The sequence below is a fragment of the Euleptes europaea genome, chromosome 5 (assembly GCF_029931775.1).
Source record: "Euleptes europaea isolate rEulEur1 chromosome 5, rEulEur1.hap1, whole genome shotgun sequence".
NCBI classification, from domain to species: Eukaryota; Metazoa; Chordata; class Lepidosauria; order Squamata; family Sphaerodactylidae; genus Euleptes; species Euleptes europaea.
Window position 1 is genome coordinate 573,014 of NC_079316.1, and position 60,948 is coordinate 633,961.

General features: G+C 51.3%; 1 protein-coding gene across 1 annotated transcript; it reads right to left on the reverse strand.

Annotated features, from left to right (window-relative positions):
• Positions 1-17,158: 17,158 nt before the first annotated feature.
• Positions 17,159-60,694, reverse strand: OPA1 (OPA1 mitochondrial dynamin like GTPase). Its single transcript, XM_056850250.1, has 29 exons — positions 60,609-60,694; positions 58,716-58,823; positions 57,855-57,908; positions 56,568-56,635; positions 52,558-52,662; positions 47,144-47,197; positions 45,467-45,571; positions 43,210-43,296; positions 42,708-42,821; positions 42,511-42,591; positions 41,444-41,518; positions 41,191-41,262; positions 40,533-40,632; positions 40,162-40,292; positions 39,627-39,699; positions 39,458-39,530; positions 38,514-38,629; positions 36,494-36,558; positions 35,687-35,763; positions 34,120-34,285; positions 33,586-33,738; positions 32,544-32,652; positions 31,126-31,205; positions 30,190-30,330; positions 28,266-28,382; positions 26,060-26,153; positions 25,491-25,601; positions 18,068-18,148; positions 17,159-17,201 (listed from the first exon to the last, which is right to left on the reverse strand). The coding sequence occupies exons 1-28, from the start codon at positions 60,682-60,684 to the stop codon at positions 18,081-18,083; spliced, it is 2,673 nt and encodes an 890-aa protein (XP_056706228.1). The 5' UTR covers positions 60,685-60,694; the 3' UTR covers positions 17,159-17,201; positions 18,068-18,080.
• Between the last annotated feature and the right edge of the window lie 254 nt (positions 60,695-60,948).

Below are 60,948 nucleotides of genomic sequence, written 5' to 3' on the forward strand. Positions count from 1 at the left end.
AACAGGCAGGGCTGTTTGAACTTGCCAGTGTCCAAGAATTGGGCTAAAAACAATAAAATGCATTTCAAGAGAGATAAATGTAAAGTTCTGCATTTAGGTAGGAAAAGTCAAATGCATAATTATAGGGTGGGGGAGACTTGTCTCAATAGTAGTGTGTGCGAAAAGGATCTTGGGGGGTCTTAGTAGACCAAACACTGAACATGAGTCAGCAGCGTTATGCGGTAGCTAAAAAGGCAAATGCGATCTTGGCCTGCATCAACAGAAGCATCGTGTCCAGATCACACAAAGTGATGGTATCGCTCCGCTCTGGTTAGACTTCAACTAGAGTACTGTGATCAGTTTTGGACACCACAATTTAACAAAGATGTAGACAAGTTGGAACGTGTCCAGAGGAGGGCAACGAGGATGGTGAGGGGTCTGGAGACCAAGTCCTATGAGGAAAGGTTGAAGGAGCTGGGTATGTTTAGCCTGAAGAGGAGACGACTGAGAGGGGATAGGATAACCTCAAGTACTTGAAGGGCCGTCATATGGAGGAGGGTGCCGAGTTGTTTTCTGTTGCCACAGAAGGTCGGACCAGAACCAACGGCTTGAAATTAAATCAAGAGTTTCCGTCTAGACATTAGGAAGAATTTTCTAACATTTAGAGCGGTTCCTCGATGGAACAGGCTTCCTCGGGAGGTGGTGAGCGCTCCTTCCCTGGAGGTTTTAAAGCAGAGGCTAGATGGCCATCTGTCAGCAGTGCTGATTCTATGACCTTAAGCAGGGGATCTTGGCCATCTCCTGGGCATGGAGTAGGGGGTCACTGGGGGTGTGGAGGGGGAGGTAGTTTGGAATTTCCTGCATTGTGCAGGGGGTTGGACTAGATGACCCTGATGGTCCCTTCCAACTCTATGATTCTAAAATGCAGGAAGTGGGGGCCACACCCCACCTGGGGGCTGTGAGCAGCTGGGGCCCCCTTCAACAGCATCGTCAGAGGCCAACAGAGGAAGGACGTGGAAGGTGGTCCCATCAGGAAGTCAACTTGGACTCCTGCTCCAGTGGGAAACCCTGGCCTGGCAGGGACAGGGGCAAGGGAAAGCCAGCCCGGCTGGGGGAGCCACTGCCCTCCTTTAGCCTCCGCCCTGGCGGGAAATGAGATCATAAAAATACAGGAAGACCCTTCCGTGAACTGGCTCTTCCGGCATCAGTTCAGGGAGCGACGACCCGGTTATCCTGGGCTTTCAGCAAAGAGATGGATGTGTGGCTTCTCTCTTCTTCACCCTCCTTACTTTTTATTGTGTCCTTTGTCTTCTGTGGTGGACTGGAGTAGAAGCATTTTATTACGTGCTGCCTGGGTTGGAAACAGGAGGCTAGGGCGGGGGTGAGTGGGTGGCGAAGGGGTCCAGCTTTCATTAAAAATTGGATTTTGCTTCCCTCACCTGTGCCTGTTCCATATTGTCAGACTTAGATCCCTCCCTTGACACCTGAACGCTGGGCTGGGCTGCCCCCGAAGACCCATCTGACCCCCTCCCCCAAGTATGACTTCAGACACAGGAGGACGTCAACAGCCCGAGGCAGCTGGACCCCCTTCGTTCTCTCCCAAGCCCAGGGGGGGGGTCTCTCTGGGGGGTCTCAGGGCAGGGCGTTTCTCAAGAGGACCCTCTGGCACCTGTGAAATATCCCCCCTCGCGGCCAGCTTGAACAGGCCTCTTTTTCCCTGCAGCTCTCAACGGGAAAGAAATGTGTTTCTTTGGCAACAAGCCTTTCAGTACATGGGATTCCCCCCTCCCCAATTCTGGTATCACCCGGACTTCTAGAGCTTTTTATGCCCTACAGGCTTGTCACACTGATAGGTCAGTGGGTGCGTTTTTAATCCAAAAAAGTGGCCTTAAAATTCTAGAGGGGAAATAACTTCTTGTTCAACTGCAAGGAGGGGTGAGCGGCGGGGGGGGGGGCTCCCCAGGACGCAATCCCCCTCCCAGCCTTGCTGAGGGCTTGCGGGAGCCTCTCTCTGCATTGCCTGGCAGGGCCCCCTGGGCACGGGAGGCCAAGATCTCAGTGCGCCTCCGTCAGGGGGAAAGGCGTCGCTTCCTCATCCAGTAAATCTTCCCTCCGGCCGGGCCCTTTGCTGCTTGAAAGCCCCTTGTAGTGGTGCTTGAAGGTAACCATGGCAGGCGGAGGGCTGGTGTTTGGCTTCAGGGAGGAGGTGGCCACTTTCTAGAGGAGAGTAAACAGTCGGGGGTCCCGGACACACTCGTCCAGCTATTTGCTCAGAGGGTATTATTCCAGGATCCATTGCCAATTGCCCTTGAGGGGGACAAAAGAAGACAATGCCATTAGCCAGCTCCGGGGACAACTCAAGATGGGGATTCAATATTTGCACCCAGAGAGATCGGCAAGATTCGACAACTCCAGATGAATCCATAGCTGGAAAATCTCATCCAGCGGCAGCAGAGGCCAGCAGCAGACAGACGAGGGCAGGCTGGGTGGCCGGGAAAGAGCAGGCGCTTCCTGCAGAAAATGATGACATTCAAAGTCTTTGTCTTAAAAAAACAACAACCTGCTAGTTTTTTTTTGGGGGGGGGGAATTGCTATGCAGATAGTCAGTCAATCACTGGCAGGGGAAGAGGTCAACCTTTGGCAACAGAATGTGGCTGCTGGCCCTTCCAGAGCAGCCCCCCCCCCCACACACACACGTGTGCCCTGCAGGTGGAGAAAGCTCGGATGCAGCTTTTATTCTACCTCAGGTGGCTGCAGGCTGCTAGAGGCAGGCCCAGGGCTCTGCCGGCCCGAAACAAAAAGCACCGAGGGCATGATGAAACTCTTGCTGGCTACAGTTGCACAAGACAGGTTAAGCAGAGCAAAACTATGAACCTCAAGTGACACAGCTCTTGGGAGTAGCGCAAGCACTACGCCCGTTTCAGGAGATGCCCAGGGATGGTCTTGGTCAATGAGCAACCTGGGCAGCTGCCCTGGGTCCCATGCTGGATGGAGGACCCCCGCCAGCCCCAACCCCAGTGAACAGCAGCCTCCCACAAGTGCCGGCACACCCGCCTGCCTGCTTCACCTGAGCAGGGGTCAGGCGGCTAGCTGGCTTCTAGCAATGGCGCCCACCAGCCTTGCTCGGGGCGAGGGCTTGGACCCCTTTGCTTGGCTCCGGGTGGTGGTAGGGGGCAGGGGGCAGGCACTCTAGGGGCCCTGCTTGGCCTTCTGCCCAGGGCCCCAGAACCTTTAGGACAGCTCCCGGAGAACCCACACGCAGACTGCCTGCAATGGGGCAGACTCATTCCGCCCAACACTTCACTCCGGAAGAAGGGACTCTCCACTGTTAGTGGAACAAAGGCCCATCACATTTCTCTTGCTGTGTGCCCCGATTGTTTGACCACTTGGACACAAGACAGCTGTCCAGGGCGAAGAAAATGGGAACGTGGCGACAGCGGCATGGATTCTCTGCACAGTGAAGAACCAGACTGAGTCCTCAGGAGGGGAGAAGGCGTGGCGTGAAGACGCAGGACTGATCACAGCCAGAGTTACGGGAGATGTCCGTGGCCATCCCGCTGACCGTAGCGCCAAATAAAATTGCGAAGGAGTCTGGAAAATCTACGCAAGCTCACCTGCCACTGCGCAGACGAGTTTAAGCCAATACTGTCCCCAAACACCAAAGAACATTGTTTTCCAGTCCATATCGACAGGATCACTTCTGATACGCCCCCCCCCCCATTGCGACTGCTGCATTCATCGGGACAGTCTCGTGAAGGTGCCACTCAGCAAATGGGCAAGATCAGCAGCTGACCACACCCTGGCCTTGTGTGGGGGCCCCCCCACCTTGTGGAACAACCTGCGGAGGAGGTCAGGAATGCCCCCACCCCTTTGCCATTCTGCAGAAGGTGCAAAACTGAAGGGACCAGGGGTATCTTTGCATCAAGGGACCAGGGCATACGGTTATTGGTTCAGGAGGGCGCATGCATGAGGGAATGGGATCAGAGTTTCTTGCACACACGTGATCTTGTTCTGCCTGGACTGTATTCCAGTTTCTGTAACTTGCTGGGTACACGTCCTCGCTTATGGTTTCTATTGCACTGACCTCCAGTGTGGCCACCCGGTCTCATGGCTGGCTTGGTGGCCCTGCCTGTTCATTTTGCCATCCACCCGGAGGCTCAGGGAGAAAGGCAAACTCTAAAGTCAACACGCAGTTCTGCTGCCCTTCAAGGCACATTTCCCGATTCTTTGCTAGCCCTTTTGTGACGGAGTGAGCAGAACGGGACGGGGCGTTGCAAAGGCGGATGCACCAGAGGGCACGAGGGTCCCGGTGGCTTTCCTCATAATCCCCAACCCAGGAGTTTGCCCTTTTCACTGGGGCTGAACTCGTTCGAGTAACATCACCAGACTCCGGATCTGAGCCGGCAGGGCTCTTTGTGAATGAGGAGAGGCAGGCACTGAAGCCCCTCAGGGTGAGGAATGAGACCCTCGCTGTCCCTGACAAAGGAGAACACGCCAGCCCCCCCCCCCCCCGTTCTGCACTGAGGCTGGGGGAAGGGGACATGTCTTCCCGAATGATCCTCAAGCCTCAAGTCATGAATATTCCCTTAATCCTCTTCCATTCTGTGGCTCCGGCCCGGCCTTATTGTGGGAGAAAACTGGGCTCTGCCATTCGGGGGCAAACCTCAGAGAAACGCTGGGTGGGGGAAGAGGGGATCCTCTCCTTCTCTCCCCCCCCCCCCCAGCTCTTGTTCGATCAAGAACCACAAGCACTGAGGATGATCAGAGATAGAAGAATCCACTACACAGTGAGAATGGGGCCCGGACGATGTACGTCACCAACGGGGGAACGGAAGGGGGCTGCTTGCTACGTTAGGAGCCAGTGACTTGGCAAAAGCCAAGCGTGTCTCATCTGGGCAGGTGGTGAGAATCTTCATCCCCCCAGTTGCCGCCTCGTACTTCGAGACAGATGCTGGTGGGGTCAGACACAGAGCACGAGAGGGGACCGGTTGACATCCCCTTGCCTAGTTTTTAGATCAGCTGGGAACCGGTGGAGCCCAACCAACGGGGCAAAGCAAACCTTGGAGAGCTTCATACTGCAAAAAGGGTGACCTAAACTGATGTGCCAGCGTGGTGGGGTGGTTGCGAGCAGCAGACTCTAATTGGGAGAACCAGGTTCAATTCCCCCCTCCTCCACAGGAAGCCTGCTGGGTGACCTTGGGCTAGTCACAGTTCTCTCTGAACCCTCTAAGCCCTCGCAGAGTCAGGCAATGGCAAACCACCTTCCCAACGCCTCTTGCCTTGAAAACCCTACAGGGTTGCCATAAGTCAGCTATGACTTGACGGCACACACACACAAACTGATGTGACCACCAATTTGAATGTCCCCTCCCCTGGCCCGAGAAAGGACAGAATGTACCACTGGTTTGTGCTGCCTGAATCCACACCCTCCAAAATCCACCATGCTTGTTTGTGCTTCCCGCTCCTGCATGGGGCCACAGGCAGAGACAGCTTCCAGGGTGCCCACAGCTGCAGGGCTTTCCAGGGGCAGCAGACCAAAGAGGCAGAAGCCACAGTCCAATTTCAGGGGAGGGGCTGTGGCTCAGTGGTAGAGCACCTGCTTGACACGCAGGTGATCCCAGGCATCTCCGGTTAAAGGGACTAGGCAAGTAAGTGATGTGAAAAACCCCTGCCTGAGACCCTGGAGAGCCTCTGCCGGTCTGAGTAGACAGAACTGACTTTGGTGAACCAAGGAGGGGGGGGGGTCTGACTCAGTACAACTGAGCTTCATGTGTTCAGAAGCTTTACAACTTCCCCAAGAGACACTTTTCCCCCCCTTCCTTCCACAGGGTTGGAGGGTTTGGGAGACGCCCAGGACAGCCGCTTGCCACCCCTGGAGAAGCTCCCTTTGCCTGAAAGAGGGCAGCCCCTCCTTGCAAAAGAAGAGGCGAGGCCCCGGCCAGGTGTGCGAGCCCCCCCCCAGCTGGCCAAAACGCAGAGGAGGAGCCGGCCCGCCTCTTCCAATCCGGCACTTCCGTGGGGAAGGGGCCAAGTGTGTCGTGGCTCGCACCCAGGATTCTTTCTGCTCGGGTGGGTGCAGACAAGGTTCGCATTAACTCCCTAATCTGCAAGGAAATTATTTGAAACAAAAGGCCAGGGGGTGTTGCTCACCCTCTGACAAGCCCAGAAACAAATGGGACAGAATTGGGGTCACAAAGGCATCCCCCCGCCCCCTGCATTAATTTACCTACCTCAATGCCCTTTCAGGGGGGAGCAGGGAGGGAGGGGGGCAGCCCCACAGCCCTGGAATGCTGCTGCTGCTGGGGGGGGGGGGGGCTGGCCGCAACATGATGGGCCCTGACAGGCCTTTGCCTGCCGGCTGCCTCTTTGTGTCTCCCACATAATGGAGGGGGCTGAGCGGCGCTCGCTTCCCCCCACCCCCTCCCCCACCAGCAGCCCTTTTGCAAATGCTAATGGCAGGGCAGCCTTCTGTCTGGGTGCTGCTTCTTACACGGGAGAAGAGCCCCGTGGTGCGGGGAGGCTGGCCAGCGCCAGGGCAGAGATTGGCATCGGAGACTCTAGGCAAGCGGAGGAGGGCCAAGGAGGCCCGGCCACTCCGGCCCCGGACCAGGAGGGAGAGAGGCTGAGCAGGGCCTGAAGTGGCATCTGAGCAGACACTGGCCGGCCCCCCCTCCAAGCCTCTCCTCCTCCGCTGCAGCCCCCACCCTCTCTCTGGGCCATCTCTTGCCTGGGACAGAAGAGAGACCTGCTGGGGCTGGTCTAGAGGCTGAGGGGCCGTCTGGGAATAGCCGAGTGTTCCCATGCTCTGGGGAGCTGCCGCTGTTGGCAGAGTATGCTCAGTACGCAGAAAATCATGGAATAATAGAATCAGAGTTGGAACGGGCCATAGAGGCCATCTAGTCCAACCCCCTGCTTAATGCCTACAGCATCCGGGACAAGTGTTTGTCCAGCCTTTGCTTGAAGACTGCCAGTGAGGGGGAGCTCAACACCCCCCACCCCCCAGGTAGCTTATTCCACTGTCAAACAATTCTTACTGTAAAAATTTTTTTCTTAATATCTCCGCCTGCAATTTAAACCCATTATTGCGAGTCTTATCCTCTGCTGCCAGCGGAGAAGCGGCAGACTCAGTGATGAAAGATAAAAGTTAATTGTTTATTAGGGAACTACATTTAGGTTAGGAAAACTGAGAGACAGAGCGCCTCTAAGCTGTCTAACTAGCTAAGGAGGGAGGGAGAACTTCCGAGAAGGAGGAAATTAGACCTGAGAATATCAGTCTAAGGACAGACTACAGATGTGGCAAAAGGGAAGGAAGGGTCTCTACCCTTACAGCCCTCTCTAGCTGACCACTTGCCCCCCCCCGCCGGTCTTCTTCTCAGTTCCTTTGCACGCTAAACATTCACTACCAACAGCCACTTCCCTGTCAGCCGTAGGCCCTTCGCGACCATGCCTCGCTCGTAGGACTGCACTACGTCATGCTGCAGGTGGAAGAACGGAGCCTTGGCTTACCTGTGAGACCTCCTTCTTCTCTGAGGGAAGAGGACATCTTATGAGCGGGTGCTTCCGTTCCTATGCTCAGGGATAGGCAGGTTCTTATGTTTTTTCAACTTCCTGTCCCGCACCGGAAACGCCCTCCCAGTTCGAGGACTTCCAGAGTAAAGATGAAAGGACAGAAAGCACATATAACAAATAACATGTAGCATGCAATACAATTGACAACCATGAAACAAGGCATTAAACATGAAGCTAATAATGAACTGCATAATTTTTGCATAACCAGTAATAACATAAAAACATGGCATGTTAAGATTTGGGATAAGAACAACAGGAAGGAGTAAATGGCTGCAGAGGCGAGGTTTTTGGCAATTGACTTCTCTTGGTGCTTGACTGGCACTCTATCTTCGCCCTGGGTGGGCAAGATGTCCTCTTCCCTCAGAGAAAAAGGAGCCCTCACAGGTAAGCCAAGGCTCCGTTCTCTCTCTGAGGATCAGAGGACATCTTATGAGCGGGGTGTTCAAGAGCTGTCACTTCTGGGAGGGGTCAAGCATTGTTCGCCACCTGCTGTAGAACTCTTCTTCCAAATGACGCGTCTGCAGACGCATAAGTGTCGATCCTGTAGTGTCTCACGAAGGTTGACGGACTCGCCCACGTGGCCGCCTTGCATATCTCCTCCACTGAAGCTTGTGTGTCAAATTCTGCGGAGGTAGCCGCACTACGTGTCGAGTGTGCAGTTATTCCCTGTGGGCAGGGAACATGGGCGTGCTGATAGCACAGTTGTATGCACTGTTTGATAAACTTGCTTATTGACGGTGTCGACATTTTGAGACCTTTATTTGGAGGACATATGGAAATGAAGAGGGCCTCCGATCATCTAAATGCTTTTGTGCATTTCAAATAAACTCGAAGTGCTCTTCTCACATCCAAGGTGTGCCAATTTTTCTCTTTGGGCTGACTTGGCTTCGGGCAGAAGGAGGGTAACACCAATTCTTGCTGCTTGTGGTAGCCAGTATTCACCTTTGGAATGAAAGTTGGGTCTGGACGAAGGACAACTTTGTCTGCATGGAAAATACAGAGGCTGTCTCTAGATGATAGCGCCCTTAACTCCGAGACTCTTCTGGCTGAAGTTATTGCAACCAGAAACTGGTTGCAAAATGGGTAGAAAGGATAATGGCACCTCCTTTAACGGCTCAAATGGAGGCTTTGTCAGGGCCCTCAATACTACATTTAGACACCACGTCGGGAATCTATGCAAAGTCGGAGGGGATAGGTAAGTAACTCCTTTTAGGAATGTAGTGATGTGCGGATGTCGAGTAGTGACGTATCCATCGAGATGGGTAATTACAGTGGCTATAGCTGCCACCTGTCTACGCAGGGTGGAGGCCTTTAAAGTCCAGTAGAAAGTCCAGTAGGTTAGATGTAGAAATACTCAGAGGATCCAGATGTTTTCTGCAACACCAACGGACAAAAGCTTTCCACGTAAAATTATATATGCGTTTAGTCGATAACTTTCTGGCCTCCAACATGGTGGATACCACTTCAGTGGAATATCCCAGGCTCAGCATCCGCTGCCTCTCAAGTCCCAGGCGGTCAGTTTTAACCACGCCGGGTCCGGATGCAGAATGGGTCCTTGGTGTAGAAGATCCTCTGTCACTGGTAGCTCCCATGGTTGCTGGGTGGATAGCTCTCTTAATGCAGGGAACCAGGGGCGTCTGGGCCAGTAAGGTGCGATCAACATGACATGAGCCCTTTCCCTTCCAGATCTTCCTGAGGACTTTGGGCAATATTGGGAGAGGTGGGAAGGCGTAAAGCTTCTCCTTTGGCCAAGGGGTTGCTAGGGCATCCACCCCTTCTGCATCGTGATCCTTGAACCTCGAGAAGAACCTTCTCAGCGGTCTATTTTGAGATGTGGCGAAGAGGTCCACCTTTGGACTCCCGAACCTCATGTGGATGAGAAGAAACACATCCTTGATTAGCGCCCTCTCTCCTTCGACCACCTGTTGCCTGCTCAGCCAATCTGCTTGTTTAGAACACCCTGGATGTGTTCTGCTTTTATAGAGGCGAGGTGATTTTCCGCCCAGTTGAGAATGCGTAAGGACTCCGCGTGGAGGGAGGAGGAACGAGACCCTCCTTGTCTGTTTAGGTGAGCCTTGGCGGAGACATTGTCTGTTCTCACCAAAATATGCTGACCCTCGACTAGTGGTTGGAATTTCAGAAGGGCCTTGTGGATCGCTCTCAGTTCCAACCTGTTGATGTGCATGCGGGTCTCTGCTTGAGTCCACTGACCCTGGGCAATATGGTGTTGGGTCGCCCCCCATCCCAGCAAACTCGCATCCGTGAATAACTGAACCACCGATTCCATGATGTAGGGGAGACCTTGGGACAGATTGTCCTTCCTGGTCCACCACAAAAGGCTGTCCTTTACTTGAGTCGTGAGCACGAGATGTGGGTTCTTTTTCTGTATTATTTGCATTTGAAAGGGTTTTAAGAACCATTGCAGAGCTCTCATGTGTAGTTGAGTCCATGGAACCAGATCTATGCAAGCAACCATGAGACCTTGGAGTCTGACCAGGGTCGAGAGCCCGGTCGATTTTGAAGACCTGGTGGTTTTGGCCAAGGTCCGTAAGGTGTTGATCTTGTCCTTTGGGAGGAATATCTTGTTCTGCATCGTGTCTATGATGGCACCCAGATGATGTATTGACTGGGTAGGCGAAATGAGGCTCTTGTCCATGTTCACAACAAAGCCGTGTTGAGTCAAGGTTTGAATGACCTTCTGTGTATGTCGTCTCGCTATCAGCTCTGATGGGGCACTCACCAAGATGTCGTCCAGGTAGGGGAAAATGTGGATCCCCTGCTCTCGGAGAATCACTACAAGGTTGACCAGGACTTTGGAGAAGACTCTCGGAGCTGATGTCAGACTGAAAGGTAACGCCCTGAACTGCAGGTGAGACTGTCCATGAGTGAATCGAAGGTACTTGCGATGTGCTGGATGTATCATAATGTGCAGGTACGCTTCTTTTAAATCTATGGACGTTAGGAAGGCTTGCGGACACAGAGCTTCCACTATGGATCTGAGAGTTTCCATTCTGAAGTGTTTCTTGACAACAAATGAGGAATTTCAGATCCAAAATGGCTCTCCAGTCTCCGTTTCTTTTTGGCACCGTAAAAAAGAAGGAGTATTAAACAGGAAATATCCCTAAAATATTGGAGAGGATGTTGTTTAGTATGATTAAATTTATGTTATAATGGCTGCAAGATTATCTTATGCAGCCAAATGGAAAGGGACAAAGGTTTCAGAATAAAGGGATTAAATCATTTAAATGTTAGAACTGGTGGAGTTGGAGAAACTAGGGAAAAGGGGAGAATTGAAGGAATCATTGTGATAATGTATAAGATCTGGGGAAAATGGAAGGCTACTTTTTACTCTGATCCAGAATGTAAAATTTTATATAACATGAAATTTTAGAATGAGATTAATACTAGGATCAGAATATGTTAACGAAGGATAATAACACTTTATTAAGAGGTAGAAGGTGATGGGGAAGTCGATTTATTTTTTATGTTTAATGGTAATCAAGACAACAATTAATGTAATTGTGATTGTGATATTATTTTTACATTGTTGTTAAAATTATGAAGAATTTATAGTTTTAAAAAACCAATAAAAAAAATTATTAAAAAAACAAAAAAAAAACAAAACGAAGGAGTAGACCCCGGTGCGCCGCTCCGAGTCCGGAACGTGTTCTATGGCTTGGATGTCCAGTAGGTGTTGAACTGCCATTTGTGTCCCTAGGGCTTTTTCTTGATTGCGAGAGACTGGAGAGACTAGGTAACGATTTGGAGGAAAATTTTGAAATTCTATTTTGTGTCCTTGACAGAACAGCTGACGTGACCAGTTGTCTGTTGTGGAGGAGGTCCATGCTGCTGCGAAGAGATGCAGCCGCCCCCCACTGGGGCCAAGCTGGAGTCATTATTTTCCCTGTTTGTCTCCGAACCTTGATGATTTGTCTGATCCCTGCCCACTGAATGAGGCACCTTTTCCAAATCTAGAGCCCCTTCTAAAGGATCCCCGTCTGGAATTCCAGGAGGTCCTTCTTCCATCTGGTCTAGTGGGATGTTCTGAAGGGGCGAAAGGAATGAGAGAAAGATGGTTTCCCATCCTTTTTGAAATACTTGGGCAGGGCTTTCTTCTTGTCCTTGGGCTCCACAAGGATGTCGTCAAGTTTTGGACCAAACAAGCGGCCGCCTTCAAAGGGGTACCCCAGAAGTGTGGCCTTTGAGCCACAGTCGGCCGACCAGGATCTGATCCAGGCTGCCCTCCTAACGGCAGTGGAAGCTGCCAGGGACCTAGCTGTGAAGGATAAGGCGTCCAGGGTAGCATCTGCTATGAAGTTAGAGGCCTTCAGTAGACGTTTTAGACCGTCCAAGATCCTTTTGTTGCTGGTGGAAGTAAGTCAATAATTTTTCTGATCCACATAATACTGGCTCTTGCTACCAAGGCAGAAGTGGCTGATGACTGAATAGATAAGGCGGCGGCTTCGTACGCCTTTTTGGCAGCATAATCAATTTTTCTATCCAGCGGATCTTTAATACTGCCCGCTCCATCCTCTGAGATTAAGCCTGAGGACTGGAGGTCTGTCACAGGGGCTTCCACTAAGGGAACCTGCAGGAGTGTCATAGCTCTGGGCTCCAGGGTATATAACTTTTTAATGGAGGCTGGCACCTGTTTGCTAGACATTGGCTTCTGCCACTCTGATTTTACCAAATCTTCAAAATATTCAGGAAAAGGGACCGAGTAAGACTTGGTTTGTAACCGAGTAAAAAACTCCTTTGAGCCTCTAAACTTAGCCTTGCTCTTAATAGCCTCAGTGTCTTCATCTTCATGAAAATCAAGAGCAGACATAACTTTACACAGAAACTGTTGATAATCCTCCCCCGCAAATAAGCGTGGATGAGGATCCTGGCTAGAATCCCCCCCTCTTTTTCTTCTTCGGAAGAGAATTCCCCTTCTTCTCTTTCCTCGTCTTCCCCAGAAGAAATGTGCTGAGTAATAGCCTTTTCCAGGTGAGGGGGTTGGGACCTCCTAGCTGCCTTAGAATGCCAGGCAGGGCTGGGACCCTGGGCTGCAGGCTCTAAGCGTACTAAGCTTCTGGAGGGGGAGGAAGCCCTAGAACTGGAGGGACCCCTGGAAGACATTTCACCCAGAAGAGCAAATTCCTCCCGCAGAGCCCTGCACATTAATTCCAGCATTCCTTGTTCGCTTGCCCCCCCGCCGATAAAATGGAAAGAGAGGGATGCACAGTACCGGTTCCGACGTCCAAAAGCAGAGCTTCCAGTGGAGCCGGCATTACGGACTGGTTGCTCCCGCTCACCCTCGTCACCTTCCAGGGACAAATGGGGAGGTTCGGCGGCCATCTTGTCTGCGCGCAGCTGTTTTGCACCATTTTTCTCCTCAGCCTCCAAGTGCCTTCTCTTTGTCCGTGTGTCGCCGCCGCCGCGGTCCCCGGCCATGCTTTTCCGTTGCTCGCCCCGGCCGTTTTATGTCGGCGGGAAGGCAAGAGCTCCGTGGACACAGCCTCATCTCCCGACAGGAGCTCCTCTCCGGAAAACTCCTCGCTTGCCGCCATTTTCCCTCGGTAAGGGGAACAAATGGATAGACACGGTAGGAAAAATCGAGACGAGGCGAAGACAGTGGGGGGCACAACAACTGAGAGGGGGGACAGCGACGACACGAAGGGATTAGTAGAAGAAAGGATTTAGATAGGAATTGTATTCAAAGTAGCTGCGGAGCGCGCTCAGAAGCTGCTCTTCCCTTTGAGGCAGGAATAGAACTGGGAGGGCGTTTCCGGCGCGGGACAGGAAGCTGAAAAAACATAAGAACCTGCCTATCCCTGAGCATAGGAACGGAAACCCCCGCTCGTAAGATGTCCTCTGATCCTCAGAGAGAGAAGCCAGGGGTTCTCCACTATGTAAAAACAAACAAAGGGGATTACCGCACTTTGTATTCCCAGCAATGTATTAAGAGTTTGAAAATGTTGTAAAAAACATCGCTTTAAAAGGGTTCTTGGATACCATGGCTTATAAATGGTTGGAAGAAGTCTTCAGAAACGCTTGGCTGAGATGTGAAAAGGGAAGCCTGCGTGGGCCCCGGGGCGGGGGGGGGGGTCGCAATCCTCCCTCCTCCCCGGGAGAAAGTCCCAGCAAACAGAGGCGTTCTTCAGCAGCTTTGAAAGAATCTTCTGAGGATTTTCATTAACTGTATCTTCTTCTCTTCTGCTCCGGTTTTTATCTGTCTTAAATGGGGCTTTGAGCGCTGCTCCCCATTGAGTGCACAAAGAACCCTGAGAACACAACTGCTACTAAGAGGAAGAGCTGGTTTTTATACGCTGACCTTACCTATCACTTAAGGAAGAATCAGACCGGCTTACAATCACCTTCCCTCCCCCTCCCCACAACAGACACCCTGTGAGGGAGGTGGGGCTGAGAGAGCTGTGACTAGCCCAAGGTCACCCAGCAGGCTTCATGTGGAGGAGTGGGGAAACCAACCCAGTTCACCAGATTAGCTTCAGCCGCTCATGTGAAGGAGCGGGAAATCAAACCAGGTTCTCCAGATCAGAGTCCACCGCTCCAAACCTCCGCTCTTAACCACCACACCAAGCAGTCCAAAGGCCCCATGCTGGCTACAGGGAGCATCTAAACACTCTTTCTGCTACTGCAGAAATGTAGCAAAATGTTCACACCAGGCACTTAATATAAGCACATCGTTAAGTTTTCCAATTTTGACCGAACCACCCCGTTCCCCACCCCTCCTTTCCACCCAGCTGCTTTTAGAAATCAAATGGCAAATTCATGGGATAATTTGATGGATGAAACATGGGGTAGTGCACGATAATTTCTGTTTGAACAAATCATGAGATAATTAAGTAATTTTGTTTTAATATAGTTTGAAGTAAAACGTAGCCAGACAGACTCCCTCCGCATACTGGCTTCTGATAATTAAAAGCAAAAATCCATTTCCTTGGCGCTCGGAGACAGCTCCGAGATGAAACACTCCCCCCCTCGGTGTTTTACCAAATGCAATTCCTTTCCTCTGGTCTCACTGAACGGCTGAAGGCACCTTAGGAAGGCCCCCACTGCAGCCGGCCTGCTGAATTCCTTCTCCTTTCCCCACAAGCAAAAATGGGGGGGGGAGTAAGGAATGCAGAGGGGCCAATGGTCCCAAGGACCACTGCCGTGTGGGTTCTAGTTGGAGAGAGAGAAAAAGGTGCCACTACCAGACACTGTCCTTCAGTGTTACTCCTCTGAAGATGCCTGCCACAGCTGCTGGCGAAACGTCAGGAAAGAAAATACCAAGACCACGGTTACACAGCCCGGATAACCTACAAGAACCAATGAACTCTGACCGTGAAAGCCTTCGACAATATTTTGGTGCCACTACCATTCAGCGCAAGCCGCCTCCCTGCACTGACACCCATTCCAAGCCACAAACAGATGCCAGGACCAAAGCAGGGCCGGCCTTTGCACCGCCGGGGAAATGCTTTTGGGTGGGACCCAAGTGCTCCAGCCAGCCAGCCAGCCAAGCAACGCTTCAGCCCAACCCTTCATGACTCTGCCTGGGAGCCCGGGGCAGGGATCGTGGGGGGCTTCCCGGCAGCCCAAGCAGCCAGCCCACGGAGGGTTTTTCCCTGCACTTGACAAAAGCTGCCTTTTGAAAGGAAAAAGGGCACCCCCAACTTTGCAGACAATAAGAACAGGGGGCCGTCTGGTGGTTCCAAACCTGTATTTATTTTATGTTCCTTCAATGACATCAGCATTCAATAAATAACTTTCATGGGACACGTCATGCTAAGTTTCAGATCAGCAGTCGAGAAGTGATACCCAAAAGGTGCAGCAGGGAGCAAAATGAAGAATGAAGACAAAGACCGGCCTGCCGGGGGATGGGGGTGCTTATACAGGGCCAGCGGCTCACAGCAAAGCTTCACAACAACACAACACTGCCTGTCTGTGCTAAAGAGCTCCTGGCCGGCAGCCCCCCCCCCCCCCGAGGCCAGAGGATCCCCGGCAAGGGCCACTCTCTCTGGTTCCTCACACCATCCGCAGTACGGCCAGCTTAACCAAGAGGGCCCCAAATATTCCCTTCCTCGACTTTCTAGGGTTCAAAAGACCGCCGGACTCCACAACTCCACTGTGTGAGCGAAGACGTGAGCGCTGTCTCCCAGGCCACGGCAGCTCAGCTCAGTGCTGGACACGAGAACATGAGGGCCGTTCCCCCCCGTTTTATCTTTCTTTTCTTTTTTTTATCATGGGAGCAGCTGCTTTGTGCCACCCCCCACCCCCCAGTAAGTTTAAGAGGGCAGAATGTGTGTGTGGGGTACCAGTTTCTTATTCCACACACTCCGTAGGAAGTGAAAGGAATGAACCCGATCCTGCCACCCCCTGCAGCAGTGGGGCCCAATCCACCATGGAACGGCTACGGCACAGGCTCCACCGGAATTAATGGGCACTTAAAGCGCAAAGGCCTGCCTCTGGAGATGACTGTACCACAGCACAAGAAGAGACGGTAGCCATGGGGGATGGGGTGGGGTGGGGGGTGAAGGACCTGAAAAGAGTTGCAGAGGAGTAGTCCACTGGCGGAAGCACCTCACTTGGAACGACTGCAGAATGTTGGGGGTGGCACAACGTTAAGCAGCTCCTCCCAGGGGAACTGTTTGTACGCAGGACTTCACCATGTGGATCAGGCCTTGCCAAATGGATCAACGCCCTCCCCCCACAGTTAATGGAGAGATGGAGACGGGACCCAATTCACAGGAGGAGGCCCAACGCACAAGGAGTTAATGACGCAGCCACGGGGGTCTGGGAAGAGAACAGGACGAGTCCTAAAACAAGACAAACTCATCTTCAAGTCTCACCCCAAGTCTGACCCACGGGGTCCAAAGGCTGCTGCTGGACGGTCCTTACCCAAGAGCCTGCTGCTGCCGCCGCTGCCTCCCCAAGGATCTCCTTCTGGCAGGGAAGCTGCAAGGACCCCCTCCGCCCCCCACACTCAGCAACCCCGCAGATAGATCCGTGAAATGCCGACTGGCCAACATCCTGAAGGAAACGGAATGGCCGATTCCCTCTGCAGGAAGCCCACCAATTGCCGGCCAGGGCTTCCCCCCTGGAGGTTTGCTGGGAGGGCCCGACAGACGATCAGCCGTCACTGCCATGCTTCCTGCTCAAGTGCTTTAATCACAGCCACAGTTACGCTCCAAGAATCACCATCTCTTAAAAGCAAACTGACCCCCTTAGAGGATGTCTCAACATACAGCATCAGACAAAGAAATGTTACTTAGGTCTCTTCAACTTATGTACAAATGCTAAAATTTCATTTTAAGCTCCCCAGAGTTTTCAGATGAAGACCAAGATGGGCTAAAAAAAACCCTAAGAGATGGAGGGCAGCCACCTCCCCCTTCCCTCACCCCTCCCCAAAAGAACAACTGCAAACGTTTGGACTCTGTCCCCCTGCCCATCGCAATGAAGGCCCAAGTGTCAGCTGTGAAGGTGCGATTCTCCGTCCCAAAGCAAAGAAGAGCAGGTTGGCCCCCTCCCACTCCTGGGGAGACGGCCACGCTTCCTTCGTGACTCTTCCACAAACCACCGCAGTGAGACGAGGACCAGAGGGATGCCACTCAGCCGTTTTCAGGGAAGGGCGCTCCAGGCGAGGGCTTGGTCTTCCTGCAGACGGTCTCCTGAAAAAGACATCAATGAAATGCATTTCTCAAGGCAACGACAGAGGAGGCACCCAGCACTGGGCCCGCTTGTGCCGGCTTTCAGACGGCCTAAAGAGGAGGAGGGGGCTCCACACGTCAGAGGCCAAGACGGGGCAGCGCGGACACAGCGACCACTGCCCCTCCAGGCAGGGCTGCCAACCTCAAGGGGGGCCCTGGAGATATCCCGGAATCACAACTGCTCTCCAGACTCCAGGGATCCGTTCCCCCGGAGGACATGGGGGCTTCAGAGGGTGGTCTCTGGGCTGCTGCACCCCTGCCGAGCTCCCTGCCTTCCCCAGGCTTTGCCTCCCTTCAAAGCTTCAGGAATTTCCCACCCTGGAACTGGCAGCCCTGCCTGCGGGTCACCTGTTGTCCTCCCCGCAGGCCTGAGGCCCCCACAGGGAAGGCAGCAGCATAAACAGCTAGAATTCTGCAAGCAGAAGTGGGGGGGGGGCAAAGGGGAAGGCACAGGGAGGGAGGGAGGGATGCCCCACAGAAAGCAATGGCCAGGAACACTGCGCCGGTTTCGGGAGAGCCGGGTTTGAGCCTCACCGCAGCCAGGAAGCCGTTCCCTCAGCTCAGCCCCCTCATATGGGTGTTGAGGTGTTGAGAGAGTAAGCAAGCCAAGGCTTGTCGGATGGAGTAGGCTGGTTCATGCAGCCACCCCCAGGCCCCTGCCCGGCCCCTGAAGAGGAGTATGCCCGGGGGGAAGGGGGCTCTGGCCAGGGCAGGTGGTCGTCCCACTTCTGGCAAAGGATTGCACAGCCAGCCTCCAAGAATCATGACCAAAACAGAAAAAAAGGGGGGGGGCTGTCCAGCTCAGGATGCCGGCACAAGTCGCTCACCTCTTTGAACCGCCTACTTCTCTTCTTGGTGGAGGGCTTCAATGAAGGCTTCAAGTTTCTCTTGGATCTCCCGAACTTTTTCTGGAAAGAGGAGCGGCCGGCTGTTAGAACCACAAAACGGCCTCTGCTGGGGCCGGCGACAGGCTGGCCTGGGCGGAGGGCAGCCAAAGGCCTCTCCGGGGCAGCTCCCCTCTCCCCACCCCCACTGGAGGGATAAAAGCACGGCCCCCTCACCACACACAAGGCAGGGAAGGACGGAAGAAGGGCATCCCTGCTGGGCCAGACCAGGGAGGGTCCCTCTGATCCAGCATCCTGTCCCACACCGTGAGCAACCAGTTCTTCGGGGGGCGGGGGGGGGGGAATAAGCCGGGCAGAGAGGCCGAGGCCTCCCCCTGAAGTTGCCTGCTAGCCCTGGGATTGAGAGGTTGACTACCTCTGAAGGTGGAGGTTCCCTTTAGTCACCATGGCTAGCAGCCACTGATAGGCCTCTCCTTTGTGACAGAAATGACACACAAGGGAAAGCCAATACAATCTGGAGTTACTTCAACGAACAGTTCCCAATTCCTGAGCCATTTCAAGCAGGCCAGCAGCCAGAGATGCTTTGGCGAGGGGCCCCCGAGTGCATGGTGGGGGAAGTCTAGGGTTTGCCAAGTCCCCATCGTCCTAAACCCTCACACCGTGGGTCCCCAAATACTAGGCAGGCAGAGGCACCATTCCTATGTAGTGAGGGAAAAATTTTCTGCACATGTACAGAGTGCTTTATAGTCTCAGAATTTAGAGAACTGATTATTCTTGGTATAGATTTATTTAGATCCTCCCAAAAGCTTGGCTTTTGTGTAGCCAGAGGTGAAGGTGCTCAAGACTGCCTGGGTAGGAGTCCCCCCCCCCCCCCCCGCCCGCTGGTGTTCAGTGGCAAAGTGTTTCCTGCTCTGTTTATTAAAGCCTGCTTGAGCAGTGTGTCTCTTCTGTTCTTTAGCTCCATTCCTGGGGGGGTCTTGCATTGGGGGGGAGGGTGGCTGGGGGACAGGAACATGACTGTGGTTGTTCAGTGGTGAGGAAAAGGCATTCTCTGCCCACGTTCTGCACAGGAGAGAAAGCGCTCCTTCCCTGGAGGTTTTTAAGCAGAGGCTGGATGGCCATCTGTCAGCAATGCTGATTCTGTGACCTTAGGCAGTTCATGAGAGGGAGGGCATCTTGGCCACCTTCTGGGCATGGAGTAGGGGGTCACTGTGTGTGTGTGTGTGTGTGTGAGGTAGTTGTGAATTTTCTGCCTTGTGCAGGGGGTTGGACTAGATGACCTTGGTGGTCCCTTCCAAATCTATGATTCTATGACAGAGCGTGGGAGGCGAGGGGAAGCCCGTGCAGTTGGCTGAATGCAGGGTCCCTGGAGCCGAATCCCCAGGCCGGGCCACCAGGCAGCCAGTGAGGGCATCCATGGAAGCAGAATCCCTGCCTGCTTTCTGAACCTTCCTGCTGCTGTTCCCCAGCAGATGAACTTTCTCACCCAAAGCCCCCCCACCCCCCTGCCAATGTCTCCCCTTCTGAGTGTCACTCACACTCCTCAAAGCCCCGGCCGCCCCCTTTCTCTTCCCCTGACCTCTCTGCCCAAAGAGTTCCTCCGGATGGGTTCTGCACAAACAACGTTCTCTTTGATAGCCTTTCAGGGTAGAGTGAAAGATACGAATACCTAATTCTTGTAACACCTGTTAAACAGCAATCCCAGCAGCCGAGAACCAAAGGCACAAAGCCCCCGGCTTCCAGCACGGCCACAATGAAAGGCGGGCGGCCAGTGGCTCTGAATGCCCATTCTACTCCCCATTTACTCAGTGTTGACTCAAAAGATGAACGCCCCCCGCCCACCGCCTGCACATCGGGCCATGAATATTCTCATAATCCCCTCTCCCAACACCCCGTAAACCTGACTGACACAGAATGAAGAAATCCCCTATTCAGAAGCCTCAAGAGACCCATTCATGCTGGTGGGCTCTTTATCCCCACATGAAACAACCACCCCCAGCCCACTCGTTTTCTTTGCGCTAAGCCTCTGATGCCGGCTCTGAGGGGCTCGAAAACAGACTAATTGACCTGTAATTAGGATCTAAATACTCATCACCGACACAGAAACCAAGCTCCGAGGTGAAGCTGGCTTTGGGTCGACAAAGGACTGAGAGAAAACAGTTTCTAAAAGATGTCCTCCCAGCTCCCACTGGCAGAGCTGCTTTGCTGCAGCGCAGGAGTGGCGCAACGCAGAACGCCGACCCACCCAAGGCCTTTCCGCAGAGTTGGTAGGCAGGAGCTCACAACTGCAGGGCCCCGTTTGCAGGCCCTGCCCTATCTGTCTTGTGGGCACAGCTGCATGAGACGGAAGAGGGTGATTCTGCTCCTCTTCCCTCCTCAACCCGGCCCCCAGACCCAGGAGGGCCCCCCTGCAAACCCAGGAATCAACTTTCCCAGAGTTGATGGTACCAGCACATTTCACGGGCGGCTGCATTTGACCTGTTTGATCACGTACGGTGAGAAGTCCCCAGGTCCACCAGCCCTGCAGAGACCAGAGAAGGGGAGGTAGGAGGAAAAGCTGCTGGAACTGAAGAGATCCGAACAGGGCTGGTGCCCCACTGAATTCTTTTGTTAAAATCTCTTCCGGTTAACTTCAAAAGGTAGCCGGAATGGTCCGCACTAGATTGGCTAGGCTCAAGTCCAGGAGCAGCCGGGAGGCCAACAAGGATTTTTGGGGAGCCTGAGCTTTCGAGAGTCAGGGGCTCCCTTTGTCAAAGGCTCATTTGGCGAAGGGAGCTCTGGCTCTGAAAAGCTCAGACCCCCCCAAAACCTTGATGGTCTCCCAGGCGCCCCTGGACTCGAATCCAGCTGTTCCAGTTAATGCTTCACATTTCTGAACCAGTTTCCTCTTGTTCACACACTATTCTTGACCCAACAGGAAAAAGCCAAACTTTAAAGAGAAAACCACCCAAGCTGTCCTTAAAGGGACAGATCATCATCGATCACTTGCCACGACAGATTTATAATAAGAGCCCCACCCCGTTTCTTTAAGGCTGCAAAACCAGATGGGGAGTGAATGGACAGCCAATGGGTCACGAAAACACAGGGGAGGATCCGCTTGTCTGCTACATTTATGTTCCCAGCAGGAAAAAAGGGGGGGCAAGACGGAAACGGCATGGCCGGCTGCTGGAAGAGGCCTTTCTTCGGGCAGCTACAAAGACCATGGCTGTTCCTCGCCCGACTGTCAAAGGCTGGCTTGTCAAAAGGCCTCCTTCCACAGCCCCGGCTGGCAAAAGAGGCAGAGGCAGCCCCGTGAATGGGGGGAGATTCCACAACAATTAGCTCATTAGCGCAATGAAACCTTGAGACAAAGGGCGGCCAAATGGAAAGCGCCCCCATGGCATTCCTAACAGCGCAGGGAGAGCCGTCCTCCTCATGCATCACTGCAACAGCGATGGTTATGACCGGCCTGAAGGGAAAAGGAAGAGAAGGGCTGGAAACCCACTAAAAAAAAAGATTATGCCGTGGCGGCACACGCCCTGGTAACATCTAGATTAAGCTACTGCAAAGCACTTGGGGGGGGGGACTGTCCTTGAAGAGGGTCCGGAAGCTGCAACTGCTGCAGAAAGCTGCGGCCTGGACACTACATGGGTCGTCGGGACCCCACATCATCCCAGTCTTGTTCCCTTCTGTGCTGGCTCCTCGTTGGCTTCTGGGCCCAATTCAAGGGGCTGGTATTGACCTTTAATGCCCCACCCGGCTCGGGACTGGCATATCTGGAGGACTGCCTTCTCTCATACGAACCTCCCAATGCCAGTGCAGGACGAGAAACCATCCTTTAAATATCCTGGCTAAAACTCATTCATCATCTTGCAATTTCCAAGCATTCAACTCTTCCAGTGGTCTCCTCCACCACACCTGGCCGTTTCCAAAATTAATCCCAACCCGTGCAAAGAAGTCCTTCCTTCTCAGAGCCTGGATCTTCCTTCCAGCCCCTGCATTTCGCTTGCTACCTGCCCACTCCCAACTCTAAAACTCCACCATGTCCCCACCCCCAGCTCGGTCACCTCAGCTAAAAAGGCCCTCGTGGGCTTGCTTTTCCTAGCAGCACCTGCCAAGCCCTGGGCCGCACGGGCAGCTTGGCTGAGCTTTCCAGCATCCTGGCTCCTTCAGGGTGGGGGGGGATCAGAACCAGACACGGTCTTTCCGGACAATCTGCGGCACACCACTTGCTGGCCTGAGCAGCTGGGAGAGGCAAAATACCCAGCCGGGAGCAAAGACGGCGCTTGTTTCTAGCATGCAATGTGAAATGAAGGTTTAGGGGCTTTCCCAGTTCTTAGACACGCTGGTCGGGAGCAACGTCCTGGGTCCTCATGATGAGGGGCACTTGGTTGGCTTTACAGGCAAGAGCCTCTCCCAGCAGCCCGGCCAAACAACAAGAGGAGGCCCCTACCCCCCAAGGCCAGCAGCTCACAAGCCCTTTGCTGGCTTCCACGTTTCGCCTGCTGGTCCCAGCTTCGGCATCCTCCGCCCTGGTGCTCAACTCGGAAGAAGGGCTTCTCCCTGGAGAAACCCCCCTGCTTAGCCAGGCCTTACTTTTCTATTGAGAGGACTGACAGGCTGCCCCCCCCCAGACCTGCTTCAGGCAACTCACAACCAAACAAACCAACAAAAACAAATCCATAAAACAAAAGGAAGAAGAACAAGCCAGGGCATGAAACAAACAGAGCTGTCTTCAACGATATGGAGGACACCGCCTTCTTCAGGCTGGGGGCAGATCATAGAATCATAGAGTTGGAAGGGACCACCAGGGTCATCTAGTCCAACCCCCTGCACAATGCAGGAATTTCACAACTACCTCCCCCCCCCAACACACACCCCAGTGACCAGAAGATGGCCAAGGTGACCTCCCTCTCATCATCTGCCTAAGGTCACAGAATCAGCATTGCTGACAGATGGCCATCTAGCCTCTGCTTAAAAACCTCCAGGGAAGGAGAGCTCACCACCTCCCGAGGAAGCCCATTCCACTGAGGAACCACTCTAAATGTTAGAAAATTCTTCCTAATGTCTAGACGGAAACTCTTTTGATTTAATTTCAACCCGTTGGTCCTGGTCCGACCTTCTGGGGCAACAGAAAACAGAAAGAAGCTACAAGACAAAAAACCCAGTAAAAAGCCTGGCAGGTTACAAAACGTTTAGGCCTGGTGCCTACAGGAAAAAGTAAGGTAGGAGAGACTCAAGGGGAAGGATGTTACAAAGGGAAGGTGCCACCACCAAAAAGCCCTTCTTTTCTGGCAGTTACCCGCCTCACTTCTTGCAGATGGGGGTGGGGGTGAAAGACCTCTACCTGAGACCCTGAAGAGCTGCTGCCGGTCTCAGTAGATAATACTGACTTTGATGGACCAAAGGTCTGATTCAGTACAAGGCAGCTTCATGTGTTCAGGTGTTCGGGGCTATCTGTGTGTGAAGCAACAGCCATACAACAAGCCAGAAGGAAGTATCTGTGCTAATCCAAGAAGCAGAAGAGGAAAAACCCCTCAAAAGGGAAACGGATGAGGAGGATTCTCCCGCCAGGGCTGTTAGGCACCAGTGGACAAATAAACAGCCTAGTCATGCAGCAGGGATGGCCAGCTGGCATCATGGGAGCCTTTTGCAAGAAAACAACCATGACTCCGACCAAATTAATGTACAACTATCGTAAAAGCCCCACTTGACAAATGTCTCTCAGTGCCGGCACTGCATGAAACGCATCTTGAAGAACGGTTAAGCGAAGGGGAGGGCTCAGTTTGCAATGCGGTGGCAAGGAAGAATTTGATCAGGCGACAAAGACAGATTGGAAACTGCTACAGGAGAGAGGAAACAAGGCAGCAAGCCCAGGCAAGCCGTGGAGAAGCAAACGGAACTGTTCAAACCACCACTGGCTGCTGCCTGGGCGACGCTGAAGTATCCCCTGGCAAAGAATGGTAAACAGAGGCGGGAGGTCAGGCATGTAGCAGCAAACATCCCCCCCACCCTATCCTCGGGGCACCGGCCCGCTCAGAAAGGGACCCTCCCCAAGGCAGCCACCTGCTGGCCCCTAGAGGTGAGAAGAGAAAGTGGCATCTTATCACCGACGGCTAGATTTTCAGCAAAGCCATTCAGAAATTACGGAGGGAAAATGCCTCCACAGCCATCAGAGATTGCGTCAGTCATCCCGGCACCTTTTGTTTAAGCAAACCAAAGCTTTATTTGTGGATAGAGAACCCTTATGAAAGCCAAACGAGGCTCCATGGATGCAGGCATCCGAGCTGCTGCTGTGGCTCTCAGCTGCGGCCTGGCGCAAGCCACGGAAAAAGCCCTCTAAACAATGGGAAACCGAGCGCTGGCGTAACCCTGGTAACGGTGCTAAGCCTTCTGTTTCAGGAGGCAAGCCCTAACAGGACAGAGGCTCTGTTGACTGGGAAATTGTTTCAATCAGGGATTCAACTGCAGATTAAAAACAAATGTTGAATGGGGTAAATCCAAGGAGGCATCCTCAACCGCCGCTACACGCCATGCACAGAACATCATGAGAGCACTGCTGGATAAGACCAGTGAGGGTCCCTCTAGTTCAGCATCCCGTCTCACACAGGGGCCAGCCAGTGACTCTGGAGGGCCAAGAAACAGGGCATAGAGGCGGAAGCCTTTATAAGAACACAGGAAGAGCCCCGCTGGATCAGACCCAGGAGGGTCCATCTAGTCCAGCATCCTGCCTCACACAGAGGCCGGCCAGTGACTCTGGAGGGCCAAGAAACAGGGCAGAGAGCCCAAGGCCTTCCCCTGATGCTGCCTCCTGGCACTGGGGTTCAGAGGTTTACTGCCCCTGAACGTGGAGGTTCCTTTTACTCACATACATACATAAACCTTTATTGGCATAATAACAGCATTATAGCAGGCCAGCTTAGCCTAGCGGCTCCTTGGTCAAACCGTGTCAGATAATTGTCTCCTTTTAGTCACCATGGCCACTGATAGACTCAAAAGCTTGCTACCGCAATGCCATCCAAACATCTGGGTCCCCTTAAAAGGTGTCCTGCCATTAAATCGGGCACGCTTGGGACCCTCCAAACGGGTCCTACAGCTTCTTTAGCAGCTTGATGTCTGGCAAAGGGCGCTTTGGGCTCTTGAATGTCCATACTCTGAAAACCTTGTTGGTCTCAAAGGTGCTTCTGGGCTCGAACGGAGCAGTTCCACTGCCGGCCCCCATGAAGCCATCCAGCCCAGAGTAGAGGGGGCTTAAATTAGTACACCCCAGAGGGCATCAGCACATCCCTCGCTATGAGCGGAGCCCACCGGAGGAAGGAAGGAAGAGTTCAGTTTCTGCCGGCAGCTTCCTGCGCGTGTGTGTCCGTCCCCCGCCCCCCGCCCCCCCGACGGGGCTGATTTGTCTCTGAGCCGAAGAGATACTCACTGAGGTCCTCGGCCAGCTGGACTCTTTTCCCAGTTATGAGCTTCATCTTCTTTTCATAATCGTCCGCAAAATCCTCCAGCACCTCCTTTACGTTCTTCTCTAGGCGCCTCACTAGAAAGAAGAAAATGCAACATTTCAGAACATTTTTTAAAGTGCATGCACGCACACTCGGTGGGGGAAGCGGGACCCAACTTCTCACTCGTGGCAACTGTTCCTCCATCTGTCCGTCCCGAGGTCAGTACGGAAGAGCCCCAGAAAGGAGCGGCTCGGCTGCCCCTGGCAACGCCCTTCTCGCCATCCCAGGGCCCAGGCCCACGGCAGGAAGCCTCCGTGGATCCTGGGGCAGCCCAAGCCCATAAGCAGAGCAAAGAGGGGTGCGACTCGGAGTTTTTCCAAGCACCAGTGCCCCCCCCACCCCCCGGTGCGCACTGTGCAGCCAGCTGGGCCAGGAAGCCCACAGCAGCTAGAGTGCCCGGCAGCCCCCCAACCTCAAACGAAACTGAACGGGGGGAGCGACTCTAGTCCCCAACTCCCGCCCACCCACACGCAGCCCTGTAGGCAGCCCTCACCTTCCGTGTTGGCCAGCTGCTGCCGCAGGGTGTTGGATGTGATGGCCAGCATCCGCTGGATGCGCCAGAAGAGGACCACGTCGTTGCATTCGAGCTGAAAGAACCAGAGGCGGAAGGAGGGTGAGGCAGTGAGGACAGGCGATCCCAAGGCTGCCTCGGCAAACAGCAGGAGCTCCTCCGGACAATGAGCGCGCTTGCGCACACGGGACAGTTTCCCCACCTTTGGCTTCTGGTGGACTGACTTAAATCCGTTATCACCATTTAGATGCTTTCTAAATAGAAATTCCTACTATAACCACAAAAACACAATGAGATCTAAAATTGGTCGGGGTCTTCACACAGCTTCCGAGGGTAGAGAACAATTATTTTCTATGATTTTAGAAAATGATGTATAATACGTCGCATATTTCTAAGTACAATAATGCCCATTATACCAAATAGGACATCAGAAGAGCCCCGCTGGATCAGACCAGGGAGGGTCCACCTGGCCCAGCATCCCGTCTCGCACAGGTGTCTCTCGTGAACTGCAGACAGATCTGCCCCCCTGGAATCAGCAATAGCTCTTCCTTCTCACCTGCCTTCCTTCTCACCAGGCCTTTCCGCCTGCCACATAACTGCCCCACCCTTCAAAGAAGCAAACAATCTCAGTCCTAAGCAAGGGCCTGCAGCAGTAGCTAGTGGGTAGATCCAAGGTAAAAAGTCTCCCCCGCCTGGGCTGTCCTGAATCCTGATTTCCAGCCATAATATATGCTGACAACACAGAGGATCCTCCCCCCAATGTCTTTTCTCAACAAGCCAGAGGAGCTTTTTGGAAGGTCATACAACAGAACTGATGACCCAATTAAGAGATTACAGCTGCATCCTCCCACCCCTTCAGGGAAGGAAGGGGATCTCCAGAACCTGGAGCACACAAGGAGGTGCTGGATCATTTGCTGCTGCGGCTGCTGTCTGGTTGAGTTGCCCGCCGCTGCCCCAGGCTGTACACTAGGGAAGAGCTTCCAATCCCTGCTGGAATGCCCAGGAAGCATCCCAAATCAAAATGCAAAACCCATGAATCCCACAGGGCTTCCTCAGTGGAAGAGTTCTTGTAAGGGGCTCTGGTCCTGGCCCGCAAAGGGGCCTTGGAGGGCAGAGGCAGCAAAATCGAAATCGTGGAAAAAAGGAAGATGAAGAACCTCCTGGAGCCTTTCTTTGAATATCAGAAGAAGAAGAGTTGGTTTTTATATGCCGACTTTCTCTACCACTTAAGGGAGACTCAAACCGGCTTACAATCACCTTCCCTTCCCCTCCCCACAACAGATACCCTGTGAGGTAGGTGGAGCTGAGAGAGCTCTAACAGCTGTGACTAGCCCAAGGTCACCCAGCTGGCTTCCGCTGCTCATGTGGAGGAGTGGGGAATCGAACCTGGTTCTCCAGATCAGAGTCCATCGCTCCAAACTACTCCTCTTAAGCACTACACCATGCTGGCTCTCATAAGGTTTGTGCCCCGAAGCTGCCCATCTAAGCTCTGCAACTCCCCCCAACATAAAGTTTACAAGGATAAATTGTGCCGGGGGGTGGGGTCGGGGTCATAGAACCTTAGAGTTGCGAGGGACAGTCAGGGTTACTAAGTCCAGGATCCTTCGTTCACAGGAGGCGGGGGGGGGGGGGGAAGGAGCAGGGCTTGGGGGTTCTGAGCACCGTCCTTGGCACCTGGCAGAAGGCAGAGGAACTGCCCTGGGGCCCAGCAGGCTAGAGCAGTGCCCCCCCCCCCCCCAGGACCCTCCCGCGTCCTCCCAGCTGTCTGGCTGCAGAGGTCATCTTCATTTCCATTGCCCAGTCAACCTCTTTCCGGCCTCTGCTAACTACCACATCCTCCAAAACAGGCTGGCACAACTCCCTCCTCCGCCTTTGAATCATCAACTGGAGCCAGTAGGAAGGCCGGGGGGGAGGGGGGGCTGGGTTGCATCGGATGCCCCGGCAGCTGCAGACAGACAGATATTCGGTGTGTGTGTGTGTGTGTGGAGCAGCACCCTGGGAGGGGACCCCGTGCAAGGGCAGCAGGAGGACAAGGCCGCCCCCTAGTGCTTGCTCTGGGCAGCCCAAACCCACCAGCAGCCTTTGGACAGGCTGAGCAAGAAGGGGGCCCCTTTGGGTGCCTGGCGGCAAGAGGGGGCCCCGTTGTTCCCCAAGCGCACATGTGTCGCCCGCCCGTCCCTCTGCTCACCTCCGAGTCCACAAAGTGCCTCTGGTAGTAGTAGAAGCCCCTGCGGCACAGGTTGCAGTGGCCCAGGGCCCCTCTCAGGAAATGCCGCCTGTACACCTGGTGCCAGGTGTCCTTGATCTGGGACCAGAAAGAAACACCCAGTTAGTTCGCAGCTGGGCAGAGAAGCACACCCTAATCAGCCCCCGCTGTGGGCCACTGTGCAGAAAGTCCTCCGTTTGCAAGCCACGGGGAAGACCGGCCCACCGCTGAGCCAGTCATGCTCGCTTGCACCGTGGCCCCCTCCCACCGCCTGCGCCGGCAAAGAACGTGAACCAGTGCCTTGTGATCCTCCCAGCAGGAGAGGCCTCAATGTCGCCAGGTGGCGTCTTGCACACGGCTGGGCTGCGACTGCTGCCCGGAAGCACTTTTGAAGGATTCCGAAAACAGGACCCTGCTCAGCCTCTCAAGGGGAGCAGGTGGGGAAAGTGATTCCCGGGAGGGAGCACCTCTCCCATCTGCTACTGCACTTTGGCAGGCTGAGACACACCAGCTCCTTGGGAAAAGCTCAATCGGGCGGAACAGCCAACCCTCTCTCGTGCTCCTGAGGGCCAGGCCTGCAGGGTCTTCTTATCCCACTTTCCAGTCCAGAGTGGCTCCTCCAACTGACGCTTCAGGCACATGTCATCTGGGCAGGGGTTCCCTGCAGAGCTGGAAGGTGCTTGACCCTGCCCTGCCCTCCTGGGGCCACCCCAAAGATGCCAAAAGATAACATCCTTCCCTACACAGCTGAAGCCCCCACAGCCATCTCTCTTCCCATGGGAATCGGTGTCACGCGCAAGGCCGGCTGATGGGGGCTGTGGCGGCTGCTCCGGGTCTCACTGGGCTGAGAAAAGAGTTCTGGAGCTCAACTGTCTCTGCTGTGACCCTCCAACAGCTCCTCCCTTTCCCTCCAGGGAGCCCCCCTTTTTTCCCAAGAGCACCACAGTAAAAACACCCTCAGAAGGGCAGATCCAGCAAATCAAGGAAGCCAGCCAAGACCCCTGCCCCTCATTCACCCGTTACTGATCTAAGCCGGAAGAACACAGTTCCTGACCCCGACCATGAGACAGGAAGGCCTTAGGCAGGAGGAGAAGCCCTCCAATGTCACTGTCACTCCTCACCTACCTGGCACCCAACAACTCCCTCCCCTTCTCTCGCATCTGTCTGTCGAAAGCTCAGACCCCGAAAACCTTCTTGGTCTCTATGGTGCTCCTGGACTCGAATCGACCTGTTCTACTGCAGACCAACACGACAACCTTACCTGAAACTACCTGGCAAGCTCTCTGAGACCAGCTGGGGGCCTCAAGAACTAGAGGCCGAATGAGCAAAGATCTGCCAACGCTCACAGGAACAAGCCCTGATGGGTGGTTCATGGCTGGTCCTCAAACCCGTGCGTGTTCCCATGCACGCACAAAGTGCTGTCAAGCTGCAGCTGGCTTAGGGCGACCTCTCAAGGGGTTTGCAATACGAGAGACGTTCAGAAGTAGTTTGCCACTGCCTACACATAGCAACCCCGGGCTTCCCTGGTGGTTTCCCATCCAAATACTAACCAGGGCTGCCCCAGCTTAGCTTGCAAGATCTGAAAAGATCAGGGTAGCCTGGACCATCCAGATCATAGCAATAAGTGCCATCAAGTCACAGCGGACTTGTGGTGCTCCCATAAGGGGTTTTCAAGGCAAGAGATGTGCAGAGGGGGTTTGGCCACTGCCTGCCTCTGCATAGCGACCCTGGAATTCCTTGATGGTCTCCCAACCAAATACTAAGCAGGGCCGGCCCTGCTTAGCTTCCGCAATCTGATGAGATTGGGCTAAGCTGAGCCATCCAGGTCAGGGCATGCGTCTGTATCTGAAGCCCATCTTTCCCCTCTTAGTTCGAGTCACAATCCTTCTGCTGGCAGGGGCCTTACCAAGCATGGGTCTACTGCCACCCCTCGGGCCTCAAGATTCTTCCGGACGGTCGTGACCTCATCATTTGCAAGATACGCTGGATGTTCTTCGTTGCACCTGATCATCTTCTCGAGTTCGTTTTTTGTTTCATTACGAATGCCCTGCCGTATAAAGAAATGGCTTTAGATTCTTATCCCACCCTCATTTTCAGTGGGGGTGGGGGGGTGCAAGGAGGATAACAAGGCATTTTTAAATGTTATTTGTATGTAAGTCCCCCAGCAGAACTCAAAACAAGGTCAAATCCTAACAAGCCCGAAAGAGTTTCAAGCTCCTTGGACTCCCACCTTCTCACTTCCCTCCCAGGGCCCCAGACCTACAAGCCAGCCCAGGACAGAATGGCGAACCCTCCTGATTTCATGAGTCTCTGGGGAGGTTTCTCAGCAGGGCTCTCTCTGCCCCTGGCTGACCACACAGACAGGATAGCCAAGGGGATTCTGCAGGATCACTTCCCCCTCCCACCACCAACACTGTTTGCATCTTGTAATGTTTAACTGGCATCAGGCGGGTACGTATTGGGAAGACTGCTCTCTGCGTTGGAACTGAAGTGGATGCCAGCTGGCTCTGGAGATCACATCAGGATACAGAGGGCAGGCACAGCCTTTGATGTGTGGTGGTGGTGGTAAGGGTGTCATCTGGGGCTCCAAAGCTCAGCAGAAGCACCTGGACAGGTGCAGCACAAGCCAGCAGCCTCAGCAGACCCCGGCGCTCCTGAGTCATGTGCAGCCATCCCTAAATCCGATTACACCACTCTGCCCCCCCCCCCCATGGGAGCTCTCCCTGACAGGCCAGGAGCGCATCAAGGGATCAGCGAGCCGGCTGGAAGCCGGGCAGCATCTCGGCACAAGCGAGGCCTGAGCTTTACAAGCTTCCCGCACAAACTTCTCGCTTCCTCCCACCTGTTCTTTAGAGCGGCTTATCCAGTAGAGCCACCTTTTCTTCCAGTCGGGGCCCACCATGTCTTCAATGACGGATTCAGCTGGACAAAAACACACAAACAAGCTTGGATACTGTCACACAGGACAGCATGGGGCCCATTCCAGAGACAGAACAGCCCCCCCCCTCCACCCTGAGCCCCATGGAGGGAACCGGATGCTCAGCCCTAAAGGAGCCAGCTTGGGGGGGGGGGTTTCGGATGAAGTCAGCGACAGGTCCGTTGGCTCCTGCTGGTGTGAGCAATTCAGCAGCCCCCTCCCCGGCTATTTTCTCAAGCAAAAATGGTCCCAGATCGCCCCATTTTGGAGTTGTCCATTTTAGAAAAAGAAGCTTTTGTTAGTCACTTTGAGAAGGTTATTTTCACTGTGAAAAGCAGAATATATATTATCTAAGGAAATAAATGCACACGATCGAAGTGTGAATATATACAAATAGATGCCTGGCTAAGCTGAGTCTGGCCTACAGGAACATCAGGCAGCTGCTGCGGGATCAGACCAGTGAGGGTCCCTCTAGTCCAGCATCCTGCCTCCCACGGGGGCCCAACCAGGAACCAACTTAGTCCTTTACAGCCAGGAGCTCATTTCACAGAGCACCCACCCAACAACCTGCTCTGTGGGGAGATCAGCACACATGGGCTGTGGCTCTGTGGTAGAGCATCTGCTTGGCATGCAGAAGGTCCCAGGTTCAATCCCCGGGATCTCCAGTTAAAGGGACTAGGCAAGCAGGTGATGTGAAAGACCTCAGCCTGAGACCCTGGAGAGCTACTGCCGGTCTGAGTAGACAATACTGACTTTGATGGGCCGAGGGTCTGATTCAGCATAGGACAGCTTCATGTGTTCATGCGAATACAAATACATGCGAAGCTGCCATACACTGAATCAGACCCATGGCCCATCAAAGTCAGCATTGTCTACTCAGACAGGCAGTGGCTCTCCAGGGTCTCAGGCAAGGAAGTGTCTTTCATATGGACCACTGCCTGGTCCTTTCAAATGGAGATGCCAGGGTTAGAACCTGGGAGCTTCTGCATGCAAAACACAGCCTCTTTCACTGAGCCATAGAATCTATTCCTTTCTTTCTGAAGGCAACTCCCTACTCTTCATCTCTGTAAATCTAGATTTAATGTTTAAGCAATACCAGGTAAATCTCACATGTGACACTGTGCAAAAACTCTGCATATCCTCCCCCCGCCCCAACACACACATTTCTACCTGAAATGGATACCAGAGCAGAGACTGAAGAAGAGAGCCTTCAAGGCAATGACAGCAAAGGGAGAGGCCCCGTTCCTCCCTGAAGCAAAAGACCTCCGTGAGGGACACGGAGGAGAACGTGGCTCTGGTATCCTCCCCCACCCCCCGGTTGCCCCCCAATAGGCAGCACTTACTGTCTTTCAGGCGACTCTGAAGCGTTTCCTCCATGAACTGAATGGCCGCATCCCACTGCTGCTTGTCTGAAATGGAGCGGTCTTCCAAGGCGTTGTGCTGGATCACCCTCTGTCAATGCACAGAGCGAGCGTTAGGGCCGGCTCCTGTTCAGCCCCTGACCTGCTGAGGCATTCTGAAGCCACCTGTGAGGGCGAGGGAGCTCCAGTCGTGCAGAAACATAGCCATTGCTCCTTAAGCATGTCTGGGGGTAACGCAAGTGTTTGACAGGAAACCACTGCAAGATGGTTCACTAAAACGGCTGCTCCGCTAGTAACTTCAGAGAGGAAGAAAGAGAAACCTGGGCCCGTAACCCACTTTTCAGGAGGCTGCGGACTGAGAGACTACGGAGTCGCATCCACTGCATAGGAGGCAACTGGCTAACACAGAGACTCTTTACATGGTAATATTAGTCGAACGGCTTTATAGTTTTAAAAGTGGAGATGCAAGCCTTGTTGGAAGAGTTGCAATGTCTAGCGTGCAAAGGAACAGAGAAGAAGCCCCAGCAGGGGGTGGGCAAGTGGTCAGCTAGTTAGGGCTGTAAGGCTAGCGACCTTTCCACCCTTTTCACACCTCTTGACTGTCCTCAGGCTGATACGCTCAGGGACTATTTTCTCCTCCTTCTCGGAAGTCATTCTACCCTCTCTTTCCCTTCTCAGCTGGAGGCTCTGTCTCTCAGCTTTCCTATCCCAAAATGTAGTTCCCTCAATAAAGAGCAACTTTATCTTTAATCAGTGAGTCTGATGCTTCTCTGTGTATTTAGCACTCTGCCAACAAACCTCACCACTGGGTTGAACACACCTCCAATACCTGAACCAATGTGCTTAAAAGAAAAAAGAAAAAGAAAAAAATCATGGGGGTGTGATCCGTCACTGATTCAGCTGGGACATGACATGAATGAGAATTCCCAAAAGCAGTGTGGAAAGGCACACCCTGCCACAGTGAGACAGACCCCTCCCTCTGCCACACGGCCTAAATCCGAGAGAAGGCGAGAGGAGGCCCTACCAGGCTGTCTTCTGCTCTCTCGTTCCACTTGTGCCGCTTGATGCTCTCCTCTTTAACCGCCTGCTTCAGTTTGTCAAAAATGTCATCATGTTCTTTGCCCTTCTGCTCTGTCATGAAACGAGAGAACTCCTCCTGCAGGGTCTCCCAGGCCACCTGGAAAGAGTGGGTGGAACGAGTCGTTTCATTTCATTTAAGAAAGCGAGCATTTTAAGTACGGCCAAAGGACTGTGGGAAGGGAAGCTAACGAGGGAGGTGGCGTTCTTGAACCAAGTTGCACAAGCCAGCAGCAGCGCGCAAGTCTCCGACCCAGCCGTCTCCACTTCTGCACCCCTCCAGCCTCTGCCATCTACCTCTGGGTCAAGCCACTGGATCACCTCTCCAGAAAACCAGAACACCCACTAACACTTCCTGCCCCCACCTCTGCGGTGTGGCAAGAGCCCCAAAGCCTCCATCTGAAGAGCGGCCCCTTTCTGCACCTTCTGCCTCGCATGGCACAGAGCGCTGGAAAAACCACCTGTGGTCATTCAGACTCACCTCCACGGCTTTGTTGGGCAGCTGCTTGTCCGTCCACTGCTTCAGCTTGATATCCACCGTAGTGTTAAAAGTCCCCGAATTCGTGGTCTGTGCTGCCGGAAGGTAGATGTTCTCTATCACGTGTGTCGAGACCCTCTCCCACAAGGTCTTCTGAAGCATCTCTTCCCTAAGAGGCGGGAGGAATTGCACGAATTCACTGCCTATCCCTAAGGCTGAGTAAAAGGCTTACTTTGTGGGAAATGCTTGCTGCAGCGCAAAAACAACCAGCCCTCAAAATACGGATGCAACCCTCAGGCTCTGCCTTCCTTGTCCTAGGGAGTGGTGAAGACTGCATTTCGAAAGCAGGACAGCTGTTAATGCCCCCCACACCGGGAGATTCAAAAGTAGTGTTGGGGCCCATCAGGGGAGCAGATCTCTCCCCCACATGCAACCTCATGCCTGTCAGGATCCTCTGGAAGGATCACTGGAGACTTCTTTTCAGCCCTTTCAAGAGAGGGAGTCACGGAACTCCAGCAGTTCCTTTATCGCTGCAGCCACGGATCTCTGCTCTCCCCCAAATGAAGCTGAGTCCCAGATGGCTGGCTCCACTCTTCCAAAGCGGAACAGGCAGTCAAGTTTGGAAATCTTATAAAAATCATTTATGAGAACTTAAAAGGAATAAAACATCTTGGAAATTAAAAATATACATGAGTTGCTATGCTTCGGCTCCAGAAAGGGTTATTTTTAGGGGGGGCTGTGGCCCAAAGCACAGGTTTTTTTTTAAAGATACAACAACCCATCTCCCAAATGCCTGCCCTGAACTCAGCCACAACCTGGCCTGCCAGAGCAAGGCGTCACGGAACAGGCCTTGCCCGTAAGGTGGGACAGAGGGTGGTTTTCCTTTCTTGCAGAAGACAGACCTGCCAAAGGAATTGCATGGCACGGCTCCCCTCGTGGCCATACCCAAAAATTTCAACATTCAGAAGGTTTACAGAATTTAAGGCTATTGTGCAAAATAACCACACAAAATAACTTAATTTGTAAATGGTATACAAATGGTATACACTGTCCTTCAGTGTTACTACTCTGAAGATGCCTGCCACAGTTGCTGGCGAAACGTCAGGAAAGAAAATTCCAAGACCACGGTTACACAGCCCGGATAACCTACAAGAACCAATGAACTCTGACCATGAAAGCCTTCGACGGTATGCAAGAAGTCACACTGAATTTTTCTTAGGAAGCAAAATCAGAATTCTGTTTAACACATATTTTGAAAAAGACACTCCCTCTCTGCTCATTGCTGTAACTCCTTGATCCAGAGCTGTCAACAACATACCAGGATTTCCCCTAGGCGAGCAGCAACATTGCCGGTGGTCTACAAAAGGGGCAGGAGTCACTCCACTTGTTCAGGCCTCTAAAGCTAACAAATATGGTGTGGGGGTGGGGTGGGGGTAGATTCCAGGAGGATCAGAAGGTATGCACTGCATGGCAAGGGGATCACAGAAAACTTCTGGGCATACTATGTTAGTCTTTGCACCCTGCTGCACCACAGAACTAAGACAGAGGGAAGATAGATTAATGGCTGTACCAGTGCTTTGGCGTCACCTGGCTCAAGCTTATGACTTCGTCAAGAATTTCATTCTTCGCTTTTTCAAACAGCTCATTCTAGACAGAAAAAAAGAATGTACAGCCACTGATTAAGATGGAAGAAGGTCCCTAGTTCAATCCCCCGCATCTCCAGCTAAAGGGACTAGGCAAGTAGGTGATGTGAAAGACCTCTGCCTGAAACCCTGGAGAGCCCCTGCTGGTCTGAGTAGACAATACTGACTTTGATGGACCAAGGGTCTGGTTCAGTATAAGGCAGCTTCATGTATGTGTTCAAGATGCTCATGCTAAGTCAGGTTTAAGAATCTGAAGTTGCATAACATATTTTTAGTCTAGGCACATTCACCTTATATAGCTGAAGCGCTCCAAAGGCTTTTGACAGACTCTTTCACATGAACACATGAAGCTGCCTTATACTGAATCAGACCCTTGGTCCATCAAAGTCAGTATTGTCTACTCAGAATGGCAGCAGCTCTCCAGGGTCTCAGGCAGGGGTCATTCACATCACCTACCTGCCTAGTCCCTTTAACTGGAGGTGCTGGGGATTGAACCTGGGACCTTCTGCATGCCAAGCAGATGCTCTACCACTGAACCACGGCCCCTCTCCCAGCCCAACATGCAAGATTCCTGGTTTACCCTGACCTGCCAGGGATTGAACCTGGAACTGTCTGCCATGGCTCTGCCCCTGAATTATAGGAAGCAGCCAGAGGCAGGGATTCTCCTGCTCTTAATGGTGAGGCTGCCCACATGGGCATCCAGGAGGAAGTCTAGACTTCCTTGCAAGACTTACCCGGTCGAGCTCTCGCAAGCGGGGGTAATTGTTCTTCCATTCCGTCTCCAAATTAAAACGTGTTGCTAGGGGAAGGAAGCATGGGGAACACACATGAAGGCTCTCCACTGTCACCCACTCTAGCGTGCAGAACTGAACCTGTGTAGCATTTACCCCTTGATTACAGGAACAGCGCCTGCAAGCCAGAACTGAGAACACCAAGAAATGGCAAGAGAGGCACCAGAGGGAGGCCATGCTGGTCTGCAGCAAAAGAAGATTCAAATCCAGGAGCACCTTAGGGACCGACAGAGTTTTCAGGGTCTTTTGAGAGCCACAGCTCCCTTCATCAGATACCACATTTCATCAGGAATGTATTTTGGGTTACCGTACAACATTGGGAGCTCTCTCAACCAAGAAGGCAAATGCTATAATGCGCAAGGTGTGCACAAGCATCAAGACACCTGTACAGGTTGAGTATCCCTTATCCGGACAGCCGATATCCGGAATGACCCAAAAACCAGACTTCTTTGAGCTGGCGTGCAGACATGACTCACAGGCCCTCAGCAGCAGGCCAATATGCTCTCTGATGATTCAATAAACACAAAATTATTTAAAATATTGTTTTAAGTTACATTCAGGATGTGTGTATAAAGCATATATAAAACATAAATGAATTTTGTATTTAGACTTGGGTCCCATCCCCAAGGTATCTTATTAAGTTTATGCAAATATTTCAACATATAGACCACTTCTGGTCCCAAGCAGTCTGGATAAGGGATATTCAACCCGTATGATGCTTGTTCACAAAGTATTAGCATTTTACCACTATGTAGCTGAGGCTTCAACTGTGTTACACAACTGTGTTACATATGCATTTAATTCCTTTTGCGAGGGGCAAGCCTGTGGTGCCAAACACAACCCCCCCAGGGCACCCTCTCTAAGCCCTGCTGTTCTCTCACAGCTACACAATGAGAGCAAATTCACCCCTCCCAGGTCACCGGAAGCTGCCCAGTATGGAGTTGTCTAGCTTAGCAGTGTCTTTTCCAGCTGCGCCAGGGCTCTGTGGTCGCTAACACTGTTCCCCAGCTCCTGCTGCCTGATGTTCCAGATTGCAGAAGAACTGAACCCCAGACCTGCGGCATGCCAAATATCTGCCCTACCACTCATTCCTCAACTGACTTTTGACATGGGGTTGGACTAGATGACCCTGGTGGTCCCTTCCAACTCTATGATTCTATGGTGAGTTTCACAATGGAAGGCAGGCAGGACACAGATCTGGGACAGCCGTGGGATTCCACACAGCTATTCCAGGATTCCCTGAGACTAATCAGAGCACAGAGCAGGGGTCTCTGGGGAAGTAGTGGGGAATTTCCTGCATTGTGCAGGGGGTTGGACTAGATGACCCTCGGAGTCCCTTCCAGCTCTATGTTTCTAGCCCTCTTCTAGTATTGCACGAGGCCACCTGTGCAGCCCTCCATGGCATTAAGAAGGAAGCACATCTCTTGCTTATTGATAGAATCATATAATCATAGAGTTGGAAGGGACCACAGGGTCATCTAGTCCAACCCCCTGCACAATGTAGGAAATTCACAACTACCTCCCCTTCCCCCGCACACACTCCCAGTGACCCCTACTCCATGACCAGAAGATGGCAAAAAAAAAAAAAAATCATCCAAGATAGTGTTACTCCTCTGAAGATGCCTGCCACAGCTGCTGGCGAAACGTCAGGAAAGAAAATACCAAGACCACGGTTACACAGCCCGGATAACCTACGAGAACCAATGAACTCTGACCATGAAAGCCTTCGACAATATTTTGCAGAGCTCTTTTGCTGATCAGGGCAGAGAGAAACCAAGAAAGCTGCGCCAAACCTGACCCTGGCCTGAAGACACTCCCCGTACAGCCAGAAAGGCAGTGGGGTGCTTGGGCGGCCAAGGACAGTCCATGTGCCTGAATCCCCATGAGGGTTTCAGCTAAAGGAAGAGGGTCCCTCCCGCCTTGGTCCAAGGCTACTTATTGCTCAACCAGCTGCCCTTCCTACCTTTAAACGCATCCGCTTGCTGCTCCACGGACTCGCGCACCATTTTCCAAAAGCAGTCGGACACAGCCAGGCTCAAGTTGCGCGTCGTCACCTGGTGGGCCTTCAGCATGCACTTCCTGCAAAGGCAAAGTCCGGCTCTGAGGAAAGCTCAGCAACCAGGGAGGCCGGGGAGGGGGGCGTCTTTCTGATGAACAGAAGGAAGCAGCATTTGGCCCAGGGCTCACATACATAACAGCACCCCCCCCAATGCCCAAGGCATGCAGCTTTTCCCCATTCTCCTCTTGAGCCGACAGACTGTAAGTTCATTTCAGGGGAAACTTCTGTGACGGAAAGAGTCCCACAGGTCCTGTGCTGGCAGTAGTGCCCAGCCAAAATCTCTGGCCCTGGCCTTCCCTCCGCAGGGGAAGGGCACGGCTTCCTCTGTACCATGACACCGATCTTTATGGCACGGCAAAAGCTCAGGGAACATAACCCCCCCTCTTTCCTAGTCCTACACACAAGGGCTGGGGGCTCACTGCTCTCATTGTCAAGGGTGGGAGGGGCTCATGAGAGGGTAAACCCCCCCCCCCCGGATCAGAGCCATTCACAAGGGCTGGGTGGTGTGGAAGCACATGCTGCATTGTGGCCCACTGCAGAAACGTCATGTCTGGCTCTGCAAACTGCCATGTTTCTCCAGACCTCGTGTCTGGGTTCATGGACTAGTACAGAGACAACCTTTGCAGCTGTAAGGCCCAAAGAGTCCTACAGTTCCTTTCAGTGAAGGAGCTGCCCCGTTAAAAGGAAAATCCCACGGAGAGAATGTGTGAGCTTCTCAGGGGCTGCTGCTCCAAACCACACGGATCCATTTCTTGGCAGACTGAAATGGCTGAGGTCTCGCCAAAAAACGGTAGACCCTGTTTGGGCCACAGGAAATATTTACGGAGAGCAATAAAAGACAGGCATACTTCAGCAGCTTAGAGTTCTGGAAAAATTCCTCTTCGTACTCTCTAATAGATTCAATGCTCTCACTGCTGTTTCCTGGAGACAGAGAAAGAGAGAGGGGGGGAAGGGCTGAAATGGTCCCCCATCTACCAGGACCCCTCTCTCAACGGGCCAGAAGCCAGCGCTGGTTACCTTTTCCGGTCACAACGGCAAAATACCCCAGAGCCTTCATGGGGAAGAGCTTGCCTTCGATGATTTGCTGGATCTGGAAAAACAGGAATGAGACAGCACCGACTTTGCCGATCAAGCTGTGCAATGACAGAGAGCCTCACAGAAGGAAAGAAGAGAGCCTCTCAGGGGGAACAATTTTTCTTGGGGGGAGGGAGGGATGAGACAGGCCTGCCCAAGTCCAGTACAGCAAGCACCACATCATGCCCTGCCTCTCCGAACCACCGCATTTTAAAATGGTTCCCCCCCCACCCAAGTTAAATATCACAAGCCAAGACAGGCAAGGGTTGACCACACAGGGAGGATGCCTTATCACCAGAACAGGACCAGCTTCTAGGGAAGACACATCCTCCTCCTAGTGCTAACGGTCCATGGAATGAAAAGTCATAAAAGTCTCCCCTCTTGGATGCACCAGGACATTTTATCCTCCTGGACTGTCACACGGGCAGGCCAATATGTCCTTGAGAGGCATCGGCTGGAAGAAGGCTCTTTCTCTCACCCTGTTTGGACTGGCCACATTTTTCTCTGCCAGGTCCACCTTTGTCAAGACAAAGATCGTCCTTTTCCCCTGTGGGTCCATTTGGCTGACCAAGTCAGTGACAATACTGCGTTCTGCATCCACAGACCCATCTGGAAAAGAAATACACAAAATTGTTAAAAGAAGGCAAGAGCTGAGCTCACTTGAAAAGAGGGAAACAGCTCAATGCAAAAGAGGCTTCAACAGCTCTGCCTCTGGACCCAGCAAATAAGACTCAGCCCAGGCAAGACCCCTTCTCTGCCCCCCCCAATCCAGAACACAGCCAGACATAAGCCATGAGCAGATGGGGGAACCCTCCACACGAATGAGATGTGCCCTGCAAGGGTTGCCACCTTGAATGCAAAGGATGATGGCGTTGGGGTTCTGCATGTAGGCCTTGCTGATGCTGAAGATGGTCTCCTTGGTGTCAGGGGCCATCCCTGACGTCACCGTCTGCGAAGAGAGAAATTTCCGCTTTTGCAGAACTTGGAGGGAGGGAGGAAGGGGGCTGGCCCCAGAAGTGTGCCTACCCCTGATGGGCCAGCACCAGCCTCTCCCGAAACCCTCCAAGAAGGGCGATTCTGAAGCCTTTCACAGCAGCCCCTTCCTCTACAAAGCCTCAGCTGTGCTCATCTCTCCCCATAACAGAGCCCCCCCCCCCCAGACCAAAGTTCCTTCCACCTTCACCCTCCCGGTAGCTCTTCCCAACAGCCAACGTTCTTCTCATTCTGAGATGCTCTGCTCTGAACACACAGCAGCATTCCCCATGCCCTGCAGGGCACTTCTACACCATCCTTCTTTCCTTCGTTCCCACGGCAACCCCGCAACAGAGGTCAGCTTCACGCAGTTTTACAGCTGGGGACCAGCGGCAGACAGGGCAACGCTCACGCGAGCCCCACATATCTGTGGCTGAACTGAATTCAAGTTGTCATCTTCCCCATTCAAGGCAGCCAGTTAACCAGTGGACAACGCCAGCAGTTTCAACAGAAAGCCTCAGTCAAAGGCACTCACGCTGATGACCCCTGGCAAATCCACCAGCACCATCCTTTGCAGGCCAGGGCCTTTCACGTTGAGGGAGATGGTCTGGAAAAGAAAGGTGGAGGAGGAGGATTGCCCCACTGTGGCATCATGGGAGCATCCTCTGTTGAAAAAGAAGCCCGCACTGTGCCACAAGCCATTTCTCGGGCAGGGCCAACCCTCACCCTCTCACGAGAACGGGGCAGATTTCTAGCAGTGGCAAATGCCATCTGCTGCCAGGCCTTACCTGGGCGCTGACTGTGTAGCCTTCTTTTACGCTCTTCCTCATCCGGACCTCAATCTCATTCCTCAGGGCCGCCAGCTGTTTCAGCACAACCAGAAAGGGCCACAATCAATAAGAAGTATGAAGCCATCGCTGAGTAGCAACAAGTTGCTTTGAGTAGATTCACCGGAGAGAGGAAGACACATGCCTGGCCTTCCACCCATGGAGAAGAGCAGCCGGGGGTAGGAATGCCCCCCCCCCCAGTTGTGTGCAGCCTGTTTCTGGCTCCCGTGAAAAGGAGCCTTCAGCAGAGCAAGGAAGCAGAAGGGGCCAGCCTCCCAACTTTCTTCTAGGTCGCCCCCTCCCTGGATTAACCCCACCATGGCTACCCAAGGGTTTCCTTGTGCATGGAAAGAGCTTTCCTCGGAGGGGCTCGTCCCAGTTTGCCACAGGAATTTTGAGAACGTGGCAAAACCTGCACCAGTCGGGCCTATGCCCCATGTTCCCACCCCACAGGTCTTCAAGTGGACCACTGTTAAGCCATGGAATATGCACAGAGACACTAGCTGCAAACACAAAGGGCCATGAGACAGAAGGGGCTACACTGTGGGTGAGGCAGAAATGTTTAAAAACACAGGGTGGGATCTCTACAAAGCGTTCCCACAGATTTCCATCCACGGAGTGCAACTTTCTGGCCTCTCCACCATATGCTTGGGGGGGGGGCATTTTGTGCTGCAGCAGGAGGGGGGAGGCAAGGAAGTTGCACTACACGGGAGGACATTTGCTGTTCTCTGTTGTGTGTGTGTTAAGTGCCATCAAGTAGCTTCCGACTCATGGCGACCCTATGAATGAAAGTCCTCCAAAATGTCCTATCTTTGACAGCCTTGCTCAGATCTTGCAAATTGAAGGCTGTTGTTATCATGCTTTATTTTGAAAGTGGCGTCGAGCAGCTCCTCAGGAGAGGCGGCATCGGCACTTCCTAACAAATCAATTAATTATTTCTGTTCAGCCATCTCCTCCCTCATTCCAGCACCCTTCACCAGGCCTGGGTACAAAAAAAGAAGATACTGAAACTTTGATGAAGAACTTACATCTTCCTCCTTGGTCAGATCAAACTCTCGAGAGCTGTCCTTGAATATGGCCACGTGATGAGGCCCTTCGCTGAGGGTGACCTGGCATTCAGAGGGAAGAAAGAACACCTGGCTGAAGCTGGGGGAACAAGACCAACGAACGGTCCCCTTTCTTTACCAGCTGAACCCCGACGGTTCGGGGGCTCTACCGGGCTTACCATGACTGGCGAGCGAGTCATCATTTCTCCAGAGCCACGTGGGAAGATCCGGGCTTGGGCGATCATCTCAAGAACACTGGTTTTCCCAGCACTTTGATCTCCAACCACCACAACCTTAAGTGAAAATGTTCAGAAGAACCTTTTAAAAAATGCACTCTTCTGTTCATTAAACACAGACTTTTAAATTCTAACGAACAAAACTCACCACATCAGTATTCGTATCAGAAGAGAGTGCTTAATTTGTGGGGGGGATGAGAAAGTTTCCCATAGATTTCTTTTTGTAGGTGTTTTTTTTTTAAACCTACGTGAACCACAACTTTTACACGAAGGGAATCAAAAACGAGCTGAGGCATTGGCTGTCTCTTGACGTTCTCCCCCCCCCCCCCCCGTGCTGGCCATTCCCCAGTGGCCCCTTTTGCTCATGGGAGGCATTAAAGGGTTGCAGCCCCCTCCCCTCATCTGGAAGCACAAAGTTGCTCAGCGCATGGCAGCATGGCCTTACCCGGGGGAGGTGATCCTGGGTGTTGTAGCTGGCGTCGTAATCCGACAGGATGTCCAGGACTTCTGAATACATGTCAATCAGAGATTTCTGGAAAAAGAATTGTGGTGAGCTGAGCTAAAGACTCCACCTCAGAAAGTCTTCCTGTTCACTCAGAGCTCCCCCGATGCAGTCCAGCCTCTGGGTCTCGTCATGACAAAACGCAGAACGGCGGCATCTGAATTCAAGTCGGAGCAAGGCGGAGGAGGGCAAATTGTCTCTTCCAGTCATGATAAAATATTCAAGGAAAATGATATCGCCACAGAGGCCCGCCATGGTAACACCAAGACGAGACTTACTGCAATGCACTCTACATGGGTCAGCCCTTGAAGTCAACTCAGAGGCTCCAGAAGAAGAAGAAGAGCTGGTTTTTATATGCCGACTTTCTCTATCACTTAAGGGAGAATCAAACCAGCTTGCAATCACCTTCCCTTCCCCTCCCCTGTGAGGTAGGTGGGGCTGAGAGAGTGTGACTAGCCCAAGGTCACCCAGTAGGCTTCGTGTGTAGGAGTGGGGAAAACAACCCGGATCACCAGATTAGCCTCCGCCGCTCATGTGGAGGAGTGGGGAATCAAACCCGGTTCTCCAGATCAGACTCCACTGCTCCAAACCACAGCTCTTAACCACTACACCACACTGGCTCTCGATAATAATAACCAATAATAACCAGGCTGGCAGGGTGCTGCAGGGTGCTGGCCATTATTGGGAGCTAGATGGAGCATGCACGTCACTCCCATTGTGCTGTCACTCCATCGGCTGCCCGTCAGTCACCAGGCTCAGTTCAAAGTTCTGGCTCTCACATGGTCTTGGACCCTCTTAGCTGCGGGATCACCTCTCCTGCTACGCTCCACCATTTTTTACCCATTTACTTCATTTGTACCCCGCATTTCTCCGCAAAGGGAACCCAAAGCGGCTTACACCATTCTCCTCCATTTTATCCTCACAACAACCCTGTGAGGTAGATTAGGCTGAGAGAGTATGACCAGCCCACGGTCACCTAGCGAGCTTCCATGGCACGAGTGGGGATTCAAACCCATGTCTCCGGAGATACTAGTCCGGCACTCTTAACCACCACACCACACTGACTCCCATGACAGTTTCGCTTACCTGAGCGGGTGCCACCCTGCAAGTGGGCAAGATGAACCACTGCCCAGATGTGGCTATCCTCTGCTGTGGCCCCCACCCTGTGGAACGGCCTGCCTGAGGAGGTCAGCAAGGCTCCCACCCTCCCGCAAACTCTGGGGCACAGAATTGTTCAGAAGGGCATTTTCAAAAAGGGAACAGGGCTATATTATCGCAGAATAGTTCAGGAAGGTACTTTTTATAAGGGGAACAGGACCGTGAACTATTTAGTTACCCTGGTCCCACTCCATAGTTTTATACCCAGGCAATACCATTTTCTGCATTACATAACATATCATGTCCAATGCTTAGGCTTTTCTCCCCTATTTCTATAATCCTAGTCCTGTTACCTCACTTATTAGATGACCTATCCTGTTGACTGCACTGACTTACATTGCATAACCTTGAGTCTCAGTGAGAAAGGTGGACTAAAAATCAATTAAATTTAAACTAAAGGGATCTCTGTAGAATACAAAAATTGTCCTTTTTAGGGTAATCAATGTCATTGAAAGGGAATTGCCAATGACTTGACAGGAAGCTTTTAAAATTAGTAGGCATGGCTCAAAAATGACTAAACTGAGGCTGTCGTATTTTGGTCACGTCATGAGACGACAAGAGTCACTGGAAAAGACCGTCATGATAGGAAAAGTTGAGGGCAGCAGGAAAAGAGGAAGACCCAACAAGAGATGGATTGACTCAATAAAGGAAGCCACACCCTTCAATTTGCAAGATCTGAGCAAGGCTGTCAAAGATAGGACATTTTGGAGGACTTTCATTCATAGGGTCGCCATGAGTCGAAAGCGACTTGACGGCACTTACACACACACATGGCTCTGAAGCAACTGGGGACAGTCTGCAACTCCCTGGAGAAACACCTGCTTTGTATGAGGAAGGTCCCTGGCATTCCACGCAAAGGATCCTGGGTAGCAGATGCTGGGAAAGGCCCTTCTCTGACTGTGTCTCTCTCTGGACATCAGCCAGTCAGAGTGGACAATACTTAGCTAGATTGACCAACTGTCTAACTCAGAATAAGGCAGCTTCACATGCCCACCGTCTGGGAAATCTGGGTGAGTTGGGGGCTCTGGAAATATTTAAGTACCTTCAGCTTCCTTTGATGAATGCCTTTGTCATCTTTCTGGAGTACAATCTTCCTTAGTTCTTTATTCTCCTTCTCCAAACGCTCAAGCATCCGTTGGTATTTCAGCTACAAAATAGACATGTAAATGTTAAACTGAAGGGGGGGATAAGGAGTGAGGGGGACTTTGTAAAATAACAAAACTTGTCACTAACAGATCACTCAACTTTCAAGCCAGATCATCTTTTATGGAATAATTAATGGAGAATCTAATCACATAAGACCATTTTCAGTAACCATTAAGGAACTAGAAAAACTGCAAACATGAATAACATTAATGTGGAGACATTAAATCCCTTTAAATATCTTCCTGGGAAAAAGATACCTGATTTCCCCCTCTGATGTACTTTGTATCAAAGAGACCTTTGTTTCCTTTGAAATACTTGCCACAGATTCAGAGGGAAATGATTTTTCTTTTATTGACCATGTGTAAATGTGTGATTTGTGTGAATCTCAACTAAGTCTTGATACTTCCCCAATACAGTCCACTGAAGTTGGAAAGGAAAGACCGTGCTTGATTCTGGCAGTTTGGAAGGGACAGGCGACACTTGGAAGACTATGACGCTATACACATTTTATTGCAAGAAGGAGAAAGAGAAGAAGAGAGCTGGTTTTTATATGCCGACTTTCTCTACCTTTTTAAAGGAGAATCAAACTGGCTTACAAACTCCTTCCCCTCCCCATAATAGACACCCTGTGAGGTAGGTGGGGCTGAGAAAGTTCAGAGAGAACTGTGACTAGGTCACCCAGTTGGCTTCATGTGGAGGAGTGGGGAAACCAACCCAGTTCACCAGATTAGCCTCCGCCGCTCTTTACCACTACAACACACTGGCAAGTCACCAAATTATGGCCTGTTAGGACTCATGGGTGCTCTGACAATGCAGGGATGGGTCAGGAAACATCCTCCGGGCTTCTTCAGGTACATATAATCACAGGTTTGAGGACTACATTTGAAGAAACTTTGAAAATACAAAGCTTGTACAAACCAGAAGCTCATTTGCCAGAAATAAGCCTGGCTAAAGCCAGTGGGATTTGCTCCCTATTCTAACTGGGCAGCATTATTAGCTGCTGGTAGGACAGAATAAAAACACTCATTCAAAATGGGGAAAAGATTTGGGAAGATTTTTCAAAGTTGAACAAAGGATAATAAGCCTCTCCATAGCGCTTTCAGTGTCCAAATAGCTTCACATATCACAGTAATCCTTAACAACCATTTTGTAAAATAGGGCAATTCTGTCACCTCCATATTTCAGATAAAGAGCTGACTAGCTTGCTAAAGGCTATTTAGTGAGCTGAGATGGGATTGAACCAGCAGTCTCCTGGACCACAGCTTATCTCTAGCCAACGTGCCACGGCTCAGGCAGAAGGCCAGGGCCCTTCACATAGAACTGCAGCAGCATGGGAGCCAGCTTAAAGGGGTGTTGTCCCACTAGGTTGGGGGCTGTATGCGACCGGATGCTTCCATGTGGCCCATCAGACACCTCTGGTTGCTTTCTTTTCTTTTAAAAAGTCATATAAGCCCTTGGCATAGTGTGTGGTTGATATTTACCGCATGGCAGACATTGAACCTTCTGTGAATGGTCAACCCATTTTGAAATGAAAATGTGAATTCTATCCTGAAGGCCAGCCCGATTTCCATACCTGAGTCCGCAGAAGTTCTTCTTGGAGCTGATCAACCTTTTCTTTGTCAGAAACCTGTAACATCAAGAGACAGAAGCATGGACATTTGGGTTTGTTTGACGTTCAGCACACAGCAGGTCCTCAAACCAGGAGTTTTAAGAAACACCAGTTTTACGAGGACCACCCCATTGGGTTCCCTTCATAAGGCTGTCAGGGCTGAAAAGAAACCACTGGTGGACACCACAGCCGATACCAAAACATCATTCTCAAATAACTGTCTTAAAAAAAAATACTCCAGCCATTGTTGTCAAGAATAAAAAGTTAAAGAAAAGGTCTCCCAGAATGTTATTTTGCCACGGTCTTCTCTCGTCCAGCATGGACCTTTGAAACGTGGAAATGGCACAGTTCTGGCTGCCACCGAGCAGATCATATCCGAAAGTTCCTTTGATTCCAGCCGGTCTCCTACACCCAACCTCAAGACAAGGTCCAGCTCAGCAAGTGGGAAAATGGAGGTGCTGCAAGTTACATGCCAGAAGGCAGTCATTATTGCCAGGAGCCCACTGACTAGTGCCATGTCTCCGCATGCTACACACTGCTTATGCTCCAAGGAGTTTTAACTGCGGCCAAGCTTTACAGACATCGCTACAACACAGGGCACAATGACCTCCCTGTCAACAGTTCTAGGATGGCAAGCTTTCCAATTCTGCAAGGGAAGACTTACTACATTGCCTGAACAAGCTTCCGAAGGGTCGGCAAACAAACAAAAATTTCAGCCGATTAATTATTTTTACTTCAGAAAAGACTGGGCATGTCATGTCTACTTCTACGGTAGTTAGAGGGCTGGATCCTACACAGCATTCCCACTGACAAAAGGTGAAGGGCAATTTTTGCGGATTCCTCCTCTCACTGCAGACCTCATCCCCCACAAACATTTTGGGGCACAGAGGGCACAGGGATGCATGGAAGTCATGCTCCACTAACGGAAATCTTCCACTTTGCCGAAATGTCCAGCGGGATCCATGCCAGAATCTTTCCTCCAAAGTGGGGGAAACATCTCACTCTCCTGAAGCTGGCTTGGTCCAAGCACCATAGCTGCATGCCCTCATTGCTTCGCCACGAGTCTTGGAGCAGGACCCCCTCCCCACCACCACCGCCAAGTGCAGTGAAGCAGAGCAAGGTGGTGCAGAAGCCACAGCCAGCTTCAGCAAGCTCCTCGCATGCAGATTTCAAGCATCACAGGCTGGCCACAAGGGGGGTCTGGATGCTGCGAGGTGACGTGGCCTCCAGACGGGCTGAAGACAAGCAGCTCTCCTGAGAGATCCTGCGTTCCACCAGCCCACTGAAATCCGTGACTGCCGACCCACCCAAGGAAAATGACTGGGGAGGTGGGCACCACTATGCCCTGGGTTAAGAAGAAATCTGGGAGGGGGGAGTCTTTAGTACTCTCACTTCAAGCCCAGCCACATCACTGCCCTTAACCTGGGTTGATAGAGCCCTTAAAACAAACTCAGAACCTGAGAGATTGGGTAGTTATTATCATTGGGTTATTTATTCATGGCTCTAGTTTCCACTTATGCTTGGAGATAGTTTCCACTTATGCTGTGTAGTGTGCGAGGTTTTTTATAGTGGATTCTGACCGCCACCCTAAAAACATGTTCTTCAAAGAGCATGTTTTGAAATAAAAAGTGCCCAGCTCAAACTGTCAGCTGATTTATTGCACTGTATTTTCAGCACATTTTCCAACCAGACTGAAGAGCATTCAAACTAAGTCACGTCTATTTGCATGAAAAAAATTAAAAATCTAAAGCATCTTTTTGGCACCTTAAAGATCCATACATCGATTGCCGAATAAATGTCAGCTGTGTCATCCAATGAAAGACTACCTTGCTGGATCAGGGGAATGCTGTAGACATAGCTTATCTTGATTCCAGTAAGGCTTTTGATAAGGTTCCACATAGTATTCTAGTTGACAAATTGGGAAAATGTGGTTTAGATCCTATTTCTGTTAGGTGGATCTGAAACTGGTTGACAGATCGTACCCAGAGTGCTAGTTAATGGTTCCTCATCCACTTGGAGAGAAGTGACTAGTGGAGTGCCTCAGAGATCAGTCCTGGGCCCTGTGTGGTTCAATATCTTTAAAAAAGGATTTGGATGAAGAAATAGAGGGGATGCTTATTAAATTTGCAGATGATACTAAATTGGGAGGGCTAACAAATACGGTAGAAGACAGAGCCAGGATACAGGATGATCTAGACAGGCTGTAGAATTGGGCTAAAACCAATAAAATGCACTTCAACAAAGATAAATGTAAAGTTCTGCATGTAGGTAGGAAAAATCAGATGCATAATTATAGGATGGGGGAGACTTGTGTGTGGGAAATGATCCTGGGGTCTTAGTAGACCAAACACTGAACATGAGTCAGCAGTGTGATGCGGTAGCTAAAAAGGCAAATGAGGTCTTGGGCTGCATCAACAGAAGTATAGTGTCCAGATCATGTGAAGTGATAGTATAGCTTCATCCAAATCATCTGCTCTGGTTAGACCTCACCTAGAGTATTGTGTTCAGTTTTGGGCACCACAATTAAGAAAGATGTAGACAAGCTGGAACATGTCCAGAGGAGGGCAACAAAGATGGTGAGGGGTCTGGAGACCAAATCCTATGAGGAAAGGTTGAAGGATCTGGATATGTTTAGCCTGAAGAGGAGAAGACTGAGAGGGGATAGGATAACCATCTTCAAGTACCTGAAGGGGTGTCACATAGAGGAAGGTGCTGAGTTGTTTTCTGTTGCCCCAGAAGGTCAGACCAGAACCAACGGGTTGAAATGAAACCCAAAGAGTTTCCGTCTAGACATTAGGAAGAATTTTCTAACCGTTAGAGCGGATCCTCAGTGGAACAGGCTTCCTCAGGAGGTGGTGAGCACTCCTTCCCTGGAGGTTTTGAAGCAGAGACTAGATGGCTATCTGTCAGCAAGGCTGATTCTATGACCTTAGGCAGATGATGAAAGGGAGAGTACCTTGGCCATCTTCTGGGCATGGAGTAGGGGGTCACTGGGTGTGTGTGGGGGGGAAGGTAGTTGTGAATTTCCTGCATTGTGCAGGGGGTTGGACTACATGGCCCTGGTGGTCCCTTACAACTCTATGATCCTATGATTCTATTCTATGACTAATTGTAGGGAGGGGGAGAGTTTCTAATTCAGCCAGGCAGGCTGTGGCAAGCAAAGCTCCGAGTCCTGGACAATCCCTCTTGGCCAAAACCACATGTAACAGGCTAAATATCAGGTCACTGTTCAGCATTTATCTCTCAAAATTAAGAGGGGTCTATAAAAAAATTGGAGAAACTGGCACACCAAAAGGTGTTTTTTTTAAGGCGAATGCAAAGAAGTGGCCACATGACTTTCTTTGCCACCTACCACTTTGGCAACTATTGGACTAAGATATAAGACACTGAGAATTCCAGTGCAATGGAAAGGCCTAGGCGAGATAAGGACTCCGGAGAGAGATTATGAAAAAAATCTGATTTAAGCCCCCCGGTCGATGAAAGGATCCTGAAATGGAAGGAAACCCGTTCTCCTAATCATTCTGGCTATTTTAAAAAGAGGATATGATGGGTCCCAACAACAGAAAATTTGTAAAAACTTCATAATGTATAACTTTATAACATTTATGTACTGGATTATTTAAACTATAATAAACTGTCATGTTTTGCAAAAAAGAAAGTCCCAGGCCAAGCATCCCATCAGCTACGTATCCTTGAGCAAAGTCCCCGTCTCCAAAGGAGAGAGGTTTTAAGCAGAGCTGATGCTTCCCACCCCCCTCAAGGCTCCACAGGGGACCTACTGGCCACAGCCCATCACAGCCAGGACAAAGCTGGTATGGATCAAAACACCCTTGTGCCATTTTCATCGCTGAAAGGCTAAAACTGTTCTTTTGAGCTCAAGCTTTTGGTGTGAGTAGGAAGCCACTTGCCCTGACCTGGATGGCCCAGGCTAGCCTGATCTCGTCATATCTCAGAAGCTAAGCAGGGTCGGCCCTGGTTAGTATTTGGATGGGAGACCACCAAGGAAGTCCAGGGTTGCTGTGCAGAGGAAGGCACTGGCAAACCACCTCTGTCAGTCTCTTGCCATGAAAACCCTAATAGGGGTCGCCATAAGTTGGCTGCAATTTGACGGCACTTCACACACACACAGGAAGCCACTTAACAGCATCTTACCCCCCCTCCCCCCCTCCGAAGGCAGGAGCCCCAAACCTTCACAGCTGTGGCCACATCACAGCAGCCTTGGCCATAGCTCCATCCCACACACGACGAGCCAACATGCGCTACTTGTCCTTCTTTGCCCGATAGACTCTGCCCACTTCTGGACATGTTCTGACCACCAGCAGAGCTACAGCTGAGGCCATCAGGAAACCCCCTTGGGCTGCCCTCCTTCCCCACCCGGATCACAGCTTCGATTCCCTTCCAGGGAATCGCCTGAAAAATTCTGCTTCAGTTTCTGAGACATGACAGACACCAGAGTCCACAGTGGCGGGGAAAGAAGTAAAATTCTTAGTCCCCAGCCTCAAACATTAGAGGCCTGGCATTCCTCATACACACACTGAATAGCGAGATGGTTTTTCAGCTGCTGTGTTGTAGTATTTTGCATACTCTTCTCTCTCAGAGGAAGACAGTGCAGTGCAGCAGCTACAGAGTTCGACTTCCAAGTGCCAGAAACTCAGGTAGCTGCTTAGTCATGAAACTCAATGGACAGACTGGGGGAAGGAATTTTTTTCTTAGCCTAAGCTAGCCTACCCCACAAGACTGGTAAATCTGAAATGCTGTCTCAACTTGCTGGGGGTCACAGGGAATTCTAACACTGTACATATCTGACAATCACGTAAATTGAAGCTACAGGTACTGAGTGACAAACAAACATTTGTAAACTCGACCTCAGGCAGGTAAGTGACTCTGCAGGCAGCCCGGTCATGCAAATGGGCAAACCGGCCAGCCCCGCTGAAAAAGATGCTCCAGGCTTCTTGACGACTCCCAGCTCTGATCCACACAAGAAGTCCTGCTGGATCAGACTAAGTGGCCCCCATCTAATCCCACTCCCCCTACCGGTTTCCCACAGCGGCCAGCCAGATGGCCCATGAGCAACGCCCCCCACCCCAGAGGCTTATTCCCAGCAGCTGCTCCTGAGAGGCAACCAGACCCAAACAGGAGTTAGGATTTACAAGTTAGCGAAAAGCTGCAGAAGCAAAGGTAAGTACAGATCTTTCCCACAACAAATTTCATTTCCGTGATCAAAACAATCAATCAATTGTGCTCTTGGTGTCTGCCAAGACCACTGCCAAGGCCCACAAGCAGAGGATAATTTGGGAGGTGCTGATTGGTATCAAATCACAGTATTTGATGAGGGGGGGGGATTACAGCACCCCGCTGCCCCTTTTTTAAGCCATCACCTTTCGCTTCTGCTGGGAGGAGCCTGGCCCTGGAGTGGCGCTGCGCACTTCCTCTTCATGCTGCTGGAGTTGCTGCTGCAAGAAAACGAGTTCGCCAAGGAGGCCCTGCCGCACATTTACGAGGAGGAGAAGGGGAGAAGGGAAAAAATGGAGGTGAGGGGAGAAATAATATTAAACCAAAGGGTGCAATATAAAGACGGGCATGGAAAGAAATATGGGGGACAAAACAAGGGATCTCAGCATGCTAACTGCTGCCTGGGCACACCTGGGGACAAAAGTTCATGAAAATGTAGATGCTGATGATTTCTGGCAAAACAAGAGTACAAGAAAGCGACTGACAACCCTGCCTGCAAAGGCTATCCCTGATGAAACTTGGAGCTTAGCCAAGTGGACCACAAGATGGGTCGCCTGGAAGGTCTAGAAATGCCCAGTTCTCAGTGGGGAGGGCCGGCCTCCCCGCTTGATGGGTTTCCAGACAATGATAAAGCTTAAAAAATGATGTTGCAGCTAGGAACCGAACTGGTTTGCATGAAAATCAAGGCATCTCCTTCCCCATGCCAAGCTGTGCCTTTTAGCATTCAAATCAGAATATGCAAAATCAAACACAACAGGACTGGGAAAGGAAGCTTCGAAAAGCAAACTTACAAGTCATAACTGCTCTAGAAAAAGTCACTTCCAGTTTCCACAGACACTCCTGAGAGAGGAAAGGAATTGCTGTCTCATCGGGGGCTGCTCTGAATCAAGCCCCCCGCCTGCCATTAAACATGACAATGACACAACTGTAAACAGTATTCAAGATGCCAATTAACAAGTGGCCCAAACCCACACACACAGAAACATATTTTTATGTTTCAAAAATAGTTGTGTATTGTAAAACTACAAAATGAAAACATCCCCTGAACCCACAATATGAAAAAATGTGATGAGCATATAATTGTAAACAATGTTCCATGTGCCATGAACAAGTGTGTAAATACAAAGAAAAGCAAACAGTATAAATATAAAAAACATTGAAAAAGGCATTAATGCACAGGACAAAGTGCAGATTGCCGGCTATCTTCAGACCGTTTCTGTGTTATCCGGTCTATTTTATTTTAAAACAGCCACCAATTGAAAACAAAGAACCACAAAAGGTCTCTCACCCCTGTTCTATGAGATGCAATCATTAACTCCTTTTTTTATTAAAAAAATATATATTTCTACATTTGTGCTGTTTATTTTCTGTTTACATTGAACACTGTTTACAATTGCATGCTTGTCACAAGGGAAGGGAGAGGCTGTGGCTTAGTGGTAGACGACCTACTTGGTACGCAGAAGGTCCCGGGTTCAATCCCTGGCATCACCAGTTAAAAGGGCCAGGCAGCAGGTGATGGGAAAGACCCTTCTCTGCCTGAGTCCCTGAAGAGACTGCTAGTCTGAGTAGACAATACTGACTTTGATGGACCAAAGGTATGATCCTGTATAAGGCAGCTTCACAAGTTCACGTGGGTGTTCCCATTTTTTCATAGTGTGGGTTTAGGGACCGGGCAAGAGGAGCAATGCCAGCATCTGCTCCTGCACAGGTGCCTTTCAAACGCCCACTGAAAACATTACGATTGAGCAGCCTTGGCTACCAAAGAAGCTAAGACAGAGCCAGGCTGGCTTTCTTGAGCCACATGCGTGGTTCACGAGACAAGAGAGGAACCCACAGTCTGCACGGAACTCCCCAAAGCCGGCTCCTGCAGCTACAGGCAAAGTCCCATCTCCACTGCTTTCATTGTAGAGGACGATTAAAGGGGTTGGACTAGATGGCCTGTATGGCCCCTTCCAACTCTATGATTCTAACACGGCTGCTGAGAGTTTTGACCTTTTCAAACCAGCATTCCTAGAGAACTGAGTTCTAATCCATTAAAGTTTATACTGCAATAAATCCCTCAGTCTTTAAGATGCCTCGACATCCCTTTGTGCTTAGGCTGCAAAAAATGAACAAAGCCACCCCTGTGGCATTTCTGATATGGTCTTCAAGTGAAAGAGGATTCCCACCTCTGCTTTAAGCCCACGCGCATTCTATGCAACATCTGACTGGGGACGGACATCCAGGGCACAGCGGGAATCAGGGCTTTCTTACTACTTCCCAGGGAAGAAAGACCAAGAAGTGGCCACTGACCAAGAAAGGGCTACAACAAAACCTACCCTGATAACTGTACAATGTGCAGAGTGAAAACCTGGACATGTACAGTTTCCCACAGCAGGCATTCTATGATTCTATTCTATGATTCTAACTGGAGATGGTGGGGATTGGACCTGGGACCTTCTGCATGTCAAGCAGAAGCTCTTCCACTGAGCCATGGCCCTCCACAGCCATTCCTCCACCTCCTCCTGCCTCTGCTGAGTCTCCTCACCACTGCTGCCCTGCACGCTCCTCTGTTGTCCAGGAGGCTCCGGCCTCAGCAGCCTTCCCACAAGGAGGAAAGACCGGTCATGGGTGGGCCCTGCACTGCTACCCAGCCAAGCTGCGCGCTGCACTCTCAGGCAGCAACGAGGTCCTTTCTGCACACGGGAGCCCTCCAATCACTTGAGGCCTGTCTGCAGTGGGAGCAAAGCAGGTATAAGAAGTGATGTCATGCAGGATGTTCCTGCCCACGTTGCTCAAGGACTTCGTCCACTCACGGTGCTCAAGTGGAAACGCAGGTAGCCCATGGTGGATGGAATGCTGAGACACAAAACCAAACCAGGAGGACTTCCTGCTTTAACGTCAAAAGTTTCACGGGCTGTTCGCAGCTCAAGAGAGCTGCTCACATTAATAGCATAAAATCAAAGGGTTGACCTGACTTCCCATGACCCAGATATATATCTAAATAATAAAATCAGAATTGGAAAATGGAGACCACGGTTGCAACCTGCTGCCTGGCGTGCCAGTCCTAGATCCAAAACTCAAAAGCAGGTGATACAAAATGGTGTGTGGCATGGGTGCTTGTCTACACACAGAGTCACCCCACATGGAAGACAAAGGCCCAGGACTGACGCTAAGGAAGGGCTCTTGGCCTAGCCGAATGCTCCGTCATCATCTCAGTGTTGCTTTGAACAAAACTTTCACAACCCAAACAGGAAGCCTCAAGGCCAGCCTCACCGTCTCTGTGCAGTTTTGCCGAAATTATCTCCTTCACAACCCATCCCCACACAAATGCAACACAGCTGCTGAGGCCTAAACTTCCAAGTTCATCTTGCAAGTTCTCAGTTAAAGCCATGCTTTCTTGTGGACCGCACAAGAAAGAAGCAGCCTCAATCCATTGGGAGATTATTTTTTTTGTTTTTGGTAGCTATCAGGAGTCCTTTGGGGGCGCTAAAGCATGGTCTGGGACTGCCTGGATCTCCCTGCCATCAGCTTCCGGCCACAAAGCTGCCAAATGTTCTGGGCTGCCTTTTGTTTCAAACTACCTGTGATGTTGGGAGCCTCGAGGCCAGAACTACCAAGCCACTGTCCTTCTTAAATAGCAGCCAAGTAGGAACAAAGATCAAGCCTTAAGATCAAGCCAGGACATCTTGGCCCACACAGCAAGCCTGGAAGAGGCCCCTCTGGACTACAACTGCAGTGTTCTCTTCCCCTGCTAAAAGTTTCTCTTGTTTGGCATTAACTGCCAGGAGTCAGCCGTGGATAGTCATTTTGGCTAGCTTGTACACCACTCATCAGCTTTTAGCTAGCTAGTTTTATTGTTGGGCTACCAATGCAAGAATGATGCTTGTTAGGATCTGAACAACAGTTAATGTGTCCAGTGATTGAGTATGAGAATTTAAACCCCGCTCTGTTTGCATTCTGGGAGGCTCTCAGTCACAGTAAGCCCACAGGGAACTCGCTGTAGAAACTAAACCTTTTCACCTATGAAATCTCCCCCAAGCCACGGTTTCCAAACAGAAGCGTTCCACTGACTGGCCACTCAAAACATCCAGCCAAACAAAACCGACACCCCCTTGTCCACCTGCTCAGTAGAAACTTTCCCCAAATACCTCAGCAATCCCCTTCCAGAACGTACCTTCTTGTTCTGCTTCTCATTCTCGCTGCCCTGGTCTGTAGCTCTGAACGCCGTCTCCCCCGAAGAATCTGGGGGGAAAAGAGGAGCCAAAACCACTCAGAACAGGAAATACACCCTGATACTGAAGCGGCAGTGAGACGGCCACCTTTTAGAGCAACTCAGCAGACCTTTTAACAAGCTCCTTCCCTGGCACATCACAGAGCCCACCTAAGAGAACCTTTTGTTACGAGCACAAATAAAATCAGATCTGATGCAAAGCTTGTGAAGTGGAAACTAAATATCCTGTACAACACACTAAGCGACCTGGCCAGTATAACCATCTTCAGGGACTTCAGGAACCATCTCTGCTTTGCCACCAGATGATTGATGGAAACATTGGCATCCCACACTCTCCATCCATGGAATTCCCAAGGTGGCTAAGGAAACACCCGTCATCAAGGTGGGGCAGGATTGTGCAGAGGGAGGGCATGGGCACCACAAGGATCCTGAGGGAAGGGGGGGGGACGACACAACCCATCTCCGAACAGGCAGCACGGGGCCTCTGTCCTGCAGAACTGAGGTGGAGCCACTGAGAACTATGCCTGATGGTACCTGCTGAGCCCCACCCTCCGTACGGTTTCTCGTTTGTGCTACAATGGCACAGCAGCACAGGGAAGGGCTCCCTATTCGCTAACCAACCTTCTGGATTTACAGGCTTAAAACTAACAGCACTTGACTTTCATTTGGAGGACAGGGCATCACGCATATCTTTTTTATTCCTTTCCTGCTGATGGTACTCTTTCTGCCAAGTTGCAAAACCTGGCACCTTGGTTCCAGGTGCTTAGTATTAAAACTGTTACTGAAAAAGGCAGAAGCAAACATTTAACTACATGCTTTTAAATGTTTCCCTTTTATCATCCACTTATTTATGTTCACACATATACTTTATTACACACACACACCATATGTATGTGAGTAGATTTCACATGGTACACAATGTCTATAGAAGAATGTCAGCAAAATGTTTTTTTTAACCCAAACTTGTGACATTCTTAAAATGCAGGGGAACATGCGTAGCAGTGATTTTATGCTTCCCCTTGGGAATTCTGTTTAAATTAGGAACCATTTGATGTCAGCTTTGCGTATACATTGACAGATTCCACAAGGTTTCCAAAATCATTTTAAAAAATGAAAAAGCATTCTACCCAACGGGTGAACTCCCTCCTCTCTTATCAGCATTTTAAAATGGTGTTTGTGTTAAAAGGGGAGGACTGTTAAAAGGGGCAGTAAAAAGTGCAATTTACACACCTAACAACAGAGGTAGATCAGAAGCTCCTATGACTTCACTAACCAAATTGTAACCTGCGGAAAACCAGCAGAAAAGGGGAAATAAAAATTACAAATAGGAACAAATGGCAAAGGAAATGAGAGACATTTTTGGTCTCACGCATCACAAGAGCCACACAGACATGATGGCAAAGCTTCCAAAAGCGGTATGGCAACAGAGGGCAGACAGGTGGATTGAAAATAAATCACTGTGGAACACAAGGGGGGGTTTCTCCTCTACTTGCAGATCCCAAGGTCCCCCCTCCCATTCTAGTCCAAGCGCAACGAGAGCCCCCGCCACTCCCAGAAACTCTGAAGTCACAGAGGCCACTTCAAACAGAACTGAAGGTCTGCGTGGCAAGCTGGATTTCCGCCCCCTTGCAGGCTTCTACTGCTTTTGATGTCCCGGGCACCACTGGCAGGATAAAGCGCCAAGAAGACAGGGGCCAGCCCAGTGCCCTGGCTGGGTGGAGAAGCCTCTCTCAAACCACCAGAACCTCCTGCCCACGATCGGCCACCTTCCGAGACACGCATGCTTGCACCTGCGCCTGTTCAGGGTGGGACCGTGTATCAGTGTCTGGCTTTGCACTGAGCTGGCACCCGAAAGGGTATGCTTTAGCCAAGAACAACTGTCAGCGGCTCACTGACTAAAATGAAGAAAACAGAACTTCCATGCCCATCTCCAGAGGTTCTCTGAGCCAGACGACTACCTGTAAGTCCAGCTGCTGCTCACTTACCTTTCACGTGAAGGCTGAGAGAGTGGAAAGTTACACAACATGCCGGGCAGGCTTTCCAAATCTTATTGTTTCCCTCATAACTAAACAAGATGAAAAATTCCCTCACCGGGTTTGAAGAACTCCTTCAGGGAACCGAGGCTCTCTCCAATCTTGTCAAAGTCAGGCAGCAGCTTCATAAGATCTTCAGACTCAGGAAGAGCTTTGCTAAGTTTGTCTAGGGAAACGGGAAACAAACGTCACCACCGAACTGTGTTTCTTTCTTGCTTTTTATGGGAACACTGTGTCACTTTAGAGGTTTCTTCCCCATTCTTAAATAGTGACCTGAGTTCTCCAATCTCAAAACATGGGCTCTTGTGGATCACATTACAAATATTATGACTGCATACTAGTTTGATGAAGAAGTCTTAAAGGATACCCCACATAGAAAGCATGCCAAAACACTGCCTGCCCGGCCTCCCTCCCTCCTTGGAGACCAAGCCCTACAAGGAAAGGCTGGCTGAGGGAGTTGGAAATTGTTAGTCTGGAGAAGAGGAGGCGGAGGGGGGACACAATTGATCTCTTTAAGTATTTGAAGGGCTGTCACTTAGAGGAGGGCAGGGAGCTGTTTCTGTTGGCAGCAGAGGATAGGACTCACAATAATGGGTTTAAATTGCGGGCGGAAAGGTACCAGCTGGACATTAGGAATTTCTTTTTTACAGTGAGAGTAGTTCAGCAGTGGAATTGGCTGCCTAGGGAGGTGGTGAGCGCCCCCTCACTGGCAGTCTTCAAACAGTGGCTGGATGAGAACTTGTCAGGGATGCTCTAGGCTGATCCTGCATTGACAGAGGTTGGATTAGATGGCTTGTATGGCCCCCTCCAACTCTATGATTCTATGCCTGAAAGTTTCCAACTTTGACTGCTACCCAGAAGCATAGACATGTTTCAGAGCAAATATCAATGAGTAAGACTGCAGCCCTGGAATCCCAGGGCAAAGTCATGGGTGGGTTGACACTGGTCACTTGGACATTCCGCTCGAGGACCCCACCAGCTTGGGAAGTGGAGGAAGACGGCTGAGAAGAGCCGAGCCTCTTCCTTTAACATCATCACAGAGGGGGCTGTACGAAGCGTATGAACATACAGGAACCCTGAGAATTCCTGACTTGACAACCGACTGAACGTTCTGCAAAGCTTTCCAGCTGAAGCTGGATTCTGTCTCCACAGAGGACACATATATTGAAGAAGCAGAATATCAAACAGGGGCACATCCAGATTCCTGTATCTACATGCAAGATTTTCTGTAATCTGAATTTCGGTATGTAGTTTTTGGCTTGCAACAGAACACACAATGCATTGCCTCTGGGCAAGGGTGGTAATATAAGTGAACTGCTACATTCTCATACACACAGTGCCATTTTTTTGTTTTGGTTACTTTACACTGTAGTTTCTTTTTATTCCTTTTACAGTTTCTGACATCACCTGAACTTAAAAAAATGCCTCACCTTTCCTAATTTAAAATTAAATGAGGGCTGAACCCCTCAAACCCAAGTTCATCACCATTCCAAAAAGGCCACTGTGAAAACACACATACACACACACCAGCCCCATAATACACACATTCAGCCTGGTACAAAATGAAGGCAGACTCAAAATCTGCCCCCTGAAAGCCATTAAAAATCCTCCCTAGAAAAAGTATGGCTTCGATATAGGTCTGTCAATATTTTGAGAGAGAGAGCATGGTGTAGTGGTTAAAATGTGGAACTCAGAGCTGAGAAATTCTAGGTTCGAATCCCCACTCTGCCATGAAAGCTTGCCAGGCGACCTTGGGCCAGTCTCTCCCTCAGCCTCACCTACCTCGCAGGGTTGTTGTGAGGAGAAAATGGAGGAGAGGAGAATGATTCCGGCCACTTTGGGCCCCCATGGGTGAGAAAACTGAGGCAAAAATGAAGTAAATAAAATAAAAAATAAGCATATCCTGTATCTAAGGTCTGCATCAGAAGGGAAATAAAAATCCAGAACCAACCAAAATCAATGTACTCATCAAGTTCCCATATGAAGTCAGGCACAATCCACTTGTACTCGCTCAGATCTGGCATCATGTCCTTCCACTGATCGTATGTCTAAGACAAAGGCCAGAAAGAACACCAGTAAGATTTATAACAAAGATGGAATAACCTGCACGTCCACAATGTACAAGAGTGCCCCTCTCTGCCTTTGTCACGGAACCCCTGTACGATTCAATCTTCTGGTCAGAATTAGGCCTGTGTGTCTAGTAAACAGTTACCAGCCATTTGTTTTTCAAGTGCTTTGGTTGTGGGATCCTGCATGGTGGGGGGAGGGTTGGGGTCACTGGGCACGTGGGG

What these genes read in the sequence shown, in the direction of transcription:
- OPA1 (XM_056850250.1), bottom strand. Translation starts at nt 60,684, where the DNA reads ATGATGCCAGATCTGAGCGAGTACAAGTGGATTGTGCCTGACTTCATA. An exon ending in CAGAACTCTAAGCTGCTGAA is followed by an intron (nt 38,630 to 39,457) that starts GTATGCCTGTCT and finishes TTGCCTTTGCAG; the next exon opens with GAAGTGCATGCTGAAGGCCC. An exon ending in GCTTGCGAGAGCTCGACCGG is followed by an intron (nt 35,764 to 36,493) that starts GTAAGTCTTGCA and finishes TTTTCTGTCTAG; the next exon opens with AATGAGCTGTTTGAAAAAGC.